Source organism: Marmota monax, unplaced genomic scaffold (assembly GCF_021218885.2).
Source record: "Marmota monax isolate L192 unplaced genomic scaffold, Marmota_monax_Labrador192_F-V1.1 WCK01_AAM20220418_F8-fsc00078, whole genome shotgun sequence".
Classification (NCBI taxonomy): Eukaryota; Metazoa; Chordata; class Mammalia; order Rodentia; family Sciuridae; genus Marmota; species Marmota monax.
Window position 1 is genome coordinate 4,346,898 of NW_026694865.1, and position 60,948 is coordinate 4,407,845.

General features: G+C 37.4%; 1 protein-coding gene across 5 annotated transcripts; it reads left to right on the forward strand.

The window, feature by feature from the left end:
* The first annotated feature begins 8,423 nt into the window (after window positions 1-8,423).
* On the forward strand, window positions 8,424-57,468 carry Aagab (alpha and gamma adaptin binding protein). Of its 5 annotated transcripts, none has more exons than XM_046426662.2 (10): window positions 8,424-8,543; window positions 24,360-24,547; window positions 24,675-24,771; window positions 25,059-25,148; window positions 28,294-28,377; window positions 48,435-48,517; window positions 49,386-49,482; window positions 54,559-54,663; window positions 55,117-55,166; window positions 55,827-57,468. In XM_046426662.2, exons 1-10 carry the CDS (start codon window positions 8,471-8,473, stop codon window positions 55,902-55,904), a joined length of 945 nt encoding a protein of 314 aa, XP_046282618.1. In that variant the 5' UTR covers window positions 8,424-8,470; the 3' UTR covers window positions 55,905-57,468. The 5 variants fall into 5 exon arrangements, with proteins under 5 accessions (XP_046282618.1, XP_058429286.1, XP_058429288.1 ...); XM_058573303.1 differs by having other exon boundaries at window positions 49,389-49,482; XM_058573306.1 differs by lacking the exon at window positions 8,424-8,543 and adding an exon at window positions 8,556-8,685.
* Window positions 57,469-60,948: the final 3,480 nt, after the last annotated feature.

Below are 60,948 nucleotides of genomic sequence, written 5' to 3' on the forward strand. Positions count from 1 at the left end.
TAGCCAATCCCCCCAAACCAAATGCCGAATATTTTCTCTGATATAAGGAGGCTGATTCATAGTGGGATAGGGAGAGGGAGCATGGGAGGAATAGACGATCTCTAGACAAGGCAGAGAGGTTGGAGGGGAAGGGAAGGGGCATGGGGTTAGAAATGAAGGTGGAATGTGATGGTCATTATTATCCAAAGTAAATGTATGAAGACACGAATTGGTGTGACTATATTTTGTATACAACCAGAGATGTGAAAAATTGTGCTTCATATGTGTAATAAGAATTGTAATGCATTCCACTGTCATATATAAATAAAAAAATTAATTTAAAAAAATAATAAAGAAAGAAGTATCACCAACAGACTAGATCACTTGGAAGACAGAATGTCAGATAATGAAGACAAAGTATACAATCTGGAAAATAAAGTTGGCCACACAGTGAAGTTGGTAAGAACCATGAGAAGAACATCCAAGAATTATGCGATAGCATCAAAAGACCAAATATAAGAGTTATTGGGATAGAGGAAGGCACAGAGTTTCAAACCAAGGGAATGTACAAGCTCTTCAATGAGACAATATCAGAAAATTTCCCAAACATGAAGAATGAATTGGAAAATCAAATACAAGAGATTTACAGGACACCAAATGTACAAAATTACAACAGATCTACACCAAGGCACATTATAATGAAAATGCCTGGCATACAGAATAAAGATAGAATTTCAAAAGCTGCAAGAGAGAGGAATCAGATCACACATGGGGGAGACCAATTCCTATCTCAGCATATTTTTCAACCCAGCCCTCAAAGCCAGGAGATCCTGGAACAGTATATACCAACCTCTGAAAGAAAATGGATGCAAGAATCTTATATCCAGCAAAATTAAGCTTTAGATTTGATGATAAAATAAAAACTTTCTGTGATAAACAAAAGTTAAAGAATTTACAACTAGAAAGCCTTCACTACGGAACATCCTTGGCAAAATATTCCATGAAGAGGAATTGAAAAACAACAATGAAAATCAGCAAAGGGAGGAATTACACTAAAGGAAAAACTAATCAAAGGAGAAACCAAGTCAAGTTAAATACCAGAAATAAACAAAAATGACTGGGAATACAAATCATGTCTCAGTAATAACCCTGAATGTTAATGGCCTAAACTCACCAATCAAAAGACATAGACTGGCAGATTGGATTTTTAAAAAAGACCCAAAAATATGCTGCCTCCAAGAGACTCATCTCATAGGAAAAGATATCCACAGACTGAAGGTAAAAGGTTGGGAAAAAACCCATAGCATTCACATGGACTGTGGAAGCAAGCAGGGGTTTCCATCCTCATATCAAATAAAGTAGACTTTATGCCAAAGTTAATCAAAAGGGATAAAGAAGGATATTTAATACTGCTTAAGGGAAACAGTCATCAACAAGACATAACAATAATAAATATATATTCCCCAAACGATGGAGTATCTATGTTTATCAAACAAACTCTTCTCAAGATCAAGAGTCAGATAGATCACAACACAATAATTCTGGATGACTTTAACACACCTCTTTCACCACTAGATAGATCTTCCAAACAAGAGCTGAACAAAAAAAACTATAGAACTCAATATTATAGAATATTTCATCCTTCAATGAGCAAATACACTTTCTTCTCAGCAGCACATGGATCTTCTCTAAAATAGACCATATATTATGCCACAAAGCAACTCTTAGCAAATATAAAAAAAGTAGAGATACTACCCTGCATTCTATCAGATCATAATGGAATGAAATTAGAAATCAATGATGAAATAAAAAATAAAAACTACTCACACCTGGAGACTAAATAATATGCTACTGAATGAACAATGGGTTGCTAAAGACATCAAGGAGGAGATTAAAAAATTCTTAGAAGTGAATGAGAACACAAGTACAACATATTGAAATCTCTGGGACACTATGAAGGCAGTACTAAGACAAAAGTTCATTGCATGGAGTTCATTCCTTAAAAGAAGAAAAAGTCAACAAATTAATGACTTAACATTACATCTCAAAGTCCTAGAAAAAGAAGAACAAATCAACACCAAAAGCAACAGAAGATAGGAAATAATTAAAATCAGAGCTGAAATCAATGAAATTGAAACAAAAGAAACAATGGAAAAAAATTCAAAACTAAAAGTTGTTCTTTGAAAAAGTAAATAAAACTGACAGACCCTTAGCCATGCTAATGAAGAGAAGGAGAGAGAAAACTCAAATTACTAACATACGTGATGAAAAAGGAAATATCACAACAGACACTATAGAAATATAGAATATAATTAGAAATTATTTTGAAAACTTGTACTCCAATAAAATAGAAAATATTCAAGGCATTGACAAACTTCTGGAGTCATATGATTTGCCCAAACTGAATCAGGATGATATACATGATTTAAAGAGATCAATTTCAAGTGATGAAATAGAAGCTGCCATTAGAAGCCTACCAAACATGAAAAGCCCAGGACTGGATGGATACACAGCCAAATTCTACAAGACCTTTAAATAAGAACTAATACCAATAATTCTTAATTTATTTCAGGAAACAGAAAAAGAGGGAGCACTTCTAAACTCATTCTATGAGCTCAATATCACCCTGATTCCAAAACGAAGCAAAGACACAACAAAGAAATAAAACTCAAGACCAATATCTCTAATGAAATAGATACAAAAATTCTCAATAAAATTCTGGTAAATTGAATACAAAAACATATCAAAAATATAGTACACCACGATCAAGTGGGGTTCATCCTGGGGATGCAAGGTTGATTCAACATAAGGGAATCAATAAATGTAATTCATCATATCAATAGACTTAAAGATAAGAACCATATGATCATCTCAATAGATGCAGAAAAAGCATTTGACAAAATATAGCACAACTTCATGTTCAAAATAATAGAAAAACTAGGGATAACAGGAACATATCTCAACATCATAAAAGCTATCTATGCTAAGCCCCAGGCCAACATTGTTCTAAATGGAGAAAAAAATGAAAGCATTCCCTCTAAAAACTGGAACAAGACAAGGATGCCCTCTTTCACCACTTTTATTTAAATCAGTTCTTAAAACACTGGCCAAAGCAATTAGACAGAGAAAAGAAATTAAAGGGATACCATAGGTAAAGAAGAACTCAAATTAACACTATTTGCTGATGATATGATTCAAAAGATTCCACCAGAAAACTTCTAGAATTGGTAAATGAATTTAGCAAAGAAGCATGATACAAAATCAACACCCATAAATCAAAGACATTTCTGTATATCAGTGACACATCCTCTGAAAGGAAATGAGGAAAACTACCTCATTTACAATATCCTCAGAAAAAAAAAAAACTTGGGAATCAACTTAATGAAAGAGGTGAAAGACCTCTACAACAAAAACTACAGAATGCTAAAGAAAGAAAGAAGACCTTAGAAGATGGAAAGATCTCCCTTGTTCTTGCATAGGCAGACTTAATATTGTCAAAATAGCCATACTACCAAAAGCACTATACATATTTAATGCAATTCCAATCAAAATCCCAATGAAATTCCTCATAGAAATAGAAAGAGTAGTCATGAAATTCATCTGGAAAAATAAGACACCCAGAATAGCTAAAGCAATCCTTAGCAAGAAGAATGAAGCAGGTGGCATCACTATGCCAGACCTTAAACTATACTTCAGAGCAATAGTAACAAAAACAGCATGGTATTGGCACCAAAATAGACTGGTAGACCAATGGTACAGAACAAAGGACACAGAGACTAACCTACATAATTACAGTTATCCGACAAAGGTGCCAAAAAACAGCATCTTCAACAAATGGTGCTGGGAAAACTGGAAATCCACATGTAACAAAATGAAATTAAACCCTATCTCTCACCATGCACAAAACTCAACTCAAGTGGATCAAGGACCTAGGAATTAAACCAGAGACACTGCGCCTATTAGAAGAAAAAGTAGGCCCAAATCTCCATCATATTGGATTAGGCCCCTACTTCCTTAATAAGACTCTTATTGCACAAGAATATCAAGAATCAATAAATGGTATGAATTCAAACTAAAAAGCTTTTTCTCAGCAAAAGAAACAATCAGTGAGGTGAATAGAGAGCCTACAATTTGGGAACAGATTTTTACCACATACATGTCAGATAGAGAACTAATTTCTAGGATATATAAAGAACTAAAAAATCCTAACACCAAAAAAAAAAAAACCCTCAAAAAAACAAACAACTCCCCCCCCCACAAAAAAAACAACAAAAAACAAACAAACAAAATAACCCAATCAATAAATAGGCCAAAGAACTGAACAGACACTTCTCAGAAGAAGATATACAATCAACAAATATATGAAAAAATGTTCAACATCTCTAGCAATTAAGAGAAATGCAAATCAAAACTACTCTAGGATTTTATCTCACTCCAGTCAGAATGACAGCTATTATGAATACAAACAATAATAAGTGTTGGCGAGGGCGTGGGGAAAGAGACATTGTTGGTAGGACTGCAAAATGATACAGCCAATATGGAAAGCAGTACGAAGAATCCTTGAAAAACTTGGAATGGAACCACCATTTGACCTGGCTATCCAACTCCCTGGTCTATACCCAAAGGATTTAAAAACAGCATACTACGGGGACACAGCCATTGTGGCACAATTCACAGTAGCTGAACTGTGGAACCAACCTAGATGCCCTTCAATAGCTGAATGGATAAAGAAAATGTGGTATATATACACAGTGGAATATTACTTAGCATTAAAAGAGAATAAAATCATGGCATTTGCAGGTAAATGGATGGAGTTGGAGAATATAATGCTAAGTGATGTTAGACAATCCCCCCCAAAATAAATGCTGAATATTTTCTCTTATTGAAGAATGCTGATTCATAATATGGTGGTAGAGGGAGTATTAGATAAACTATAGATAGGGCAAAGGGGAAAAGGGAAGCAGGAAGGGAGGGGGGATGCAGGTAGGAAAGACAGTGAAATGAGATGGACATCATTACCCTAAGTACATGTATGAAGACACAAAAGGTGTGACTCTTGTTTGTGTACAACCAGAGATATGAAAAATTCTGCTCTATATGTACAACGTGAATTGTAATGCATTCTGCTATATAACAAATTGAAATTTAAAAATGAAGATAAAACATAAAAAAAGAGTTAATGCAGCAAAGATTTGCTCTAGAATTTAAAAGAGCCATAGAAACAGACTCCATCTAGTCAGAAGCCAATGAAATTCCATTGTTCATCTCTGCTAAAAGCAAGTTTGAATTCTCCTCATCACTTTCAACTTATCTTTCACACCATTCTCATTTATATTATATGCTCCTTGCAAATCATACACAGGAAGCAGACAAACGAAGCTTACTAACTTAAACAAAGATTATTTCAGAAACATGCCATAACCTACTTAAGGATCAACAGCTACTGAATGTATCACCCTGGGCAAGTTACCTTACTTTCTTTTGTAAACTGGGCTAAAAATAACACCTGCCTAGTAGAGTTATTTTTGGGACTTAATGAGATCCTCCAAAACTCTCAGAACAGCCTGGCTTTCAAAATATGTTGGCTATTATTTTTGTTATATAATGCTGATTGTCATTACTATAGTAAAACTTCTGAGGAGTTGAGGAAAGATCCAGCTAAAATGCTAAAAATGTCTGATTTATATATAAACTTGAAGAAGTAGTTCATAGAACGCTGCCTACCAGAACTCTGTGTGGAGATGTTAATCATGTTCCTGAATCAAAAATGAAAAAGTGGATACATGATCTGACAGTGAGACAGAATATTCATGATCAGAACTATCTGTGAAAATCCAAACATTTAGGCATGTTTTTTCATAAGAAGTCACAAAAAGAGTTTATGATCCCAATAGAGTAGCACAATTAAAAAAATAAAAACTTATTTTTTTAAACATGGATGAAAATGGTATGATTGATTTTATTGTATTGCCTTAGACTTATTAATTAGGTTGAGATTTCTGGTTTTATCTAGATTTTTTTTAACATACAGGAAGGAACACAACTATAATCTAGAAATCTCTAGATTGTTACATTTTTTAAAAGCATGGGACATAGAGAAATACAGAAATAAATACTTATTTGTTTCTATTTATTAAAGTCTATGATCAGAGCCTTGATTATTGTATTTAAATATTTTCTCTAAAGTACTATAGTCATGTTCTCAAAATACCACTTTTACTATTAATTTACGTTATTCATTTACAAAAATGTTTTCTACATAATGCTAAATGTTAGTCCAGTGCCATTCATTTTTGATCAAAGTGTAGATTATTGTAAACTGAACTCATAAAATTATTATCCATCATCTATGGGCCTAACCCTGGGCTGTGTACAATGGGATACCCAAAAAAGAAAAGGAAAAAGAAAAAGAAATAACAGATTAGAACCACAGGGGAACCAGGTGTTCCTCATTTGTCTAATAGAAGCACTCATAAAGTTCCATTTAAGAATGAAATAGTATTAGCTACACCTGGTGGTACACACTGGTAATCCCAGTGGTCTGGAGGCAGGAGGATGGTGAGTTCAAAGCCAGCATCTGCAAAAGCCAGGCGCTAAGCAACTCAGTGAGACCCTGTCTCTAAATAAAAATACAAAATAGGGATGGGGATGTGGCCCAGTGGTCCAGTGCCCCTAAATTAAATCCCTGGTACAAAATACACACACACACACACACACACACATATAGAGTTTTGATTAAAAAAAAACAGATTAACAAATTTTCCTTTTCTTTCAGGAAATTCAAATAGAAATCAGCGTAAAGTTAAAAGAAATGTACACAAGACTAAATATTGTTAAAGGTTAAGAGCCCAGACCACAAATAATAGTAACATTTATTATTATACTTTATATGCTATCCTATATTTTAATCCTTATAAGGCTTCTATGAGGGAGTCTTGCAAGGATTAAAGACTCCTACAAGGGAGGTCAGATCATTTTCATTTTATATTTGAGGAAATCTAACATTTAAAGAGGTCAAGAAATCTCTGTAAGATGACAAAGCTGATGAGTTGGTGGAACTATTCCAATCCAGGCCATCTGACTCATGCCTTCATATTTAACCATTAACCAGTACATGCTTAATATATACATTATACAAATATATGTCTGTAAATATACAAAGCTAATGGTTGGTTAAGAAAAGTTCAGTAGAAAAGGCAGGATTTAAATGCCTAGAGGAGCAAAAAAAGAGGTGAGGGGAGACTTTCTTTTATACCAGGAATGATGGATATAAAAGGTTTGAGGGCCTGAGGGTGTAGGGCAGTGGTAAAGTGCTTGCCTGGCATGCAGTGAGGCCCTGGGTTCAAATCTCAGTTCCGACAAAAAAAAAGTTTGAGACGTGTGCTTGCATTTTCCATGTAAATGGGCCTACCCACCGTACTCATCTTTGGTCAGTTTCCTTTCCATAACATGCAGATAATAATAATAGCACTTAACTGATAGTCTTGTTGTAAGGTTAAATGAGTTTGAAGTAAACACAGCACTTAGAATGGTGCATGATATGTGGTAAATACATTAGCTTTGATTATTGTGATTTTTTCTTTGAAATCACCCTTAAGTTTATATTTTACCACACAATCTAAATTAGTGACTCTCAAATTTGAGCGTGCATTTTTTTAATGTGTCACACTTCTATATTTGAAGTGTTTACATGATTTGCAATCCAAGTTATCTTAATTATTTTTATTTGTGTTTTTAAACAAGGGACATTTAAGATATTTAAGTTAAGAAAACCAGTTTACATATTGCACTTTCTCCTTACATTTCTTATCACTTCCCAATGTCTCTAATTTGCCTCTGCTTCACCCCTTCAGGCATGGGTTCAAATTTCTCAGAATATAACATTTTTAAGCAGTGCTACCACATAAGATGGATTTTTTTGAAGGACAGGTGGTTGGTGTGAACGGTTCTACCAGAGGCGGGACGGTAGTGGTTGGGCAGCACCACCTGCAGGGTAAGGCACAAGCGGCCGGTTATGGTGGCTCTGGGTGGGCATTTTGGTGAAAACCTTTCTCCTTGGAGGCGGACTCGGGGAGGCGCCCCAAATGTGTGGGAACTTGTGAACTAGCGCTGCTGGGCCTCGCTCCGAAGTGTCGTAGCTGGGCAGAACTAAGGGAAGCCCGTTTCCCACCTGGACTAAGATGGATCCGATGGGGTCGTAGTTTTCAGTCCCCTGAGCCATGGTTAGGGCCGGGGAGGGCTACCTCCCTGCGGAGGCACGGCCTCCAGCTGCAGAAACCTTCTGTGGGGGCGGGGCGATCGTTCCCAAGGCAACACTACGCACCGCCCGGCCAGTCCCATGCCAGCAGCCGAAGGGGGTTGAGGGTGGAGTCCGCGGCCGCTCCATTCGAAGAACGCGTTCTTTCCGGTGCATCTCACCCGCGTGCCGGCGGCAGTGGTGCAGCCCAAGGCGGAAGTGGCTCCCGGACGGAACCGGCTTGCTAGCGCAGCTATGGCTGCGGGCGTCCCTTGTGCGCTAGTTACGAGCTGCTCTTCCACCTTCACGGGAGACCGGCTGGTCCAACGTGAGTAGTGAGGCACCTCGGCCGACCTCCAAAGCCCCCTAGCCTCGGGGGCGACCACCCAGGACCGCGGCCTCGTTCTGGGCCTTGTAGCCGCGATGGGCCCTGGGCTCCTCCCCCGCGGGGCGATGCCGCGTCTCCCCAGGTGTCTGCCCTTTGCCCTTAAGCTTTCCTGCCGCCACCCGACCCACACTGCTTGCATTGTGGCTTTTTGTGTAAAGTGGGACTAATCCCTGCCCGCCCAGCCCATCTTTTGAGATGAACCTGAAGGTGTCCTGCAAATTGTGCTGAGTTGCACGAGTTTAAGATGCTAGAATTGTTGTTGTAATTTTTGTTGCTCTCTCTGCTGCTGAGGTACAGAGATGTTTCCTCTGAATGCTTGACTAGACGTATAAGGACTTGTTAGCTTTGCCCTCTCCACTTTTAGCAATTAACTGCCTTGCTTTCTTCTGAGGCGTGGATTCTCCACTAACATTAGTTATGGAGTTCCATACATCTTGTTTTGCTTCTGGATCCTCGGCGTGGCTCTCAAACTAAGTAACTTTGTGTTTGTATTATGCACACTCTTTGCCCATGCTGAGCGCACCACCGAGATTACACCCCCATTCCCCAAACTAACTTTTAAGGAAATCTTTTTAAACACGACCAATGTAGTTGTGAGACTACGGAACTGGATCACAGGCCAACTTATCACTAAAGGACTCTGTGAAGTTGAATCTGCATAATTCAAAATTTCTATTTTATATGTATGGTTTTGAATAAAAAACTGCCTCATAGCTATATAATTGTGGGTAAGTCACTTGACCTCTCTCCTTGTTTTCCTATCTGTAAAATGAGAATAATTTTCACAAGACTGTGCTTTACCTCAGAGGTTGATATATTGTAAGCATTTCATAAATCTTAGGAATTGGTATGTTATCCCTCTCTCTTTTTTTTTTCTGGGGGGGAGGAGGGTACCGGGAATTGAACTCAGGGCATTTTACCACTGAGCCACATCCTTAGCCCTATTTTGTATTTTATTTTTTATTTAATTAAATTTTTTATTTATATATGACAGCGGAATGCATTACAATTCTTATTACACATACAGAGCACAATTTTTCATATCTCTGGTTGTATACAACGTATATTCACACCAATTCGTGTCTTCATTCATTTACTTTAGATAATAATGTCCATCACATTCCACCATCATTTCTAACCCCATGTTCCCTCCCTTCCCCTCCAACCTCTCTGCCTTATCTAGAGTTCCTCTGTTCCTCCCATGCTCCCTTTCCCTACCCCACTATTTAGAGACAGCTTATCACTGAGTAGCTTAGTGCCTCGCCATTGCTGAGCCTGGCTTTGAACTCACCATCCTGCCTTGGCCTCCCAAGCCCCTGGGATTTCAGACATGCACCACTGTGCCAGGTATATGTTATCTCTCTAACCCTCAGTTTCCCGATTCCTAGAATAGGGCTTATGAACCGGGTGTTTTGAAGGACAGGTGATTCCACAGTTTGAAAGCACTTTGTAAACTGTAATCCATCATACAATTATAATTCTTCTCTACATCTGTCAGATGATAAAATTAGGCAAGATAGCCCTCCAGCACAAATATTCTGATTTAATTATTTGTGATCACTTAGAAAGTTCCTTGCTAGTTTAAAAATTTAATTATAACACTTACTAAATGGTAACTAACTGTTCTAATTATGCCATTTCCTTATCTCTAAGCAGTGTTCCTCTCTTCCCTCTTATCCTTTTTTATGGTTTCATTGTAAAACAAATTTTACTCACTTAGTAAAATTTAATATGGAGAAAAGAAAATGTCAACCAAGTTCATTATCCAAACACAAAGAATGAACTTGATTCAATCTTCTTTCAACCCTTCTTTCCAATGCATAGTTCTAAAAGAAATAATAATTGTAATTACATTTCATATATAATTTTTATCCTGATTTTTTTCTTTTATTTGTAGTGCCAAGGATCCAACCCAGGGCTTTGGCCAGGCTAGGCGAGTGCTGAACTACTGAGCTATATACACAGCCCCTATCCTGGGATATTTTTTACATTCCATCAAAAATTAGTTTCCATTATGTAGTCATCTAGTGGATATACAAGTATTTGCTCAAGATTCTTAAGACTCTTGGCTTATTTAACTTTGCAAAAGACTTAAATGTGTTTGGATTCCCATTAGTGACAGATAAAAGTACTTTCAAAGACAGTCTCAGGATGGCTATAGAGCTGTCATATGCTTTAAAGATCAGAATTGGCAACCAGTGGTCTTTGCCTTAAAGGATCTGATGACTTGTAGTTCCCAGTTAGTAACATTTTACTTCCATGAAGTTGTTACAGAAGCCTAGGTAAGCTTCAGGGTCCTCAGCTGACCAGGTTCTGCCACTTTTTGCCTTGAGAGTCCAGAGACCTGAGTGATGATGAAGCCAGAAAAGAATTTATTATTCATTGTGGTCAGAACCACACTGGGAAGCAAGGGGACTAGCATCCTACCCCTGTCATTGGGGTACTGACAAGAGCTTCAGGTTGGTAAAGGGAAAGGAACAAAAAGGGGAGTGCGTGAGAAGTGTGCATAGTGAAGCAAACTTGTTCAGACTATGTCATCTGGTTGATCATTATCTTGGGTCTGATTCTGCTGGGATGTCATTGCTTTAGGGGGCAATGGATTACTCTTGCTTCAAAGAACAGCTTCAGTTCTTATCCTGGGGTAATCCCTCCTGCCTAGGGGCAGTCCCATCATGGGCAAGCATCCAGGAATGCCTGCTGACTATTCCTGGTATCTTGAAAATATCTAGTTACTCTCATATCTTGGTGTCTTTAGTCTTGACGGGGGATAAGGTAAGGTAAATGTAGTGACAAATTAATTAGTAAAATTAATTCTGTGAAATAATCCATTTTATTTCTGAATGTAAAATGTCTCAGGTAACTCCAATTCATGTTAAATTAGATGACTTTTTCTTTCTGGCCTCATCAAGGTTAATGTAGTGACAAAGTAAGAATAGTTAGTGTGCAGATTACTTGAGAAAGTAGTGCATCAAGAAGAGGAAACTTTTAGGGTTCTCCAATTTCTCTTCCTTTCAACATCTGATCTATTTTAACCAACAGTGGGGAATATTTCATAACCAAATAACCAAGTTTGTTAGAAATACTTAAAGTAAGAATCAGTAGGTTTCTACTATGGATAAAGTACTTGCGTGGACTTTGGGAGAAACTTTTATTTTTCCATTTTTGTTACTCACAGGCCTTATTTGCAGTATTGTGGTGCAATATCATACATCAACTAAAAGAGGCTTTACTTATTACCTTATAGTGTAGACTTTAAAAGGAAACGGAGACTCAAGACACTTGGGGAGCTTGTGCAAGTTTATGTAGAGAGTTGAGATCAAGTGTCTCTATTCTAGGGCCAGAGCTCCTTCCATCTCACATATATTTCATGCACATTTTACTTTTTTTTTCTGGAAAAGTGTAATCTGATAAATAGTTATTAAACAGAGCTGTTAGATGTGGTGATGCACACCTGTAATCCCAGCAGCTCAGGAGTCTAAGGCAGAAGGATTGCAAGTTGGAAGCAAACGTGGTCACTTAGTGAGACCCTGTCTCAAAATAAAAAGTAAAAAGAACTGGGTGTGTAGCTCAGTGGTAGAGTATTCCTGGGTTTAATTTCTATACCACAAAGCAAAGAAAAACAAAACAAGACAGACAAAAAAAAAAAAACCCACAGAGCTAATCTCTGTTCCAGTTACTGCAGCTAAAATGATGACTGAGATATTATTCTTGCCCTCAAGAGGAATGTAGTGGAAATGTATAATCCATCTTTGAAAATGTTAAAATACAGGTATCTAAGTTTTAACGTCTTACTCTTCTTCCATGGAAGGAACTTTAGAGAGTCCCTGGAGATTTGTTTGGTTTTAATATAGGCTATTTGCTATAAGCTATAGGCAACTATAGGCTATTTGCTTTCTACATCTGAACAAACATCCAGAAAGAACATCTGGAGCAAAAATTTTTCTTTTAGCAAAATGTAGGTGTTTGCAGATCTTATAATAATAACAAACATCTATGTGTGTTTACCAGTACTCTTTCCAGAAGTGTATTTACATCATTTAATTGATCCTGTATTATAGTGAAGGCACATTAATTATCTCCATTTTACAATATGAAGAAGCTGTGGCTTGGAAATATAAGGTGACTTGCCCATAGTATTCAGGTAGTAAGTTCTGGGGTATATGTTCAAATTTAGGATTTGTATAAATCGGAATGTGTGAATGAAATGTTTTGTGAATGTATGAATGAAATCCTTAGTAGTCAAAGCTATTTAAAGTGGTGGGTTTGGTTTAAGAAATGATAGGATTAACCCCTAAAAGAATATTTTAAAATATCCCCTCATTACCACTTGGAATGGTTGAAATCTTAATTCTGATTGGATAGAAAAAAAACACAACTTTGCAGAAGATCTATATTAAATTAGAGCTGTATTTAGTATATTAAATATGCATTAAAAAGAGCATTATACTTGCATGATAATCTTTAGGAGTATCTGGATTTTTATTTTCTCAAGTAAACTCAAAGTAGAGTCATTTATTAATCATTCCTATATAAGATTAACATTAAAAAATAAAGGATTATTCCAGATATGAAATTCTATATTATTGTGTTCGTTTTGTATTTTTATGTTAGGTTATTTAATGCTTCTTAACTTGACTCTGGCATTCTTAATTTTTTTGTGTTTATTTTTTGAAAACTTTAAGAAACAAGCCTCATTTTAAGTTGTGGTAGATACTTGTATATTAGAAAAGTTAACTTTTTGAGTTTGGAATTCAGAAACATTTATCCATAGAAACAACCCTTTAGTCCTCAGGTTTCTAAAACTGCAGAATCAGAAAGCTCAATTGTATAATGGATAAATTAAGTTTTAGAGAATTATACAGACAAAACCAGCCATCATTTATAACATTGCTTCTTTGGAAAACATACCTTCTTTTATAGGACTGAGAGTCTGTTTCTAGGTCTGTCAGACTCCTGAATTTACAAAAAGTTCTTGAAGTAATTTACTGAGGAGAAAAGTCTTTATTGTATATATTTATTTATGTATTATGGTGCTGGGGAATTGAACCCAGAGCCACATATATGCTAGGCAATCCCTCTCTCACTGAGTTACATCCCTATTGCAGAAGAATATTTTTATTTAAAAAGTACAGGTTGTACAGCTTAGCCAACATTGTCTAACAGAATAGGGTTAAGAGTTTGAGTCTTCTAATTTGCATTTTTCCAGCAGCTTATGGGAAGTATTTTGAGTGGAGCCTTGTGGTGTATTCTGGGAATAAATAACAGTTTTTGCTTAAACATAGTTGTTCATCTTGTTGTGGGAAGAATCTGCCTTCGATTCAGTTGTAAATGTTCAAGTCTTTATTAAGTAGATGAAAGAAAGGCCAGCAAGGTCTACCAGGAGGACCTAGAGTTGTCATCCCTGAATGATTCAGTAGGTGTTCACACTAAAGCACTGAGTTCAACTGGTAATAAGGTTGGAGGAACTGATTTGTTTTTAGCTCTTATACTTCATATATTTAAAAATTTTCAATTAACATTAAGGCTTAAGATTTTTATGTTTATTTAAAAAAGGGGGTGGATGTTAAGACATAAACTTAAGGAGGGAAGCTTAAATACAAGTTCATTATCTCTCCAGACCCAAAGGGACTTAAAAACATTTCCATGTTATGTTCCAGTACATGTTTTTGTATGTATGTGTGTGAAATTAAAGCTTGTGGATTCCCAAAGTTGTTCACATTAAAGTCGGGGAGCCAAGATTTAGTTCTAGCTCCTTTGTACATGTGAAAATCAAGTTTTTGGCATCCCAAACTGTATATAGTCAAAGAAGAGGTAAGGAATAGGAAAAATTGCAGTAGATTTTACTGTTATGAATTTACATTTACCCTCTCATGGTTGTTGGGGATTTCACAGATGCAATGTGATAAGTTAAATAATAAAGGAACACATCTCTATGGGTATCCCGTGTGTTTCCTTCCTTGTGGAGTACAGAATTTGACTTTTTGTGTTATGTTTTAGACTGATTTTAAAAAGATATTTTTGATGAATGAGATAATTATAAAGTATTGTCTTTCCAATAAATTGGGGGAGGGTAGAGAGGAGGAGGAGAAATATCAGTGGAACTGATTATGTATCAGTCATGTTGTACAAAACTATTTATGATAGAGTATTGTATCATTCTGGAAGATTCTGAACATATCTAGACTCAAAACTTTATTTCTGGTCCATTTAACTGTTTTTCCTATGGCAAAAGGAAAAATATCTAGAAAGTATGCAGTGGTCATTTGGTTTAAACAACTTGCTGCCTTTTGCCCTATGTAATTCCCCAATAAATAATGACAATAAATAATGAAATAAAATCAGTTTTGTAAGGTTAAACTATGAAAATTGTTTTAAATTTGGCAATAATGGTAACCTGGATATGACGTATGGTATTCATGTTGGAGCCAGTGCATACATGTACCACAAATACATCTTTAATAATTACATGTCCAGGAAGCAAGGGTGACGTTAAGTTAAGGCGGACCAGGACAGTTGTGAAACTCTTAGAACCTTTATAATGTTTTAGGTTCAGTAAAAACTTTAAATATTTAGAGTTTAATTTTCCAGACCTGATAGCTGGTTCTGCATGGAGGTAGAGAAGAGTGTGATCATGTGTTTTAGTCAGTTTTTTGCTGCTGTGACCAAAAGACTTGACAACAATTTCAGAGAAGGAAAAGTTTATTTGGCTCTCATTGTCTCAGCTCCCAGTGTATATATAGATTGCTACCTCTGTTGCTCTGTCCTGGAGGTGAGACCACATCCTGGTGGAAGGGTGTGGAGGAGGAAAGCAGATGAAGACATGACAGTCAGTCAGGAAGCAGAGAGAACCAGCTTCCCTCACCATGCACACCCCCAGTGACCCACCTTCTCCAACCACACCCCACCTGCCTTCAGTTATCACCCAGTTAATCCATTCAAGTAGGTGAACGCACTGATCGAGTCAGTGCTCTCATGGCCCCATCATTTCACCTGTAAACTTTCTTGCATTTTCTCACAAGTTTTTTAGGACACCTTATATCTAAACCCAACACTGTGCTTGGATTAAAATCCTGTGTGCTTAGAACAGAAATATGTGGATTTTTGGTGATAAGCAGCACTGTGATGCTGATGGAACAGAGCTTCCAATTGTCTGAATTCTGTCAGATCATACAGGATTTTTGTGGGGAGAAGAGTATCTGTGGATTGCGGGCTGAGTTCTGTTCTCTTCTTAGCCATCTGACTTAAGTAAGTCAGCTTCATTCCACAGTGATTTACTGAGTGTTGTTACATGTGCTGTTCATTGTTCTGGAAATCTAAATAGGTACCTCAGTCACCTACATCATTGGTAAAACGAGAGCATTTTCTCTTGACTTCCATGGTTTTTTAGTAGCCTCATGGAGATTATAATTAAATCCTGTTTTAATGTGTTTACAGAGTTGTGCCACCACTATTACAATGTGATTTTAGAACCTTTGTATCACCCCAGAAGGAAACCTGTGCCTATTTGCAGTCTCTCCTCATTCCCACCCTCTGCTCTAGGGCACCGTTAATGTTCTTTCTTTATAGTACTTTTTTTGCCTTTTCTGGACATTTCATATAAATGGACTCATATAATATGTGGTCTTTTGTGTCTAGTTTCTTTTAGCATAATGTTTTAGAGGTTTATCCATATTATAGCATGTACTTCATATTCCATTTCATGGATATGTTGTACCACATTGTGTTTATCCATTCAACAGTTGAGGGACATTTGGGCTGTTTCTACTTTCTGGCTATTATGAATAATGCTGTTGTGAACATTCTTGTACAACTTTATGTGTAGACATATGTTTTCATTTCTCTTGGGTAGATGCCTAGAAGTGGAATTGGTGGGTCATATGGTAAGTTTTATATTTAATATTTTAAGAAGCTGCCAAACTGTCTCTCAGAGTGGCTGTACCATTTTACATTTCCATCAGCAATGTATTGAAGGTTGCAGTAACACTTGTTATTGTCTGCGTTTTGATTGTAGCTCTTCTAGTAAGTGTGAAGTATCTGATTGTGGTTTTGATTTGCCATTCCCTAATAACTAATGATATTGAAAATTATTCTGTGTGCATGTAGTCCATTCATTTCTTTTTTGATGGAAGGTCTATTCAATTTTTTTTGCCCATTTTTAATTTTTTTTATCTTATTATTTTGAGAGTTCTTTATATCTTTGTATAATTTATATGGATTTATAATTTTCACTTTTTCTCAGTTTCTTATTTTGGTTTTGAAATGCAAGTCTTTAATTTTGACAAAGTCTGGCTTATCATTTTTTCTTTTTTCATGATCTTTTGTGTATTGCCCAGCAATGATTTTGCCCCTCTTGAAGGCTTTTGGAGGCTGGGACTTTGGATTTGTTATCTTTTTGACATTTGCCAGTGGACCAAATGTGTTTTCAGACTTTGAGTACAGGGGCTACAGTGTAAATATTCTTCATGAAACTTACTCTGTTTTGGAAAATTCATCTTGGACATGCTTTTCTTTCAGAGTAAATTAGTGTCTGCTGCAGAAATTGTCATTCCGAGTAGATGTTGAGATTTCTTGTAAGATTTTATTGTGATGTTGATTTGTTTATGAGAAATTACCATTTGAATATAAAAATATTTCATGTCACAATTGTCCTGTTTAGGTGTTATACAGTCATTTTTCCAGAAAACTAACATTCATAGATTATTTTCAAAGTACCTAAGATTAATTGCCAAATAATTTTTATGGCTAATAATCAAAAAAGGCATGAGATAGATTATATCAGAAATAGATTTTATCAGTTCAAGTAGTTATGGTGCCAGCTGTAATAACTAGTTCTGGTTCTATGAGAAAGACTAAAACTAACTTTGCATTCCAGAACTCCACAAGGTTTCTCCTTTAGATCAGTGTTTCTCAGCTTCCACACTGTTGACATTTGGGGTCAGTTGTGGGGCTGTCTTGGTCATTGTAGAATGTTGAGCAGTTTCTTGGCCTCAGTTAGATGTGAGTAGCATCTCCCTACTTGTGACAATTAAAAAAATAAATAAATAAAACCCCAAAACTCAAATGCTGGCTTGTGGCTTTTTGGGAGGCAAAATCATATACTCACAGAGAATCACAGCTTTAGATATGTATGTAGAACTACAATTTTGAATAGGTAATAATAATAGAATTCAAAGAAGTTTCCTCTCCTTCCCCAAATTGGGTCAGAATTGTCCAGGGCATGTGCCATTGGAGTTGAAAGTGATCTTTGCGGACAACCCATAAAACTTAGAGGCTGATAGTTTCTGCTTGACCCTCATAAAACATTACATGGTGTTCTCTCTCCCTCCTATGAGTGTCTTCACATTCTTGTTTACGTATTTCTCCTTGGGTTTTGAGATCCTCCAAAAGGCAAGCGGAGATCATATACATGCTTACACACATAGTTATTTTAAAATGAAGCTGAGGACCAATCCCAGATGACTATTGGGAGAAAGTAAACTTGAAGAAAAGAAAAAGGACTGAATTCTAGATAGGGAAGAGGGGAGGGAGGGTAAGGGAGGAGGCAGGGGATTAGCAAGAATGGTGGAATGTGATGGACGTTATTATCCAAAGTATATGTATGAAGACACGAATTGGGTGTCAAACTATTTTATATATAAACAGAGATATGAAAAATCGTGGTATATATATATATATATATATATATATATATATATATAAAAAATAAGAATTGTAATGCAAAAAAGTACATGTATAAAGACATGAATTGGTATGAACATACTTTATATACAAAGATATGAAAAATTGTGCTGTATATGTATAATAAGAATTGTAATGAATTCCGCTGTCGTATTTAAGAAAATAAAATCAATATAAAAAAAGAAAAAGGACTGGGTTGGATTTCCTCTGCTTCAACTTTTGAAACTTTTCCACTGTAATACACTGTGTTATAAAAAGCCCAAGAGCCTGTGGAAATGTAACCAGAGAGAAGGGGTGTGTCAGAGAGAGGTAATGAAGTGTTGTAAGCAAAGCAGAATCTCTGTACTCTTGCTTAGTCAGTGTGTGCTGCTTTACCTCAATCTAGTTATACTTCCCCCAGCAAATCAGTGCTGCTCCAGCTATTGACCTCTCCCAAAGACTGAAACAAACACTGTGTGTACTTGCCCCCAGAAGCTGGGCTATGGTTACCCAGGGACTCCCAGATAGGAATTTCCTGGCATTTGTCTGTGTAAAGTCCCAATTCTAACATTGCAGTTTTAACCTTTAAATGCCACGCAGTCTTCCAGGGCCTTTACATTGCAGCACGGTGGTCTGCTCTTAGTCTGTGGGAGTCATCTGTTGGTTACAATAACTGCTGCAAAGCATTCCGCAAAGCAGCATCTACACCTGTCCTGCTATGACAGTCCTTTCTCATTTTAAGCCCTGACAATGGAAAAGAAAAACTGGCGAAGGCATATTTTAGGGGGTGATTGGGGCTGGAAGAGAGAAGCCGGAGCAACTTGAAGGAAGGGTTTTTCTTGGTTATAGTGTTTTCTACTAACCCTCTTCAGCGAGGTCCTCACCTACCCTGGAGTCAGGAGTATGTCACGCATCAACAAACAAAGGGGAGAAGGAATGGACCTTACTGAGGCCCTTCTCTGTGCTCAGCACCTGTCCTTTCATACACGTTTTCACTTAATCACAACTGTTTGAGGAGTGTTTTTGTCTCTCTTAGAGGGATGGGACATAGGACTTGCCAAGGGCCAACATTCCCATGCAGGTCTGTCTAACCCTGGGTCTGGGCTGCTGTTTTGTGTGGCCCTTTCCCCTTCTGATTAGTGCTGTCTTCACAGAGGGGAGGCAGAGCAACTTTGTGTCTTCAGGAGAGTAGATCCCATGAAAGACACTTGTAAAGGGAGTGGGGTGTTATGATCCTTGGCAGTAAAAGCAATTTCAGTTTGAAAAAGAATGAAACTAACTTTGTATTCTCAGAAGAGTGCTGTTTTTCTGGAAAGATCATATTGATTTACGGTGGAAGCTGTCTTCCCTCATAACATAGGAAATATGATTAACCGCTGGACAGCTTCTCTTTACAAAGCTCTTGATTAGTTAAGTGTACATTAATTCTGTTGGGATTAAAAGTGTTCTTAATTATTTTATTGCTAAAGGAGATGTGAAAAATCCAAACACAGTATCAATATACTTAGTTTAAAATTCCCTTGTCATTTTTGGCTGAAGTGCTGCAAGGACAGAGGAGGGGTAAAATAAGAGGGGTGTGTGTGTGTGTGTTCGTTTATGCATGCACAGGAAAGTGGATATTTGTGGTGGTTTGGAGAATTTACCTTAAGTCTGCTTCCTTATTCATGATAAAAACCTCTTATTGAATATGAACAATCAAAAGCTTAGCTGCCTCTTTTCTTTGATTTGCTTACCAAATTGGCACTCTCTTGAAAGGAGTATGAGGCTAAACGGGAACAGGACAAAGTTGGGCAAGAGGAAGAAGGAAGTGTTGGGTTACTAAACTGAAATGTTGCCTTGGCATACAGCTCCCTTCAAATCCTGTGTTTGTTTCTTTTCAATAACTTATTCTGTGGCATCATAGGGGAAATAAATTCACCAAGGAAGCAGGAAGATAGGAGATCCTGGATAATTGATGACTGTAGAAGAACAGTTTCTCAAACAGGGAAAGAGGTTTATATTTGCATTTAGAACTGGGGGAAAGATCTACACTTGCTACTAGAACTGGGTGGAAATGTAACTTGTTACATAAAAGCACTGCAAATTAACTACTTTAAGCTGTGAAACCAAGTGTGTAATAAGAGACCTGGCAATTAATCACCTAGTGTTTGTCTCTTAACAAATTATGTATTACAGCTCCACCAGGTGGCTGCCAACAGTGGGAATGAGACAGGCTGACCTCCACCAGGAGAGTGAAGCCGTTTTTTTAGTTGATTTGTATGTGGTAGGAAGGACAAATCAAAATTCAGTACAATCAAGGGCAAGGAAGGGAGATCATAGCACGTTTCTCTAGGAAGTCAGTATGGTAACAACAAACCATAGAAAGCACAGCAAACCTTGAAAATAATTGGGACTCCTTTGACATAAATAACTGAATGCTATAAACAGTTTTCTTATGGGTTAATTGTCCTGAGGGTTCATTTGTAATGGTACCTCCATTTGGGATATTGTTTTTAGTGGCCCTAAAAGGACAGAGGATACTCTAGGTCCAAGGGTTAGTTTTCGGTGTGACAGACGTTTGAGAGTGATCCAGCTCATATGTTGAGTATTGTAACCAGGTGGTGCAGTAGGAAAGAGCGCTGATGACCTGACACTGGTTTTAGGCTCTGCTCCTTTTAGGCAAGTGGTTTCTTTTTTCTGACCCTCAGTTTTCTCATCTGGGAAATGAGTGAGTTATACTAGCTGATCTCAAAACAGCCATGTGCACAAGCATTTGGTGATTTTGTTTTAATTTGGGAAAGAATAAATTTGTTAAGCATTTGAAGCTAAATAAAAAAGACAAGGGAGGAAAATGATACTTAATGTAGACATTTACATTTACATTTTTACAATTAAACTCTACATTAAGATATTGATAATGGGAATTAGAATGAGTCAGTCTTCACTCCTCTCTCCCTGGTTCTAATATGGCACACAGATGTGATAATAAAGTCCATATGCAGCTTCACTCAAAGTATCTGATTAGACATAAAATGTTAAAAACGAAAAAAAAATCTGATAAGTGAATTGAGCTATCAACTTATTTTAGGCAGTACAGAGAATAAAACAAAACCCACCCAGCTACTAAAATGTGGAGTTCATTTTCCCAATTTATTGGCTCTATTTCCATCTGGGTTTAAAGAAAGGAGAAAGCACTGCTGCTTTATTTTTTTCTTCTGTTTCTTTTTAAGACTTTATTTTTTTATTTTAAAATGCTTTATTGATATAATTCACAAGCTGTGCAGTTCACCCATTTAAAGTGTACCATGCAGTGCTTCTTAGTGTGCTCACAGAGCTGTACAGCCTCCACTGTGGTCATTTTAGAACATTTCATCTCCCCAGAAAGAAATTCCATGACAATTAGTAATCATTCTCCACCACCCTCCATCTTCTCTTTCCTAGCTCTAGTCTCAGGCAAATTGTTCTATCTTCTGTCTCTGTTTACCTATTCTGGGCTTTTTTTTCTTCTAAACATTCATCCTACCTAACTGTAATTATATACCCTTTAACCAACATCTCCCAAGCACCCCTTCCCTCCCCACCACCCCAACTTCTGGTATCCATCATTGTACTCTCCTCTTCTATGAGATCAATCTTTTTAGATTGCACATGTGAATGAGTTCATGCCGTGCTTGTCTTTTTTTGCCTAACTTATTTCAAACAGTGATCTTCAGATTCATCCACATTGTCTCAGTGCCAGGATTTCATTTTTTCTATGGCTGAATAGTACTCCATTGTGTATAGGTATTGTAATACATACAATTTTTGTATTAAGAAATGGCTTGTTAAGTATCATGGAAAATTTAGACAATATAAAAGTGAAATTTTAAGAGCTCTGCATGACATTAGTTTGTTCTTTTGTATTTTAAGCATTCATAAGACAACCATCTTTAATAGACCTAAATATTCTAAATTATAGTAAGTAATTCACCCCTGGGTTCAATCCCCAGTACCCCAGAACAAAAAAACCCAAAAACATAGTTTATACTTTTTTTTTTTTTTTGCGCTACTCTCCTTGGTTTACTTTGCCCTCTTCCATATGTGCTATTATCAGTATATCATGGTTTGAGTGCTCCCTGTGTGGTATTTGGCACTCAGAAACACGCCACATGTTGATAAGCCACCTGCTTTAAGTTTGAAATGTTAGCTTTGAATGTAATGTAGACTTTGATCAATGATTTTTTTAAAAATGAGATGTTTATTTGAAAATGAAATCTTTGATTTTAATAATTCATCTGTTCCTCTTGCTGAATTCCCATCTGAACTTGTGGTGCTCCATTATATATATATATAGCTGATTGCTATGGAATTGATTGACACTAAATAAAAGATTATGACTTTAGGTAGAAATGAAGCAGGAAGAACTGCTAATTTCTTAGGGCCGAGAAAAGAGATCAGAATTTCAAATATGGGCACAGACCTGTTCATTTAAGAATAATACAATTCTGATTTTGGTGAAAATTCTGATTTTTTTTTTTTACTAATTTTTTTATTAGTTTCACAATAGCCTTATATCTAAGGTAAAATCTCAAATACATTTTAAATTTAATTATTTTTTTAGAAACAGGCCTTCAATTTTTTAGTAGTTCCTCCTATGTAATGAAACTTCACTAACAAAAATGATACATGTGTGTACTTTCAAGCTCACACATTCACACATTTGTATATTATTACATGTTATTCCTAGCAGTCATCTGGGCTGAATGATTTCTCCATGTCTTTATACCAAGGTAAAACAATGGGAGCTTTCCAAATGTGTAATCTAAGCTCTGGAATTTAAAATTTAACTTGTAGTTTTCAGTGTCATGGTAATTATGAGTTTGAGACACATTTTACATGTTCATTTTTGTTTGCTTTGAAAAGGAGTTTTTGTCCATTTTTCTCTGTTTCCTTTTTTTAATTTTTTTATTCTAATTTGTTATATATGACAGCAGGATGCATTACAATTCATATTATATATCTAGAGCATAAATTTCCATCTCTCTCCTTGTATATTAAGTATATTCACACTATTCGTGTCTTTTTCATACATGTACTTAGGGTAGTAATGTCCATCTCATTCCACCATCTTTTTTACCCCTTTGCCTCCTCCCTCCACCTCCTTCCCCTTTGCCCTGTCTACAGTTTGTCTAATCTTCCCATGCTCCCTTCCCCAACCCCACTATGAACAGCTCTCTGTATTCTTTTAAGAACCCATTGGTGGCATGTCATTTTACTCATTTTCCACATCTGCATAAAATAGAGATTGTGGGTATGGGTGTGTGGAATGGGAGTTGGGATTAGAACAATTACTAATGTCTCTTCCAGTTCTAAATATTGTATGACATGCTGGAAGCAAAATGCTTCAGTGGTTTCATGATCACATCTGTATTAATTTGTTCATCATTGACTTGTCTTCTATGAAGATTTCCTATTTTATCTGTGCTGCACATGGATTTCTGAAAGATTTGATTATAATCTGAAACATTTAACTTACTTGCTTTTCTTGCTTTTATACATTTGAAATTTGCCAGAGGTGTCTTCATCAAATAAGAGTTTGCATTGGCTATCAAAGTCTGAATAAGCCTGTATATAAAATGGAGTTGGGGTCATTTATCAGTTTCTATTCTTTTGTTCCGTTAATTGAATTAATGTCTAAGCATTTATCCCAAGGAATATATGTAGCTCTTACATTTTATTAGTAGCAGAGCATTAATCTCTCTTCCTTTTAGCAGGCAATAACTACAAAAAATTGAAAATTCTTATAATCTTTCACCTCACATGAAATACTCAAGCAGTAAAATAAATGTAGCTGTCATTCTTTCTCTTCTGTTTGCCCTTTTCTGAGTATTTAATTAGATGACTGTTTAGACACAATGGTTTTTGAGTTCTTAAAAATAAAAACCCGTGGCTTAAACTATGTTACCATTACTTTATAATCAAATGATTACAGAAGAGAATATTTAATAAATGCAGGGCCTTTAGAATCCTACTATAAAGGGAAGCAGCCTAAGTACCAGATTAATTTGGTATCTTGTTGAGAAAAGTGACCAGTGTATGTAAGCTTTTACTTCCCATGCTAATGTTGTTTCATTTCTTTAGATATCCTTGGAACAGAAGATCTTGTAGAAGCGACTTCCAATGATACTGTGAGGTTTTATCCCTGGACCATTGATAATAAATACTACTCTGCAGATATAAATCTATGTGTGGTGCCAAATAAATTTCTTGTCACTGCCGAAATTGCGGAGTCTGTGCAGGCATTTGTGGTTTATTTTGACAGCACACAAGTAAGACTTTGTTTTTCCATGGAGCCTTGAATAAGAAATTATCATATGCCTTTTTTCCCCTTGTGCTTTTCCTGTGAGTTCTTTTAATGTCTCTTTTTCTGTTTGTGTTTGGTTTTGCTCCCTCTAGAAGTCAGGTCTTGACAGTGTCTCCTCATGGCTTCCGCTGGCAGAGGCATGGTTACCTGAGGTGATGATCTTGGTCTGCGACAGAGTGTCTGAAGATGGTGAGGCCCTCAGCTGAGTAGTGGCACATGTTTGCTGTTCCTTGCAGTCAGAGAATACCTGTACTCTGAGTTTAGAGCAGCACATCTCTTAGGACTTTGTTAGAATCTTGCACTGTTTACCTTGTTTTAAAAGAATGGATATTTAGGGGTTAAGAAATCATTTTCTTTATATTACTCAATTCTAGATTTCTTGAATATAACATTGACGTTGAGGGGAAAACATTTGAGATTTGTGTAGGGTATTCATGTTTTACTTTACTAATAGCTTGTTCTGCATATCATTTTAGGAGTAAACAGACAAAAAGCTCAAGAATGGTGCATCAAACATGGCTTTGAATTGGTTGAGCTTAGTCCAGAGGAACTGCCTGAGGAGGATGGTGAGCTTTTTCGTGTTAGTAGAAAACATGCGTTTGGATTGAGATATCAGAGATTATTTTATTCCGGGGAAGAAGAATCACAGTGAAACTGAAGAAACACTATTTTCTTCCAGCTATTTGAAAAGATTCGAGCAAAATCCAGTGGTGTAGTCTTATTAATAATGTAATAATTCATTGGTTTGTTTATTACTCATTTTAGAACTTTGAAAATGTTGGTTGTTGTTTTTTTTTTTTAAAGAGATGACCAGTAAAGGATTTCCACCTAAAATCATTGTCATTTCCCCATTCTCTTATTGTTCTCTTCTGACAAAAGGAGGGTTAGACCTATAGTCGTAGGTAGAGTTTATGTCCTTTCTTTAGAATTCATAACAAGCTAAGGTCGAATCTACAGAAATATTGTGGGGGTGGGACATGTCAGACCTATTTGTATGTCTTTGAAACACTTGAAACCAAAAATAAATCCAGAATACCCACCCCCCGCTCAGGGTAGCTCTGCATTACCTGCCTTCTGCTGTCTGTATCTTCTGTTTCTTACCTTCTTCTTCCTGCTCCCCTATTTCTTTTTTCTTCTTTTTCCTTCCAAATAAGCTGTTGTGGGATCTACCTAGATAAGACAGATTTTGGTCCCCCAGAACCTTAGAAGGTGGTACCAAAGATAAAACATATACCAGTAATTGAATTACTAAGTGGAGTGTCATAGGTATTAAAAAAAAAAAAAAAAAACTACTGGTGCTGTAATATTTCAGAGGTGGAAGAGACGGTCTTTTTGGAAACTCAAGGAATGATTGGTACCATGAACTCTCACATGTCAGCTTCTCCATGGGAAGAAGTAGAAAAGTTAACAAACTAGTTAGAGGATTGGTAGGGACTGGCATTGAGAAGGTGCCAGTTATTCCAAAAGACATTCCAGGCAACGGCAACCAATGTGAATTGAAACACTTAGCACATAAGCCCTCATTACGTGAAATAAGAGTGTGTGTGTGTGTGTGTGTGTGCGAGAGAGAGAGAGTGTGAGTGTGTTTATTTGTGGTGCAGGGGATTGAACCCATGGCATCATGTATGCTAAGCAAGCACTCTACCACTGAATTACACTCCCAGCCTGAAGCCTAAGTTAGTTTATAAAAAATTAAAAATATCTTTCTATTTTCTGGCTTAGTTAGAATTTTTCCAAAATGGCTGTTATCGCCAGAGAAGAAAAGAACAAAAATGAAATAAAAGGCATATTTTGATTTCTGTACGTTTTAAAGAATATTGGAAATAAACAAGTACAATTTTTCCTTCTGTGTTTTTTAGATTCCCTAAAACTTTTGCCCAGCTTCATGTATGTGAGCATGTATGTCATCTTTTATTTCTAGCACTAGAATTTTCTTCGTGTTGTTGGGAGTCAATATTTGACTGTTATCATTTTGGAATCTCTGCTCCTTTATACCACTGTTCTTTTCCTTTCCCTTTGTTTGAACAGTGTTCTTGTATTAATTTAGCTTAATCTTTTTTTTAATATTTATTTTTTAGTTATAGTTGGACACAATACCTTTATTTTATTTGTTTTTATGTGGTGCTAAGGATCAAATCCAGGGCTTTGTACATGCAAGGCGAGTACTCTACCACTGAACCACAGCCTCAGCCCTAATTTAGCTTAATCTTAAAATAAATTTTTAGACATGTCATCATTAGGTGAGGTAATAAAGACCTTCCTAGAATTTTTAAATGCAAACTGTTCTCAAGCCTTATTCTCTTACCTTTTATTAGTAAGTATTACTCAGACATCCATATGACACTTTGTTTGTATTAAATTTCATCTTATTGGTTCTAGCTCTTCATTTTTGTTTCCTGAATTAAAGTATTATTTTTTTCAAGAATTGAGTCATTCATAGTTAGAATAAACATGCCTCTTCATCCAAATGTTGATGGTAATAAGCTCATCTTTGCAGAATATTTTCAGTTTAATCCTTACTGTATTTCTGTTAGAGTAGGTTGGTATTCTTTAAATGATTCATCAATCTCTAAGGCACTCACTGAGTGCCTGCTTTCTTTCAGGCACTATTTAGCACAGTGGGCATAATGAACTCAATAAGCCTGATTCCTGTCCTCAAGGAGTTTCTAGTCTAAGGAGGAAAGTTATACCAGTGAGTCATCACTTTTAGTTCATCTTTCCTCTAGGAAAGATGTGCAAAGGATGGTGTCATCTCTCCTTTTTTTTTTGAGGATAATATAAGCGATTAGCCCTTGATAAGATAGTTATTAAGTGATGGAGTTGGGGCTCAAATTCGGATATTCTGACTTCTGATTTTGTACTCTTCTTGTTAAACTTCCCAGCATCATGCCAGGGCACTAGAGGCAGATTGTGTTTGAACTGTTCTGCAGACTCTTTCCTTTCAACCCTGTGAAAACTGTTTCTGCCATTGCTTTCCACAGTCAGTCAACATTTGAATGATCTCTTTGTCCTTTATACACAGTGAAACTTAATTTGTAGCTCAGAATACCGCTGTATTGTTAGCATGCTAACTGGGATCAAGGCCTGTTATTTTAGGTAGGATCCATCAAATTCTAGTAGCAAATAGTACTAATACTAAATTAATTTTTTAAAAATAACCCATTGCCTGTTTCTTACACTTAGGGTTATAGTAAATTCACTTTTTACTTTAAGTTCTTTTCTCTGATCAAGAGGTTATTTCTTAGATAGAGATAATATTTATTACTCTATGGTCCCCAGTGGAAGACAGAGCATTTGCAGTGTGTTATAGTGTGCTGAAAATTCCATCCTGTCTACAGGAAACTCATTCTGCATAGATAACTGAGATTCATTATCTGTTGTACTTTCCCAGGATTATGGAAACTTAGATCCTTAGGAGAATATGAGTTGATTTCACTGGTGAGGCAATAGGAAGGACTTTATTATTTAACTGTTATGATGTTTGTTTAATTATTTTAGTTTGTAGAATATCCCTATCAGGAACTCTTGAGTTTGTATTTGCTATATTTCTTTTCATGTTATACAAGTTAAGTGTGAGGGAACAACTGAATAAGCAAGATAATTATGCCATAGTTATTGAAAATATGGCTTTGGGGATATCTAGATATACATGAATGTATAAGAAGGTACATATAAGTGTGTATATAAATATATATGTTTTTCCCCCTGAAGATGACTTCCCTGAATCTACAGGAGTAAAGCGAATTGTCCAAGCTTTGAATGCCAATGTCTGGTCCAATGTGGTGATGAAGAATGGTAAGTAACTTGGGTCTGAAGGTAATCCTCCCATTTGTTTTAAGTTTTAAAATTTTTTGATATATGTGGAGTAATTAGAGTATAATATTTGTTTCAGTTCTCAAATCCAAGTTGAAGGAAGAGCCAAAGGTAGCATTTCTGGGGATTTAAAACATATGTTTAATAGTTATTTCAGTAAGCATTTAGAGGTTACCTAAAATACGCCTAGCATTGTTTTTGGCTTTAAGAATAACCTAAAATTATAAGACATGGACTCTATCCTTGAGGAGCTCCTAGTCACCGCATGCCAGGCAGTCTGTGGTGAGCGCAGAACGGCTGATGCAGGCAGTAGTGCATAGTCAGAGATGTGGCTCTGGGGTTAGACATGGACATAGAGACCTTCAAGGACAATGTGGGTTCTGACATTGTCAGAACACTGGATGATCAAGGTTTGAGTTGTTAAAAGAGAAGAATGACAAGTGAGGAGGAAGCATGGCCTCAAGAATAATGGTTGTACATTCTAGGGTCAGGAGGAAAATCTCACCTAACAATCAGAGTTAACTTAGAGGCCTGAATGCTAGGCAAGAGGATTTGAGCTTTTTCCTATAGGAAATGGTGAGTCATTGGAAACTTTTTAATAAGGGAGTGGTGCAAAGTTGGCGTCTTTGAAAGGTTAATGTTACAGTGGTGTGCAGGAAGTTTGGCAGTGGAAGGAGGTAGAGTAGAATTAGGGAGACCAGAGCTGTGGGAACAGCTCATGGGTGAAATGTTAGGGCCTTTGGTGATGTGGCCATGGCCATGGCCATGGCATGGAAGGCCAGATCTGAAATGTAGTCTGAAGGTAGTAGGCTAGTTGGCCCACAGTAGCTTCTATAGTCTGCATTAGTTTACTGTGGCTGCGATAACAAGTACCACAAACTGCATGGCTTAGAACAACAGGCAGTTAGCCAGGCACAGTAGCACATGCCTGTAATCCCAGCAACTCAGAAGGCTGAGGAAGGAGGCTTGCAAGTTCGAGTCTAGCTTCAGCAACTTAGTGAGAACCTGTGTCAAAATAAAACAAAAGAAAAAGAGGGTTGGGGATGTAACTCAGTGGTAAAGTACCCCTGGGTTCCATCCAGAGTAACCTCCCCCCCCCCCAAATAAAAAAAGAATAACTGTGATTGCCTTAGTGGGGTGTCAGAAAAGCCATACTCTTAGTTCCTTGGCTTATGACAGCATAACTCCAGTCTTCTTGTGTGCTGTGTTCTTCTGTGTCAGTTTCCCTGTCTACAAGGCCAGTTATCATATTGAGTTAGGGTTCCACCCTACTGCATTCCAACTCCATTTTAAATGGTTACTTCAGAATTCACCGTGTGTCTAAATAGGTCATATTCTGAGGTACCAGAGGTTAAGACTTACTTCAACATATGAATTTTGAGAAAATACAGTTCAATCCATGACATAGTCCTGAGGAGTTGCTGCCTGCAGAGTATTTTTCTCCTGTGTAGCTCTTGGCTGCTCAACAAATTTGCAGTCTTAGGTGAAACACTACAAAAGGGAGTGAGAAAAATCATTTTACAGTGAGCCTACTTCATCTTCCTGAGATACAGGGTCAAATGGTTAATCAATTTTGTAGATATCAAATATTTCATCTCAATTTTTGGTAGATAGGGTGTTAAGTGAGTTTAGGGCTCTTAAGTTGTTTAATCTAATGCTTGTCATTGTTGGAGAAGCTCCTCTTGGCATAATGTAGTACTCCTTACTTTTCTTCACCTTGTCTCCCTTGTCCTTCCCCCTTTGTACGGAGAATCTGATATGTCTGTTAAATTGAATTGCAAAGATATTAGGTTGTATTGCCATAACAATCAAAAGTACATCCTAGTAGATCTGGAAGGAATAAGGAGATTTTAGCTTGTGATGATGTCCCTGTTTCCAAGGACTTACTCCTTATTCATTCAGCAAGTCCCTGTTGATCATTTACCATAGTGAGGCATTGCTGTAGACTATCTACACTATAAAAATAAGTTTTAGATATGGTACATAAACTGGATCAATTTAGAATAAAATTATATTCAGTGGTGCTTGTTGTATTTATAGAACTAGTTTCAGAAAAGCTTATTTGGTGTCAGTTGTTTTTTGAAAAATCTGACCCCCAAGTTTATACATTAAAGAAGTAATGCCTTGTGGTTTATGTTTGTGACTGTACAATAGGCCCTCAATATTTATGGGTTCTGCTTCCTTGGATTCAGCCAATCACAGATTGAAAAAATTTGGAAAAAAAAATACATTTGTACTGAATATGCATATATTTTTTTGTCATTATTCCTTGAGCAATATAGTATGAGTACTATTTATATACATTTAATACATTTTACTAGTTATTCTAAGTAATCTAGAGATGATTTAAAGAATATGGGAAGATGTGTGTAGGTTATATGCAAATTCTATGCTATTTTATATGAAGGACTTGTGCATCCATGGATTTTAGTATTCTTGGGGGTCCTAGACATCTGTAAATTTAGAAACTGTGCTGAACATGCTTTTTATTACTTTGGGGATATATGGGCAAAGGTATTTTCTTTTAAAAAAAAAAAAAGGCCATTTCACTTGTTTTAGACACTAAAGTAATATTCTTAGAAGAATTTTAAAGCAAAGAGGCACATCTTGAGTTTTTCATGGTTCCTTGCCCTGAAGTATCTTTTTTTTTTTAATAACTTTTATTTATTTATTTATTTATTTTTTAATGTGGTGCTGAGGATGGAACCCAGGACCTTGCTCATGTGAGGTGAGTGCTCTACCACTGAGCCACAACTCCAGCCCCCCCCCCGCCAAAGTTATCTTTGCTTTCTTCTTTTCTCTGTATAATACTGGGACATTGGTTTATTGTTACCCAAAACCCAAAATATTGGCATTAACTTGATTCCATGTTTAAGAGGACCCTTCACCCTCTTCAGATTTTGGAGCTGAAATGCTGAGAGACACCATTCCTTTGTTTTAGATTTTCAGATTAGGGGTGCTCGATCACTATCTGATAAGGATCAAGTGTCTGGAAATATAAGGAATTCCTATAACTCAATAATACAAAAACAATAATAATAAATATAGTATAAATAAGATAATATAAATAAATATATTGTAAAAATATTAAAAAAACAAATAACCCAGTTAAAAAATTGCAAAGAATTTGAGTACATATTTCTCCAAAGCTTCCAAATGGCTAGTAAGCACATGAAAAGATACTTAACGTTCTTAATCATCAAGGAAATGCAAGTCATGTCTGTAATGAAATGTCACTTCACACCCACTAGGATGGGGAAGATCAAGAAGATGGTAAGAGTGTTAGGAGGGAGAGAAGTTAGAACCCTGACACATTGCTGGTGGGAGTATAAAGTGGTGCTGCAGCCACTTTAGAAAAATAGTAGTGGTTCAAAAAGCTAAGGATAAAATATTGATAGAGTGATTCTATTCTTGATTATACTCAGGAACAAAAATGTGTGTACAGAAACTCATAACAGTATTATTCATAGTATCCAAAAAGGTGTAAACAACTGCTGAAAATGTGGTATGTCCATACAATGGAATGTTATATAACTATAAAAAAACAAAGCAGAGATATGTGCTACAATATGGCCAAACCTCAAAACCATTATTCTAAATGTGAAAGGTCACACACAAAGGGGTACATATTGTATGATTGCATTCATATGAAATTTCCAGAATAGTTAAATTCATAAACAAATAAAGACACACTGTCCATCTACAACTACAAAATTAAAAAAAAAAATGCTTCATTATTAAAAAAAAGATGTGAGATTTCTTAATTGGGTGATGAAATATTTTGGAATTAGATGGTGATGATGGTTGCACAATTTTGTGAATATTCTGAACACCACTGAATCACTTTAAAATGTGATTTTGATATGTGAATAATATTAATAAAAAACAGAAGTAATACCACTAATTATGATAATGGCAGTAGCAGAAGGTGTGGTGGCACTAATCATGCTAATAGCATACATACACCCACACCCATTATCTGTTTAATCCTCACAACATCCAGTATGAGCTAAACTCAAAGAGACCAAGTTATTACACCAAGGCCACATAGCTCATAGTTCTCAAACTTGTTTGCACTTTGAAATTGCCCCAGGGGAACTTTAAGAAGCACTATCTCAATTCTAGAGATTCTGAGTTAATTGGTATAGGGTGAGACCTAAACTCACAGATGTTTTAAATAACTCTCAGAGCCCTGATTTGAACTTCAACCTTTATGATTTTGAACTTTATACACTTAACTACCATAAAATTTATAAAGTATTATATTGTAAGGAAGTTTCTCCCATACTGCTCTTTCTCCAAAGAATTAAGTGACAATTTCCACCCTAGCATTGCCCAGCTGTGTGGCCTTAGGCAGATCTCATACTCTCTGGACTTTATTTTTAATCTGTAAAATGAGGCTTTCAACCCTGGCTGCATACCCAAATCATTTGGGAAGTTTTTTAAAACCTGTACTATCTTGGTCTCCAGACCATTTATATTAGAAGGGAGGGACAGCTACAGTATTTTTTATAGTGTCAGGGATTCATGTGTGTAGCCATTATTGAGAACCACTGACACAAATGATAATCATCTAGTTCTCACTTGAAAGAGTCTGCACTTAATCCATGGAAGTACATTTGGCTTTTTTTTTTTTTTTTTTGTGGTACTTGAGATTGAACCCAGGGCCTTGTACATACATTGTAAGGCAGGCACTCTACCAACTGAGCTATGTCCTCAGCCCACATTGGCATTTTGAAAGCTGCATTAGCCTTAATTATATAAATTGACTCTAGGATTTGGGCCTGAGCAATCTGAAGGGTTGATTGCCATCAACTACAATGAGAAAGGTGTAAAAAAAATTTCTAGAGGTGGGATGACATATCAGTATTTCAGTTTGGAACATACTATGTTTGAGATGGCTACTAGAGTAACAAGTGGAGATGTCAGGTAGCCAGTTGGATAAAAGTGGAGTTTGGGAAGAGGGGTAATATATGGCATTTGAAATCTTGAGCTTGGGTGAGATTGCAAAGGGAGTAAGTGTGGTAGATGAAAAGGCCCAAGAACTCAGCCCAGGTATGTCCCAACATAAGAAGACAGGGATCAGAGAAGGAACCTGAGAAGGAGCCTGGGAAGAGTGAATGGTGAGGGAGGAGAGCCAACTGTGTGGGATCCTAGAGGCAAAAGTGAAGAGTGTTTCAAGGTGGAAGGAGTGGCTGGCTCTGCCAGATGCTGCTAATAGGTCAAGTAAGATGAGAACTGAGAGTTGACATTTGGATATGGTAATATGGAGGTCATTAGTGACCTTGAGGAGCAGTTGTCATGAAATAGCTTTAAGAAAGGGGACAGAAATCACAACTAATATAATGTGTTCTTGAAAATTTTTGCAGGGAAGAGAAGCAAGGAAGTAGGTGGGAGCTGGTCAGAAAAGAATGGTCAAGAATTATTATTTTTATTATTATTTTAAGAACAAGAGCAGCATGTTGGTAAGCTGATGGGAAAGACTCAGGAGGGAGTGAAAAGCTGATGAGGTAGAAGAGGAGACTTGCTGGAGGGATGCCTTTGAGTTGGTAGAGGGGATGGGCTCTGGTGTGTAAGTGGGAAAAGGAAGAAGAAAATCAATCTGAAAGAGGGAGAAAAGGGAGTGCATGGATACAAATGTGGCTTGGGAGTCTGTGGATTCCCATTGTGTTTCTTCTGAGTGCTTCAGTATTCTCAGTGAAGTAGGAAGCCAGGTTCTCAACTGAGAGGACAGGAGGTAGAAGTGTTAGGATTTGAGGAGAGAGGAAAAATGTAAAATAGTCTTCTAGGAGAGTCAGTTAGCTTTAAGGGACCTGCTGGAAATTTAATATTATAAATTTAAAGTGAGGTCAGGCAGCGTGTATGTCCATGCATGTGCCCATTCCTTAGCTTCCTTAAGCCTCATGGCCACAGGCAGGGAGTAATCCTTGTGCTTTTACCAAGCAAGTGTATCACAGTAAGAGAGAGGCAAGGAATTTAGTTGGGTGCATGAGCGATTAATTAATTAATTAATTAATTAATTATAAGGGTTGATAATGGAATGGAAACTGGGTGAAGGGGATAGAGAAAATCAGTGGGGAAGGGATCAGTGACAGGTGGTAGTTTTGGGTTCTGGTAGTTGAGTTGAGGCACGATAGGAAAGGAGAGGGGTAGCTGGAAATGATAGATGATGTAGGAAATTGAAGTGATTGAAGGATTGTAGCCATTGGTAATAATAAGTCCATGGGTGTGACCATGGGAATATATGGCTTAGCTAAGGTAGAGGACAACCTTGGTGCAGCAGGAATTCGATGAACTTCCAGATTGCTGGAAAGATCCTCTATGTGTATTGAAGTGGCAAAGAATTAAGAGGAGTAGCTAAAACTGTGAATACATAAGGGAATGGCTGGAAGGTCTGTTGGACGACATAGGAAAGTGTCTAGATAGTTGTCTTCAAATAAAGCTAATGTGTTTGAGAATATCAGTAGGTTTTTATATTCAGCAGAGATTGTAGGAATAATTTAATTATAATTCTCAACTGAGACCCATTGGATGTGGGGAGATACATATCATATGTTACATACATCCTCTGAAGATGTTGATTTGCCAGGTTCCCATTGAGAAGTGCTTAACTGTTAAACACTATTATCAGTGGGTGAGTAGGATGTGCCATTTCAAACTGCCCTACAAAGAAAACTTAGGAACTTCTGAGCTATTTTGTTTCATTCAGTATAGGAATGGCTTTCTTGGCATTCTTGTAGGATGACCATCTACCCTTTCTGGTTGAATGCTTTAAGTACTAGGTAGCTCAGTGCCTTGTAAAGTAGTTCTAGAAGCAGTTAATTGCATAAAGAAGTCAAAGAACTGTTCTGTTAATTCTCAGCAAATAGAATAACTTTTTGTGCTGGCATTTTGGAAAAAGAACATTTATTTTACTTTGTGTCATAATGCTGAGAAAATGATAAAATGATAAAAAATTGTGTCTGTCAAAGATGTATTTCCTCTGCTACCCTTTTACTGTTAGCTTTCATTTTGATTTGCTTATTCTTCTTCTGAGTTTTCCTAATAGATGAAGAAAGTTCCTACAGATCTGGAAAACATTTAGCTCAGGGCAACTGAAGTGATAAAGGAGATGGGAATAATGGAATTATATAAAATAATAAAAGTGGTAAACTACAACTGAGAAGAAATGTCATTATAATCTGTATTATAGGGCATGCAAAAGGCACATAAGGATGTGATTTCTCAAATTCCAGATTGCTATAACTCAGGGACATTACCCAGAGCCTTTTTTTTTTTTTTTTTTTTTGTACCAGGGATTGAACCCAAGGACGCTTAACCATTGAGCCACATCTCCTGCCCTTTTTATATTTTATTTACAGATGGGGTCTCACAGTTGCTTAGGGCCTTGCTAAGTTGCTGAAGCTGGCTTTGAACTCATGATCCATCTGTCTCAGTTCCCAAGCTACTAGGATTACAGGTGTGCACATCATGTCCAGCTCCCAAAGCTATTTTTTACTGAATGTACTGGCAGTAATTTATAGTGTACATTACGCTAAGAGATGATTCAGTCAGAAAGTCATACGGTTCAAAGGCAGGCTATAACAAATTCTCATGAATGACAGTTGACTTAATTCAAGTTGAGAAGGTAGTTGGCCTAAACTTTTGAGGCTGTTATCTTGAAAAACAATCATCATGCTTTTCTTCCCAGTGTTTTTCTATGTGCTGTTTTTTTCTACCAGGTCTTCTGCTGGTTAGGTTGGACCAGATCACATGTTCTTGTGTTTTAGAACTTAATACGGGGAATTGTTTTCTTTGACACAATGGTGAGTGTGAATTAGCCAGGGCAAAACGGTTAGAATGTAGCATATCCATGTGTGCATATGGAATGGTTCTTCCTGTAACAGGTGGTAGAAGAGAGGCCCAAGGGAGTAGAGGCAGCTTGCCATATTCACACAGTGAGGTAGTAGCTAAGGTAGGACCAGATGGCAGGTCTCCTGACTAGGAGTATTGTGTATTTTTCCATTACAGTGTGTTTGTTTACATTATTGTCTGTCAGAGAAATGGATACAATGGTTAAATACGTTACTCAGATTTCATGGGAAATATTGGCAGAGCCAGATGAGTTCATTGGCCCCAGGACTTCTATAGACCAGATACTCAGGCATGAGTAAGATTTTAATGGGACTGGTTAGAATTAATGATTATATCTGAGATTTTGGGCTTTTTTGCTTATTGTCTTTAAATAAATCATTCTATATAGTTTATGTGGATTGGTGTTAATATTAACCATATCCATTGTGTCTGAATTTAATCCAAAGTATAGCTAAAGCTCCTGGATAGTTAGTATAATAAATACTTATGAATTATTTGTGAGTGGGCAAAAAGTTTATTTTTGAATTATGTGACTTGGAATCACATAAGATTATTATGTGATTATTATTTCTTCAGTTTGAGTTATGACTGTGCATAGTGAGTACTAAGTTAATATCTTTTTTGTTTGTACTTAATATCAGTGTTAAGAGCAAACAGGTTAAATGATAGTACTACAGTTGTAGGTGGATATGTTTTGAGAACTGCGTTGTTAGGGGATTGCATCGCTGTGTGAACATCACAGACTGCACTTACATGAACCAGGATGGGACAGATCAGTCACTCCACTCTGCCTCCACTCAGAGACTAAACACAAGAATGTAGAAGGCTGCTGCTGGCATACTGTACAGTAAATTTTTTTTTTTTATAAATAGAAGTATACTTTAAAATAACAATAAAAATTACAGTAAATACATAAACCAGTAGCAGTCATTTATTATCATTTTCAAGTATTACACACTTATATAATTGTATATGCTATATAGCTTTATAGGACTGGCAGCACAGGAAGTTTGTTTACTCTAGCATCGCCACAAACACACAATGTGTTATGCTAAGCTGTTAGAGGGCGATAGGAAATTCTCAGCTCCACTATAATCTCATGAGACCACTGTCGTATGTGCAGCTCGTGGTTGCTTGGATGTTGTGTGGTCTATAACTCTACTAGAAAGCAGTTTAAAAAAGATCTGCCAAATGGACATGACTTCTGTATCAATTTAGTCTTTTATTTTTGGCTCCAACAGTGTCTTATTTCCTGCATTTTTTCCCATGTGTTTCACATAATGAAAAACTTGATTGTTTACATTACCCCATTGCCTTTTTTTAAAATTGAATCTTTTTAGTTATACATGATAATAGATTCCATTTTGCCATGATTATAAAAGCATGGAATATCTCTTGTTCTCATTCATTCAGCCCCAGTACCTCTCCTCTCCTCCCCTCACCTCCTTCTCCCTTCCCTCTGTTGTTTACAGCATACATTCTTAACAAGGGCATTATATCCCCCAGGGGGATAAACTTTGATCAATTCTTGACGGGCAAGAGGAATCTTGCTTTTTTATGTATGAAGTATAGCTGTATATACAATGCAGAAACATATATATGGTATGTCTATGATATTAATATTTCAATGAGAAAGTATGTCAGAATTAGAAAATAAATATCTAAAAAGTTTCTGGGGAGCCGTAATGAAAATGGTTGAGCAACATTGAGCTGCAGTATCTGGCCCTGTATGGTAAGTTAAAGGAAACTTCCAAGTACCATCTTATTTATTGTGAAGGTCAGATTCTAGGGAAGACAATTTCCATTTATCATGAAAAGTATAACTTCAAATGGACCAGGAAAAGAAGTGGTTAGGATGCCTTTGCAACTGTGTAGTGTTTTCCAGTATATCCAGCCATATTATTTTGCTTACTGAATAACCTTTCCTATGTGTGTTGATGTGCCTTAAATTTCTTCTACCTGAAAACCTGGCCATAACCTAAGGAAAGAAGTGTAGATAAAATCTCAACTAACTAGTTGAGTTACCCACTCTCCTATCAGAACCTGGTTTGTGGCTTAGAAACCATTTGGGTTTGTCATTTATAATTTGGTAGTATTTTTTTGTTATGCCTTTTAAAAGTTTGTTTCCTCTCCCTGGCCCTTCACACCACCCACCCCCACTTTGGTCTCTAGTGAGATTGTCTTCTCTTTCAAAAAAACTTGTTACAAAGAATTTCGTTGTCATTAGATGATATAGGTATTATGTTGAAGGTAATGCCTTAAACATGTGAGGCATCTAAAAGTAATGGTTTTAAGGCAAGCAAAAGAAGATGATTAATGGAAGCCTGGTCAGTTGTTCTTTTTGGTTTTGTTCACATAGGAAAGTAAGTAGTAGTATACAATAGTCTTGTTTGATATAGTGCCAGCTTAATGTTACCCAAGGCTCCTGTCCCTGGTTTTTCACCTGAGCACTGAAGAGTGCTGACGTGTGATGGGTTTAGTTTGCACTGGTAGCTCTTGGGTATCCAGTGGGTCTACCAAATACCACCAAGGAATACAAAGGGCAAGGAGGAGAAATGTTATAACCATTTCTTTCTAATCAGCAAAGGAGGAAGTAGACTAAACAAATGTTACAAGGTTGTGATGTTGGTACCATAGTGGTAAGCAATAATGTAGAGACTGGATTTCAAAAGGCCTTAGAGTTTACTTTTAGTCTATTATAGTTTAATCCCCAGTAATGCCGTTGGGTGAGAATTAAGTGGGATTTCAATACGAAAACCAACAATTCTTTCATATAGTAACTTTCTGCTTAACCATAATAAATGTGAAGAGTCGATCTATTAATTTGTGTTCCCTACATGTGCTTGGTAATAGGATTCCATGGTAAAAGTCCTGGATTCCAGTTCAAGGAATCGTTTGCCACTGATATACAGAGCAGGGGTAAAAACGAGTACCCAAAACACAGGTCTATCTGTGACTTATCTGTACTTGGGCCATTTGCCTGAGAAAATAGATGGCTAATGCTCTTAAGAAAGTAAAAAAAAAAATAATAGTAATTAAATAAAAAATTGAATCCAGTATTACAGAAAATGTAACATCAAATTAGTGAGAAGAATAGTTACTGAAGAGGGCTGTAGTCAGATCTGTCTTTGCTTGTTTGATCTTGGGCACTGGCTCCACATCTCTGGACCCAGCTTTGTAATCTCTAGGATATGTAGAACTCCACGACAGTATAGACATTCTAAGAAATAGCTCCTTGAGTCAGTGAGCTGCTCCTCTTCAACTCAGTGCCTAACATTGTGGAACCAAAGAAATGACTTGAATACTCGATGTCACCTGTGACTGTTGGGTCAAAATAAGATAAATAAGATAGGTGTTGATTTCACACGTGTGTGTGTGTGTGTGTGTGTGTGTGTGTGTGTGTGTAGAAGGCATAACTTGGTGAAGAGATTGCCTAAGGGAAAAAGAGGAAGAAATGATTGTGATAAATTAGAGAAAATAGGAAAGAATGTGTGAGTATACTGGTGAGACTGTTTAAAATATCACCTTCAACCTTATCCATAAGAAAATGAACAGAGAGTGGGAAATCTCTTCAGATCAGGCCCCCTGGAGGTGACACTCTTCTGTTGCCACTGTGCAGAAGCAGTTTTGGTACTCTTCTTGGAGTTTACAGCTAGTCAAGAACCATGTAGGAAAGCCAGATTTTCTTCATGGCGAAGTCTTGTTCCATTGTTTTTATTTCCCATGCTCAGTTCTCAGTAATTTTTTACTTGATTCTAAGCATTCTTTTGAGGATTTTTCAGGAGTGCACTTCAGGCTCTGTAGATTGGATGTAAAGCTTTCCTTGACAACTTCAGAAGTGACAGCATTCATTCTGATGTTTAGTTAATTTATTCAGAATTAGAGTGTATATGTGCATAAAAAAACAAAGACAGTTACTAAGTATATTAATTAGTACCTTTGGTGATTTAATTTTCTTCTTTGTACTTTTCTCTATTTTCTAAATTTTCTGCAGTGAATGTATTGTTTATATTAAGGAAGAAGAGAAAAACATAGTCTCATTACTTGCTGGTTATGTTCATTGTCTGTTCAAGTGTTGGCAGAGGCAGTTCTTTACTTATGAGCAAGTATCCCAGGTTCACAGGGAGGACAGATTCATCTTTCTGAATCTAAGCTAAAGGTGGAGCCAGACACACTACTGAGGCCTGTTTCCCTAGATGTACTTCAAAGTTTTGCCTTTTCAAGCAATAGTTCAGTGAAAGTGAATAAATTATTTTTTAAAATTGTTTTGTCATTTCAAAAGACACTTCATTTCACTGGATATGGTGGTACATACCTATAATCCATCCCAGTGACTCAGGAGGCTAAGGCAGGAAGATCTCAAGTTTGAAGCCAGCTTTGGCAAGACTCTATCTCAAAAATAAAAGGGGCTGGGAATGTAACTCATTGGTAAAAGGGCCCCTGGGTTTATTTAACAAAAAGAAAATTATTTCAATTTGCCACGGAAAAATGATATGCAATAGAAAAGCATAGGTTATTTTCCAGATAGTAGTAACATAATTTCTGATGGAATACTTTCTTAAAAAATTTTTAACCCAGATAGTTTGGTATGATTTAAGATTATCATTGAAAAATAGATATAACTTCTCTATGTAAATGAAAATCTTAGTTATGGTTATAGTAACTTTGGTCATGTTTATTTATCACATGGGTGGATTGGATGTTTCAGTGAGCTTTTTTGCCACTGTGACTAAAAGACCCGACCAGAACAACTATAGAGGAGGAAAAGTTTAATTAAGGGATCACGGTTTCAGAGGTTTCAGTCCACATACAGCCAGCTCCATTCTCCAGGGACTCCAAGTGAGGCTGAACATCTTGGCAGGAGAGTGTGGCAGAGGGAAGCGTCTTGCATAATATCAGAAAGCAGAGAGATACCACATAGCCATGCCCCCAAGTCCCATCTCCTCCAGCCACACCCTACCACTTCAGTTACCACTCAGTTAATCCCTGTCAGAGGATTAATTCACTGATTGGGTTAGGACTCTTACAACCCAATCATTTCTCCTCTGAATCTTCTTGCATTGTCTCACACATGAGCTTTTGGGGGACACCTCACATCCAAACCATAGCAGTGGAAAAGAACATGTTCATGATAAAAGGAAAATATTTTGTGTGGAAAAGAAGAAGATGATAGAAAACTTATAATATGAGAAAAGTTCGGCCTTCTCAAGATGATGCCAAATAATAGTTATTTTAAAGAAAGCCCAAAATATCTAAGAAATATCTAAGAGGTAATGTAAGAGATTTGGGGGTATAGTCATGTAAATTCTTAACACTTAGTAATGCACATAGGTGTAAAAACTTCCTTATGTAGCTAATGATTGCAGCCTCTATGTGGTAGCCATGTCTCTGGTGTGGGAGACCAACCTTGCATGTGACTGGGTCACACTCCCCCGCTGGGTGATTGAGGCATCAGGCAGATGCTGCTAGATGCCCCACCCTTCTTGGGTTGGAGGGATAGTGTCTTTGTGCATGGGCATGCCTTCCTACAGCCCCATGGGTGGAGCTATGCTCACCTGTTTCTTTGTCATATTACCACTTGCCCTGTTTGGTATAGAATGTTCCATGGAAATGCCTTTTGTGTGTCCCCTTCTCTTACTGTGCCCTTGGGTGTGGCCTACCTAGATGTCAGTCATCCTACTGACAGTGGACATCATGAAGATAGACTCAACTCCCTGAAACCTGACCCCTTATCTCATTTGAATAGCTTCTCCTCAATAAAAGGGGTCAGCACGTGCATGCAGGGGCGCTCTCTCTCTCTCTCTCTCTCTCTCTCTCTCTCTTTCTTTCTCTTTCTCTTTCTGCGGACCCTTAAGGTCAGAGGAGCCGTCACAGCAACCCCAAAGAAAAAGGTATTTCTGTCTCTTGTGTGGTTATTTCACACAACCCAGTTAGCTCAGTCCCTCTGGAGTAACCCCTGAGCGTTTTAGTCGCAGACAAAACCCGGCACTCAGGGTCAGTGGAGAGTTCTGCGTCCCCACCTGCAACCTTAGCATTGTGCTGAGAACCATTAGCTGTTGTCCATCTCTGCATGGAGTTCTTGACACAGTTGAGGATAGCAGTAAGCTCAAGACAGGCATTTATACTAGCATGTTCTGCAAAGGGCTTCTTGATTGCCATTTACAAAAGTAAATGGCACCCAGGCAAAGGAGATTGTGAGCCAAAGTCGAGTGTAGAAATTCCCCAGAGCAGGGGGAGAATATTTCTAATGCTGACAGGAAGGGAACATGGAATCTTTTAAATGTCTTGAGTCTCTCTCTTTTTTTTTTTTAATCAAAAGTATTTTCAAAGCCAGGTGCAGTGGTGCTGCATGCCTATTTTCCCAGCTACTTGGGAGGCTGAGGCAGGAGGATCATGAGTTCAAAGACAGCCTTAGCAACTTAGTAAGGCTCTAAGCAACTTGGCAAGAAAGACCGTGTCTCAAAATAGAAAATTAAAAAGGGCTGGTGATGTGACTTAGTATTTAAGTGCACCTGTGGTTAATCTCTGGAATGAATGAATGAATGAATGAATAAATAAGCTTTCTTTTTCCAGTAGTAACTTGAAACCTGAAGATTTTGGCCAAAAATTTTCTGTCCTGATTAGTAGATTCGTATTAGTGACTCTTAGCTGAAGGCGATTTTGACCCCAGGGGACATTTGGCAGTGTTAAAGGTACCTGTAGGTCAAGACCAGGGATGCTGGCCTGGCTGGCCAGGTAGAAGCAAGAAGGGCAAGATCCTTGACACACTGAAGAGTCCTCCAGCATCAAGTGTCTATAGGGCTGAGATTGAGAAACCCTGGTCTATGTGTACTAAAGGCACAGTGAAGGGATATTAGGACCTAACCACCTGTTTTCTTTTGAGTTTTATGTGACCAGTGCCTCTAGGAGTTACAGGGCTGGCTGCTGGGATCTGTTAGTGAGTGACACTGAAGTGGCATATGATTAGTCATTAGTCCTGAGTTGTTTAGCTTACTTCTGTGAAAATCAGTCTAAGCCATGAAAGACAACTGACTAAAGAGAACTGGATATGTATAAAAAACATCTTGTATTTGACCCAAATTTATGTCATGCCTCATATTTGATAAGAAAAATATTGTAAACATCTCAACACTACTTTTTACCAAGAGTTCTGGGCTCAATGAAGAGATAGGATTTAGAACAGAGAGTCCTAGATCTTAAGTTCTGGGCCCAGCTTTGTGGCTTTGGATAAGTTACTTGATCTCTCTGAGTTATAATACTATAAGAGAGAATAATAAATCCTTTGTAAAAGAGGATAATACAGTAAATAAGATATATGTTGATATGTTTGTGGGTGGAAGACAGTCCTCAAGCATTGTATGTTCCACACATAAAAACATCTTGCACATATTAAGCATTCAGTAAATATTGCCTATTTTTATTAAGAACTATTATGGTAATTCTGCAAGCCTAGTATTGTTATACCCACTGCATAAATGTGGAAATGGGTTCAGAGAAGGTATAACTTATGTAAGAATACACAGTGAATGGTAGAACTAGGATTTAAATCCATCCATTTAAATCCATCTTAAAAAATATTAAACAGTTTCTTATCTCCAGATTCTCACTTATCATATTGCCTTGAAAAGAGGGAAAAGAGCAGAAAAATGAAAGGAAAAAATACCTTTTAAAAAGTTACTCATCCTCTTATTCCCATACTAAAACCCTCTCCTTTTGCCTGGATTTTTAACCCTCTAAATATCTTGTGTAATGTATGTCAAAATTGCTATGTGAAATGTATTTTGGGTTTCTAAGATAAACAGTGTTCCTTTAGACTTATAAGGAGGTATATGAACAATTTCACATCTTTCAAGTTTTCTTGAAACTTGTTAAAAAACAAATTATCATCCCTAATCCTTGAGAATTGCCCATTTTAAATTTGTTTTCTAGAGGCTATAAAAGTTTTGTTTCCAAAACTTGCTGGAAAAATTTGTGCCAGTAGCCAGCACCACTATATTCTTTTTTTTTTTTTTAATGACACTATTATTCTTACCTATTATTCCACTGATGCCAACTTACTAGACCCCTGAAATGGAATCAGGTGTTTTTAGTATATATAATGGTGCTTCCTTATCTTTGGTTTCACTTAACCTACAAACACAATCCAGATATTCCAGATATAAACAAATCATCAGTTTTAAATTATGCACTTATTCTGGGTAATTTGATGGATTCTTGCATTGTCCCACTCCATCTTGCCCAAGATGTGAATTGTTTCTTTGTCCAGTGTCTTTGGACTGGGTATGCAACTTGCATGTTCGTCACAGTAGCTATCTTGGTGGTCTGATAGACTGTTGAGGTATTCAGTGTTTGTGTTCAGGTAACCCGTATTTTACTTAATCATGGCCCCAAAGAGCAAGAGTAGTGATGCTGGCAATTCAGATATGATAAAGATTTAAGTATCATCTCATGTTGTCACAAGAAGGAAGGTAAATTCAGTATAATAAGTTTTGAGAGAAAGTGACCATATTCACATTAACTATGTTGCAGTATATTGTTATAATTGTTCTATTTTATTGTTGTTAATCTCTTAACTGTGTCTAATTTATAAATGAAACTTTGTCATAAGTATGTATGTATAGATTGGTTGGGACCACGTTTTTTGGGATTTTGGATATTGTTGATTTTGGAATATTTGTAGGGAGATATTTTCAGAAAGAACCAGGTCTAAACATGATATTCAGTTATGTTTCATAAACACCTTATAGCCTAAAAGTAATTTTATACAATAGTCATACTGCACCTGCATTTTGACCATGACCTGTCACATGAGGTCATATGTGGAATTTTCCACTTTTGAGATCATGTTGGTGTTCAAAAATTTTTGGATTTTGGAGCAGTTTGGATTTCTGGATTAGGGATGTTCAAGCTATATAGTGGGGGAAAAAAGCATAAATAGGGTTTGGTGCTATCCATGGCTTTAAGCCTCTGCTAGTATTGGTACATATCCCCTGTAAAAAAAAAAAAAAAAAAGGGAGGACTACTGTTCTTACAACTCTGTTATTGTTCCTGAATAATTAACATACCACCGTCCCCCTTTTGGCATGTCTGAAATACCAGAAGAATCAGTTGAATAGATTGATTTGTTCCTTCCTAGTCTAATATTTTGTGGCATCAGTAAAACCTATAGGTACTAGAGCCAATTTTAACAATTGTCTGATAAAGGAATAAATTCTTCTTAGTAGGGATGACATTTCCATGCCCTAAATCCTGGACACACACACACACATAATTCTAGCAAATAAGAAAAGATTTATGTGATTATTTTCTATGACACTCAGAATAGTTGGAGAGTGGGTGCACATGGGCAGAATCTTAAAAAATATTAAACCAGGCAAAACAGTTTCTTAAAGCCATTGTGTATAAAGTATCATCCAAGTCTTTTGAGCAACATTAATATGCAAGCAGTCTGCTTTGGATAAACAAAAGTAAATTGTTTTCCCAATTATATAAATTGATATGCTTCTGACTTCCTTAAAATATAAGCAGTGGAACATAATGAACTTTCTTGTTAGTTGACTGAATTCTCCATTGTTTATAAGAAAAATACTGAGCAAAGGTTCTTCTAGCTTATTGTAATTAGCCTGAAACCTGATTATAAACCTAGTTCATCTGTGAGCCTACTAAGGTTCTGAAATTTAAGATTATTATTTTTTCTCTGTTAATTGGCGGGGGGACACCAAACAACTTAAGCCCAGCAATTCCAGGTTACTGTTAAGAGAGGCCAAAGGAAACCTCTTTATAAAATTGAAAATTTCTAGAGTCTAAGGGACATTAATTATATTTAGCAACCAACTCATTTTACAGATCAGAGTGTTGAAGCACAGAAATATTAATTTTTCTAAGATCACATGGGTAGGCATAGCCATGAATGAAATCCAGGTTTCTGACTACTGTCTCTGTTCTCTTCCAACTCTTCTTTTTCATTATTTTAGGATTGGGCATTAAACATTTATACTCTTTTTTTATGTGGTAAAATATGCATAATATAAAATCATTAAATTTCGAAGTATTCTTTGTCATAGGTGAATAATACATGAATATGGAACAGAAGTCAAAAGGCACACAAAAGTTCACAGTCTATTGTTCTGACAGCCCCGCTCCTTGAACTCCTGTCCATCCCAATTCCCCTTCTCGCAAATAGCCACTGTAAAGAATGAGGCATTTTAAATGGACCATTTTGGTCTAATATGCACAAACTGACATTGTGTTGCATTTTTCTTCATGAGTTGCAGTCTGGCCTGCCAAGTTTAGGGAATGCCCAGTAGAGGAAACACATAAGCCATGGAATTGGAATGTGGAGAGATTTATGAATTGGATTTGAAAATTACCCCCAATCCAAATTATTTCATGTAATAGAAGGAGGGCTGTCTTACTGCAGTAGTTTATTATGCAGATACTGCCTTTTGTACAGAGAACCCCGAGTAAAAGAGCCCTCATATATCCTCTGACAAGGAAAAACCCAAGTCTTGCATGACTCCTTGCAATTGCTTTACAGTTAATAGTACATCAGCCAGAAGAAAGCTGGAGATGCTCTGAAACTGTTAGTGGAGGACAGTGGTCTGCTTCTTTCAGGCCTCTGAGTCTGGGAAGCCTTAATGCCCTGCCCTTGGATTGGGTGAGGAGAGGAAGGCGGGGGCTCTAGGAGTATACATGCACTTATGACCACACTACCACTTTTGAGGTTGAACAGCATGAAAAGCAGCTGGTAGCAATGCCTTTTTGTGCTATCGAGTACTGGGTTGTCTGCCCAGCACAGGTACTAGCGACTACCTAGGATGACAGATCTGGCTCAGAAATGCTGTAGGCTAACGTCCAGCAGGCCACAGTTGGGTTCATCCTGGCTTAAAAGGCACATCCCACCCAGTGAATGGAAGAAGGAAGGGAACTGTGACCATTTCTCTTTGGATACCTGTGAGTGAGTATCTTGACACCAGGTTTCACCTGGGGAAATGATATAGGAAGTTTGTAGGTGGCTTAGAGGAAGAGAGAGGAGAGTGGGTTGAAGGAAGTGATGGAGTAGGAAAGGCAAGGTGGAAAGAAGTTGTGTTTTTGAGAGAGAAGTTCTTTGACTTCATTGCTGTTAGACTGTTGGATTGTTCTACTTAAGGTGATGGTTTTCAAATTTCTTTGATCCTAAGTTTAACCTAGAATACTTGCTAAAAGTTGAGATTGCTTGACTTCTGTCCCATATGGTAACTTAGTGAGTCTCAGGTAGAGTCTCTGAATCTTGGGGTGGTTTTGATACGATTTCAGGTGATTGTGGGGAACCATACTGGATCAGGGCTAGAGGGTACATCTTTATCAGCTCTGGACATTCTACACCAGGTTTGTGTTTTGTTGTGATATGAGCATAAAGAGTGTGGGGAGCCTTAACTGCAGATGGCTAATTTATATCAAGATTACAGCTTTTTTCCAAAAAGTATGCATGTTCCTTTTTACTTGATAATAATACCTTGAGGTTGATTCTTTAAAAATATTTTTGATTGTTGAAAACACTGGAATATTAATTCATAGTAACTGTTTAAACAACAGTGCCATTAATCTTTGCAAATAGAATCACAGATTCACCTTTGTTGTAATGGCTCTACCATTATTTTGACCTAGACTAATATTCTGTGATTTTACATTTATTTAGAATTGAGAGGGTATATGTGTTAGTCAGCTTTGTGTCACTGTGACAAAAAAAAAAAAAAAAACAATAATTTAATTAATTTTTAAGGAGGAAAGCTTATTTTGGCTCATGGTTGCAGTCCACAAGCCTCTGGCAAAACAGCACACGAAGGCGGAGCATGTAGTAGAGAAGGCTGCGTGTTCACCTCAAAGTGGCCAGGAAGCAAAAAGAGAAGGGCCCAGGATCCCAGTGTGCTCTTCAAGGGCCTGTTCCCAGTGACCTCCCTTCCTCCACCTAGACCCAACCTCCTTAAGGTTCCATCACCTCCCAGTAGGGACCAAGTCTTTAACAAATGGGCCTCAGTGGGAGATTTCAAATCCAAATGATAGCAGTATGATAATTGACTATAACTATTTTTTTATAGTTAGAACTTTAATAATGAGGACATAATCTCTGTTTGATCATCACAGTCTTTTTAACAACTATAACAAATATAAATTATAAATTTCAGTGATTGTATTTTTCTTTTCAGATAGAAACCAAGGTTTTAGCCTTCTCAACTCATTGGCTGCAACAAACCATAGCATTGGATCAGCAGAGACCTGTCACTCAGAGGTAAAGATGTTTTTGGATCTTTTCTCCTCTTTGGCCTTAATTTCTCCTTGTTATTATGAATCTTTACACATTCATTGTTTTTTTTCTTTTTTTATTAAGAGGTGATAGGATATTAAAAATAGATGCAAGGAGAATCTAAAGTAGCCCTATTGTGCCTGGTATCTGTTGTGAGAAGGGCAGTTCAGCCCCCGTGAAAGCAGTCAGCACTTTCAAAATGTTGACAGTTGGGCTAGTGTGTGTGTGTGTGTGTGTGTGTGTGTGTGTGTGTTTGCTAGAGTGTTTTTTATAATATGCTAGGATTTCCTTGAGACATAAACTTGCCTCCAGATCTTTAATTAGTAATTGAAACTGGTAGTTTTCTTAATACTTCATGCATACAAGGCCGTATAGAAATCAGAGGAAAGGTCCCTGCCCTGAATGAGTTGATAATCCAGTTTCAACCCTCTGTCCTCAGGACTCTGGTCCAGATTTACCTTGGTTAACATGCTGAAACCAAGACTAAATGATATGGTGCTATGCTGTCTCTCCAGGGGCCTTTTTCTTAGCCTTTGAGCTGTTTGCACTATGATGTGTAGGTTCTCAGATTTGAAATATAACATGAATCTTAAATGATGCAAACGAAAACATGTTTTAATAGCTTGTAGCAAAATCATAGCACTTTCTAGTTTTTCCTTGAGGGAAAATACTCCTGTGTTAGTGAATTTTCAGTCTTTTATGATTAATGTAATCTTACTCTTTCTTTCCTTGCCTCTAGCTTGTTACCACTTCTCTACAACCAGCAAGGGAGTGTGAAAGCGTTAGCCTTTTTGGATTTATCTCTGAAATAGTGTGCTATTCAGTTGTTGCTTATGTGTATTTTCTTCAACAGCAGTCCCATTTGCCAGCAGCAGATAGGACAGAGTCCTTCCCAGGTCATCGGGATGGTGCATCTAACACAGCAGATTCCCGGCTGGATAGCAGTGTGGGTAAGTTCCTTCTTTGGCCAGCAAGAGATAGCTCTGTGGAACTTGGAATTGACATCTTGGCAGAAATCCTTGGGGGGCGGGGTGGGGGGGGGGCCTTGATATTAAACATGGAAAAAGGAAGAAAATGGATGATGTACTCTAAATGAATGTAAGCCTGTGCATGTCAGAAGAAGGGGGATAGAATAAGTACATAAGAAATATGTGGGCACTGTTTCCTTTTTTATCGACTTAGCAGGATCTTGATTCAGATTATCTCAGCTAAGACAGAACCAAGTAGTAAAACGACAGTTTTTCGTGGTATTTAACAGTAAGTAGTCAGAATTAATGGTGACAAGAATAATATACAACTTTCTAAGCCCTTTCATATTCTTTTAAACTTCTTTTATATCCACTTTCTCATTTGGTAATGAAGTTTGGCAAAAAAAAAAAGTTGTTTTACGGAGATGAAGTTTAATCACGTGTCCAAGGACATCTAGCACCTGAAACTGAAACTGGAATCCAGTCTGCTTTCCAGAAGCCAGAAAGCCAGGGAGCTTAGTTGACAATAACTGTGGATGTTCTACTTATATTCCTGCTTTATCTTTATGCCACTGAGAGCTCATGTGCAGTAATAACTTTTAAAAGCTATTTTAAAACTATAACTTTGAAAAACTGATTATAAGGTAAGCCATGTAGAAAACACAAGTTATAAAAAAAACATTAAGAAGAAAAAATTATGTATAATCTCTCTTTCTCTTGAGTTTATTCAACTTTGTCTTCTTAATTGAATCCTTCCTACTGGCTTTTAAACCTGCTTAAGTTTCTAGCAGTAAGCTGTGATCATACTGAATTGACATCACACACAGGTTGGGGGAGATGAGAAGGAACCTGAGTAACTTGGGAAACAGACCCTGAGGCTGAAAACAAAGAATAGAACACAAATACTAAACTTTCTTCAATGGATTTGTTTCTCACAGAAGTATAAGTTAGCAATTCTAAAAAGAAGAAGAAAAAAGTGTGTTTGTGTGTGTGTATGTGAATGTGCCCATACATATATATACACACATATATATATACACACATATGATAAAAAATAAAATATATTCTAGATAATGAGGGCTTGCTTTCTCACTTAGAAGAACTTACGAATAAAGAAAGGAGAAGGGTAGAATGAACCCTTTGATATTAAACTGGAATCTGTTATATCAGTATGAACTCACGGTTTTTAAAACATATACTTAAAGTCAGGACACTAGGGAAATAAAAATAGATATGTGTGTGCACATGTTAGTGTATATACATAAACTTCCTAGTCCTGTCCCCAAAAGTCTAGAAGCAGCAATATCCCAGTAGTGGTAGATGCACTTAGCACTTAACAGATCTTGGTTTCTAAATACCATTCTCCAGTAAAAGGAACTAGGGCTTCTTGAGAAGTGGTTGATTCCAGGGCTAGGGCAGGGAAAAAGCAGGATGTGCCAGGAGCATCTCGTGATGCCAGAAAGTAAAGAAATACTCAAAAAAGAATGGGGAGGGGCTGGGGTTGTGGCTCCGTGGTAGAGCATTTGCCTAGCATGTGTGAGGCACTGGGTTCACTTCTCAGCACTGCATATAAATAAATAAAAATAAAGGTTCATCCATAACTTAAAAAAAAAAGAATGGGGAGACATATTAAAAGGGTACAGGAGCCAACCTGAGCGAGCTTCCAGCTGGAACAGTTTGACCAGAAAAATAAGTTAGTATATTATTGGTTTATAATTTATAGAATAAAATGAGTATTCATGGGTGTATAGTAATATAAATAAATAAGTGGGAAAGAAAGACTCCTCCCCTTTATAGAAGAATTTCAATTAAAGAATTTGTAGTAGTGAGGAAAAAACAAAAACCACCTTTAGGCACATACCACAGTGACAGGTGTCACAGGCAAGATCTGCTCGAATAGGTTAAAATTAGTGGATGAAAGTTTGAGTAGAAGTAGTAGGATATTTACATAGTTTAGAAGTATCTCTCCTAAGATTTATTACAAAAGAGAAAGTAGCAGCTGCAGACTGGACAAACATGGCAGATAGTGACCATTTCACCTACATGATGCAGGTGACCTTCACCAGTAATAAAATTCACTGACTTCAGATCTCCCTGCTAGGGTGCATGGAGGAGGACACATCACTTCTTGCCAAAAACGTCATAAGATGAAATCAGATGAACCATATTAAGAGACATTATACTAAATAATTGACCAGTACTCTTCAAGGTATCAAGAGTCATAAAAGGCAACAAAAGATTGAGGAACAAACTAGAGAGAGATGATGAGATTTGACAGTTAAACTCTGTAGGATCCTGGAATAGAGGAAGGGTATGAATGGAAAAACTGATGAAGCCTGAATAAAGTCAGTGATTTAGTCACCAGCATTGAATCAATATTAACTGCTCTGTATTTATACTTGTAACATGGATATATAAGAGGTTAGCACTTGAAGCTGGGTATAGTGATACACGCCTATAATTCCAGCAGCTTGGGAGGCTGAGGCAGGAGGATCATGAGTTCAAAGCCAGCCTCAGCAAAAATGAGGTGCTAATCAACTCGGTGAGACCCTGTCTCTAAAGAAAATATAAAATAGGGCTTGAGATGTGGCTCAGAGGTTGAGTGCCCCTGAATTCAATCACTGATTTCCCCCCCCCCCCCAAAAAAAAAGGAGGTTAGCACTTGGGTAAGGTGGCTGAATGGCTTGGGGGAACTCTATATATTATTTATTTTTTATTTTTTAGTATAGTTGGACACAATGCCTTTATTTTATTTATTATGTAGTGCTGAGGATCCAACCCATGACCTTGCACGTGCTAGGCAAGCACTCCACCCCTGAGCTACAACCCCAGCCCCCTATATACTATTTTTGCAACCTTTTTTTTTTGGACTGGGGATTGAACCCACAGGTGCTTTACCACTGAGCTATATCCCTAGCCGTTTTTGTTTCGATACAGGGTCTTGCTAAATTGCCTAGGCTGGCCTTGAACTTGTGATCCTCTTGCCTCAGCCTCTCAAGTCACAGGTATACACCACTGTGCCTGGCATTGGCAACTTTTTTGTAAGATTAAAATAATTTCAAAGTTTAAAAAATAAGTCAAAACAAACAGAAACAAAACTCTTCCTCAACTCCACATCTCCTTTCATACCTCTTTGTTAAACCTATTTTCAATCCTTACTTCCCATTGCTTCTTTCTCTCTTTTTGTTTGTTATTTTTAGTTCCCATTACTTCTCAACTTTCAACTAGCTTTTGCCCTCACTAAACCACTAAAACATCTCTGTGTGGAGGACACCAATGACCTCATGCCACTAAATCTAACAGATATTTAGGCTTCTTGGTGGCATTCAGTCTTAAAGACAGTCCCTCACTGAAACAGTATCTTGTCTTGATCCACTCACCATGGCATCTTCTGGTTTTCTTCTTACCCTGTTGTTCCTCCTCTTTCTTTGGTAGATTATCCTCCTTTACCCAGCCTTTAAATATTGCCTTCATCAATGTTCCACCTAAACTCCTCTTGCATATCTATTTTTAAGCACAAAGTGTATCTGTCTTTGTCCGTGGATTACTTACCATGGGTCCACAGGTAAATCACAATTTTTCATCTTCAACCTTATACCAGCTGCCTACATGACATGTCCATTGAACTAAAACCAACTTATCAACTAAAATGCATTTTTTTTATTTTTAATTTTAGTTGGACATAACTTTATTCATTTTTTTATGTGGTATTGAAAATCAAACCCAGTGCCTCACACATGCTAGGCAAGCGCTCTACCACTGAGCCACAGCCCCAGCCCGAAAATGAATTTTTAACATCAAATTGTATGGCACTGTGGTAGATGCAAAGAATTCTAAGTTATCACCTTTGTCTTCAAGGAGCTTGTAGTCCAAATATGTAGAGACAGGACTTATAATGGTCAAGGCCATGAGCTTTGAAGCCCTACATAGCTGAGTTCAAATAATAGCTCTACTACTAGTAGTGAGATGACCTTGAGTAAATTATTGAACCTCTCTTGGCCTTAGTTTCCTCTTCTGTAAAATAGGAATAACAAGTCTTTCCTCATAGTGCTGTTCAGAAATGAAGTGGACTCATGTAAGTTAAAGCACTCGGTAGAGCAGGCACAAAGGGTCCTTCTGGTACCGCATAGTGTGTGTGTATCAGTAGTGGTGGGGAAGTGCTAGTATGCACAGTGGCATGTGCAGGTGCTGCAGCAGCTCTGTAACTGGTGTTAAAAACAGATTTCTGAGGAAGGAGACTAGGAACTGGGATGGTTAGGGAAGACATTTGCAAGATTGTGGTCTGGGAGTGGAGAATGGATCAAAATTCTGAGTAAAGGGGCTGGGGATGTGGCTCAAGCGGTAGCGCGCTCGCCTGGAATGCGTGCGGCCCAGGTTCGATCCTCAGTACCACATACAAACAAAGATGTGTGTCCGCCAAAAAAACTAAAAAATAAATATTAAAAAAATTCTGAATAAAAACAAACTTTGATTAAAAAAAAGTAATGTACTAAGATAGAAATAGTAAAGGATTTGTAGTAAGAAAATATGAATTTAAATCAGCTCTGCTTCTGAATAGCTAGCTGTAATTTAGCTGAGTTCACTTTTGAATATGGGTTTTATCATCTATAAGTTGTGAATGATGATATCCTAATCAGCTTATATGGTGTCAGTAGATGTAAAAATACTTGTAAAGTTTGGCATTAATTTTAGTCCTTATTGTTGAATCACTGTGCCTTATTGAATCTGGTGTGGCCTTCAGAGTTGGAATCACCTACTTGTCAGTTCACTTACCAGCTGTGACCTAAAGCAAGTCCTTCAACTCTTGAGCTTTGATTTTCTTATCTCTGAAATGGAAGTAGTATTCCTTACCTCATTACAGCATTGTAAGGATAAAAGAAGATGCTGTTCACTTAGGGGCCCTCCTAGCAGCCAAGCAGGGTGAGGCACTCTGAATTGTAAAACTGGCACACAGTGCTACTCAGTCATTGTGACATTCATGAAGGCCAGCATTAATTGCCTTAGAATGCTGTGTGTTGACAACATATATAACTAACATGTGACAAATCTTTATTTCAGATCCCATGTTAGATCTGGATATTCAAGAATTAGCCAGTCTTACTACTGGAGGAGGAGATTTGGAGAATTTTGAAAGATTATTTTCAAAGTTAAAGGAAATGAAAGGTAATCAACTCCATTGTGTCTAATTCCCATATTGATATTAATTTATTTTATATAAGAGAACTTTATTTTGTAATTGCTGGATTGGATACATGGTCTGGTCTCAGCTATCTTCAGAAAGTTAACCACTGGGGCAACTCTACCATTCTCCATTGATAAAATTCCCTGGGGAAAATTTTGCTTTCTTTGTTCTTTTTCCTCTTAATTTTCCTTCTTCTGCTGCCCTATTTCTTTCAGTGTGTCTCATTAACATGGCATCTGTAAGATCCCCACCAATTTACTCACCTTATTCCTATCTGGAAAATCTGGAAGACTTAAACTTCCTAATACCTGTAACAGCTACACCATCAACATGTCTTTGAAACCCATCTCCCATCTTCTAGTGTTAGAACACCCATATACTCCAGATTCTCCTATGCTATTAGACAAATTTCTTAAGATATATTTTCCCCCTAGACAAGGCTGCGACGCTTCCTCACGAGCAAAGAAAATTGCATGCAGAAAAGGTGAGACAATCCGTCAGGTACTTATTGAGTACCTACAAAACATCCAGTGCTTTATGATTATATTATATCACACTTCTGTACTTCTGAGGGGTCTTATAGTGAACTTTTCATTGGATATTAACATAACTAGTTTAAAATATTTATACAGTAGTAATACAGTTACTGAAGTCAGACTAAGATTTTTCAAATGTATGCTGAGTGACATAAACTGTATTGAGACTTGGAATGTTTGCCTTTCTAACAGTTGGGTTGGGAAACTCTTAGTTGTTTTGCTTTGTTATTACCAATGCAGCACATGTCCCCTGCAGGAAACTTACGTTGGTGGTGGTATTTCTATATGAATTGTCATAGTTTATTTATCCAGCTCCTTTTTTGGACTTTTAGGCCAACAGTGTACATTTTTTTGTTTCTATAAATAATAAAACTGTGCATATCCTTTGTATTCACGTTACCTTTACCTACAAGTCTGATTGTATCCTTAGCATAAATTCCTAGATGTGGAAGTCCCAGGTCAAAGGGTACTGCAGGATTTTGATATCTGTTGCCAGAGGGCTGGAAGGCAAAGTGTAGAACTTTAGGTTCCAGGCAGTTTAAGGCAAGACGTGAAATGAGCTGAAATTGAGCTGTTGCCTGAAACTTGTTGCGTGCATCTCTCCACAGGTGGCCAAAGCTTTCTGGATGGCAATTGGGGGAGACAGAGATGAAATTGAAGGCCTATCTTCTGATGAAGAACACTAAATTATCCCTACTAGGTTTGACTCACAAAGATGCTAGCTTTCTACCTGGGATACTTCCTGCTCAACCCAGTAATATTTTGCTACAATTCCCATTCTCGTGTTGGCCACCTGACTTGTTTTTAGTCCCTTTAATTTTAGTATCTAATAGGAAGTTCAGGAGAATTCTTTTCTTCTTCAGTATGTGGGAAAGAGGAGTACAATAACAATAATTAGTGAGAATCTCTCAGATATACTTTTTTGTTCTAGGAATATCTGTGATTTGTCAAGTTTAAGAAGAAAACCGCTCAGCCTTTCCAAGCCAGGCTTTTCTGTAGCATCCCCAGCATTTACTCTTCATTGCCAGAGATCAGGGGCATATGCCATTTTCCCCACTCTAGGAGTTTACAGATCTGAGCTATGAAGCTTTTGGGAGGAGGAAAGTAGCATCTCCAGGTTGGATTTGTGCTATGGAAGGGGGGTGTGGGCAAAGTCAGTGGCCCACAGGTGTGTCTCTAATTAAAAAGGTGCTCTGGGCATCTCATTTGAGGCACAGTGTCTGAGCTCACACTACAATGAATTTAAAAAAACAGTTTAGAGACTATAAGGAATGAGGTCTCATGAAGATAAAACAGACCCGCCACCAAGTTTTTGTATGGAGTGGGGAGGTAAGAGAGAGACTCTTGTGGAATTCATGTGTGGGCTATGGAAACTATTCTCATGATGAGATTGTTGTGTTGGCATTATGAAGATACTTCTGTCTTACTCTTCTCCCTGCTACTTGAGATGCCAGGGCTGTGCCTTCACACTTTAAACCTTCAAAACAAGGAAGCATCCCCTTCTTCCTGTTTAAAAGACATCACTACCAAAGTAGCAACACCAGACGGTGGGTGAGGATGTGAAATATTAGGTCTTGCGTTCCTGAGCACCTTGTTTCACTCTCCAGCTTAATGGCTCCTCTGGGCCTTTGCAGGGTTACAGCCCTGAGAAAAAGCCCTGTTCTTTATCCTGACTCATTCAAACATGATTGATCACTGAAAGGAAAGTTTGAAAGAGAAAGTGGAAAATATAGCAAATAAAAATCCTTATTAAAAAAAATCCTTATAAGCATTGTAGAACCCCAAAGAGCTAGCACAAAGAATGGAATGCTGTAGGGGCCAGGCTAGAGCGACCATGGGGGAAACCTTGCAGTAACTGGAGAGTTCAATAAGAGGATCCAGGGAACAATGAAGGCTATCTTAGTAGCTTTTTTGTTTTGTTTTTTCTTTTCTTTTTTTTTTTAACTGTTCTGAAAGTCTTTTGAGTCCATGGTTCACCACCATCCCATCAGTGGGACTAATATTTCCTTGAGGTGACTGTGCTTCTTCAAGGTGATGTTTCTTTGAATTGATTGCATTAGCCATTAAGGATGAAAGGAAGTTGGCTTTGGGTTGCCAAAAATGTGGAATATGTTTTCTTAAAACATGGAAGATTTTAGAAAATGTTAAGACACATTGGTGAGGGGAAAACAGACTAGAAAAAACTGTGAACTTGATTTTGTGGATTAAACAAAGCCAGGTAATTAAAATAATCTATTTATAAAATGCTAATGTATGTTATTATGACTTGTTTTTCAGTAGGTGGTATGAGTGGGGAAAGCCTTCCATTCTTCATTGAGTTAGACATGGTGAAGAGTCTTAAGAGTTCATCAAGCTCATTATTTTGGAACCCATTGTGCCTGTGTATAATGTCTACTCATGCTTTTAAGACCTCAGCTCTCTGGGATATTGGCCCCTTATAGAGAACACATGGGATAAAGGTATCTAGTGGTATCTACTAATGGCTCATGTTCCAAAGAGTGATCATGAGCTAACAGTGCAGACACAACTACAGTCTAGCTAAAATGACGTCTTTGCATACCACCACAAGTTATAGACTTCCAGCCAGGATTTCGGAGGAGATATTGGGCTTTTTTACCCCTAAATATTTTTCTATTTGTGTGTAACAGTGTTTAGCACATATACACCCTTAATTTTATTTGGAAGGTTTGGTTCATGTTTGGTGAATATGATCACAAAGTTTGAAGATCCAAGAGTGTTGGAACTAGGTAGAGACAAGAATAAACTTTTCTTTTCCCCAAGAAAATCATGTGTTATGTAATAATTTTAGAGTGATGAAGACATAAGATATTTTTATAATTTAAAAATATGCTACCCTGCCAGAGCATGAGAAGATTGACAGAACCAATTTGCTTGCTCTCTATTTATAGAACTTGGCCACATCTGATTCAGAGAAGCAACAGATTCAGGGAAGCTGGACTTAGATGGCTGAGTAATATGGGATGTGGTTCAAGGACCAACAGGCCATTCTACAAATTACTTACAACATGTGAAATGTGATACATGGTTAATTTTATGTTCTCATTGTGAAGAGATGGGGATGAACATTTTTGCCATGGATCACTAGATTCCCTTAACCTTGGCCAATCTCTTTAACAATGGCCATTGAGAGAGCACATGAAGTGCCCCTTGCCCTGCTTTGGCCTGCCATGGAAAATGGTCTTAGGAGAATCACTGTCCAAGGGTAAGATGAGAGCTCTGTGAACTATTCTGAGCTTAAATGTTTGCTGATGCAAAACTATATTTAGCAAACACGTGTCTGGTGTGGTCAGGGGTTCTGATCCATTGAATGTTCTGATTGATGGAGACAGTTTCAATGAATGCTCTGATGAGTTAGATTTTTCCTTCACCTTTGCCCCATCTACAAAAGACAATTTAGCTATAGCATTATGTCATTATATACCAGTCAAATTAGAGGACTGTAGGTAGAGAAAGTAAAAACAATCTAGTCAAGAGTACTAAACCTAGTACTGTCTTAGCACAAGCTCATTTTGAAAACAGTGCCCTATTAACTTTTCCATAATTTGTATGTCTCGTAAAATGCTGAACATGCGGGGCAGAATTCTAATGTTTGATTTAGATTCCACTTGGGATTAGCATGGTGATCCATCCTTGCACCTTTGGCATCTAAGGTCTTTCAGAAAAGGTCTTCAGAATTCTCTTAAGTTTCATATTTTGACATTACCTGTGTCTGTTACTAACATTACAAGTCTTGCTCTTCCTGTAGACTCTTTACTTGGAGTTAAGTTCTTCTAGTATTAGAAGCATCTTGCTTGATTATAAGTTGCTCTTCAGACTTGCAGGATGAAGGATTAACAAAAAGGCAACAGCAATAGTTTGCATCTTTTCTCAGAGCATGACTGAGTCCCATTCCAGCTCCGTAGTGATTTACAGTTCTACTTTGTTTTCTTTTGGAAAAGTTTTGACTCAAAACCTGGCCCTAATGGGTATTACTGCATCTTTGGAACATGGGCTTGCGGGTAGAAGGAGAAAAGAAAAATTTTCTTCTAAAACCCTTCTGTGTTGATAGGCCAAACAGTCCTTCCTCACAACTACAAATCTGGAAGGCAAAAGCAGGTCACATGAAGCTGTTCATGCTCAGTTTGCTAAGGAGAAAGCCTTCTTGCTCCTCTCTTATGGAGGAGGCGGCCAATCATTGCCTCTGCCCTTTATGTTATCAACCATGTGCCTTTAATGTTACAAAAAAAAAAAAAAATGTGGGCTAAGTAAGGGCTGGGGCATGTACTTTATGGAAACAGCAGTGTAGTTTGGAAGACAGAAGACTCTTAATCTGAAGTTCAAGGGCATGGTCTGTACCAATTGTGCTTCCCCAGGAAATTCTCAAGAAGTCCATTAATGCCTGATGGATGACTAAACTACAGTTGGTACAGTTTGATGCCCTCAAACTTGTTCCTTCTACCCTGGTGAGGGCCGAAATTAGGATTCAGGGCCTAGCCAATGCTGTGAACCTTGCTTGCACCAGACTCGGAGTCAAGCATGAAAGAAGATACAGACCTTAGTAAAGGTGCAGTTCCTCTTGTCCAGGAGGTCAGAGTCTAATTCAGTGGAGTAGGGTCAAGCAGGACAATATCACAAGGACAAAACACCAAGCAGAAAGTAAAAAGTGCCATTTCTAGCCTTCGTTGCTGAGGGAAGGAGAGCAGAGCACAGAGTGCACCTTCAAGCAGTGGTTCTCAAAAATTAGCCCAGGTCAGGATCATCTACGGAGTCCCACCGCAGGGCTTCTGATTCAGTTGATCTGGGGTGGGGCCTGAGAATTTGCATTTCTGACACCTCAGGTGATACTGATGCTGCTGGTGTTGGGGCACACTTTGAAAACACTGATTTAGGGGAAATAATGCTTGAATTGAAAGGATACAAAAATTGGGGCAGATAGATAAAGGAGAAGCAGCAAAATTCTTAAGTTTGGCATGAACAGAGATATGGAAGGGGCATGTCCAAATAACCCAGGTAGTCCAATTAGTGAATTGTGGGAGTGTGCTGGAGAGGCCCCTGAAAGCCTGCCTTGTATGTTGTGTACCTGCTTGAGATGAGTGAGTTGCCAACTGTGTTTGAGCAGAGAAGGCATCCAACCATAATCCAGGAATATCCTGCACAGTTTTGTCACTATCTGCATAATTAATTAGCTGTGTTGAGGATTCTGAGGGTTAGACTGGACCTAGCATTGTGATTAGTGGTTTTTGCCATGGAGAGAGATACAGAGAATGGTGGTAATTTTGTCACATAGTTGTTAACCTGGATCAGAGGGAGACAAAATTTGGCATAGCTATAATAAAAGGTAATCAGGAACTGTATTTTGGTGATATTTCTATTATAATAGAATGGCACAGTAGAAACAGATGCGTAAGATATTGTTAAGGTAGAATCTACTAAATAGAGTACTGGTTGATTCATTTGTTCAGTAACAGTATTTGCTCCAAAGATGCTGGGACTACAGGAGTAAAATGTAAACCCTGTTCTCAAGAAACTCTCAGCTTAGACACAAATAACACAAGTGGAAGAGACTAGGATGATCAGTACTCGGGAGAGACTTCCTGGAGGAGAGGTTTGAAAGGCATCACAAAGCGATAGTCAAAGTTAGCAGGCTGGGCTGGTGGTGTTTATCAGAAACCCAAGGAGCAGGGGAGGGCGCTGGGAAGAGAGATTGATGTTCCAGGCAGAGGAAAGAAC

Bases quoted from the DNA above. Each gene is read 5' to 3' on its own strand.
- Aagab (XM_046426662.2), top strand. From the start codon at position 8,471: ATGGCTGCGGGCGTCCCTTGTGCGCTAGTTACGAGCTGCTCTTCCACC. The intron at 25,149-28,293 runs GTGAGCTTTTTC...TTCCCCCTGAAG, and splicing joins GGAACTGCCTGAGGAGGATG to ATGACTTCCCTGAATCTACA. The intron at 54,664-55,116 runs GTAATCAACTCC...TTTTCCCCCTAG, and splicing joins AAAGTTAAAGGAAATGAAAG to ACAAGGCTGCGACGCTTCCT.